Source organism: Myotis nattereri (genome assembly GCF_964212035.1).
Source record: "Myotis nattereri genome assembly, chromosome: 3".
In the NCBI taxonomy this organism is placed as follows: Eukaryota; Metazoa; Chordata; class Mammalia; order Chiroptera; family Vespertilionidae; genus Myotis; species Myotis nattereri.
In genome coordinates this window covers 58,072,215-58,144,303 of record NC_138077.1, presented here as the reverse complement: position 1 = coordinate 58,144,303, position 72,089 = coordinate 58,072,215, and the positions used below count along the sequence as shown (strand labels likewise).

General features: G+C 41.6%; 2 protein-coding genes across 2 annotated transcripts; one reads left to right on the top strand and one right to left on the bottom strand.

Moving 5' to 3' along the window:
- Nucleotides 1-14,731: 14,731 nt before the first annotated feature.
- Nucleotides 14,732-34,386, top strand: PARP15 (poly(ADP-ribose) polymerase family member 15; the record flags this gene model as incomplete). The annotated part of the gene is given in 9 exon segments (XM_081087386.1): nt 14,732-14,802; nt 14,804-14,883; nt 16,346-16,495; nt 19,356-19,418; nt 22,072-22,239; nt 24,477-24,686; nt 28,419-28,552; nt 31,812-31,986; nt 32,299-34,386. Coding segments are annotated over 9 exon segments (1,341 nt in total). The 3' UTR covers nt 32,589-34,386.
- A 22,533-nt stretch (nt 34,387-56,919) lies between these two features.
- Nucleotides 56,920-68,933, bottom strand: LOC308517240 (E3 ubiquitin-protein ligase DTX3L-like; the record flags this gene model as incomplete). The annotated part of the gene is made up of 5 exons (XM_081088353.1): nt 56,920-58,486; nt 62,542-62,759; nt 63,155-64,690; nt 67,694-67,896; nt 68,756-68,933. The coding sequence occupies 5 exons, from the start codon at nt 68,931-68,933 to the stop codon at nt 58,417-58,419; spliced, it is 2,205 nt and encodes a 734-aa protein (XP_080944479.1). The 3' UTR covers nt 56,920-58,416.
- Nucleotides 68,934-72,089: the final 3,156 nt, after the last annotated feature.

Sequence of the window (72,089 nt, the reverse complement as noted above, 5' to 3'; positions counted from 1 at the left end):
CTTTCTTTCTCTCATAGCCCATAGCCAGTCTGTAATGAAATCCTATTCACTCCACCTTCATGATGTATTCAGAATCTGATCACTTCTCAAAGAGCTCATTAAGAATTTGGAAAATTGAATGAACCATTTTAAAGGCAGTAACAATCTCCTAAAGTACTTATGCCACAAAGTAGTTTATATTTTGGATAATATGACCAAATAAATACCATTTAAAATTATTTTATTTTATTTTTAAATATATTTTTATTGATTTCAGAGAGTAAGGGAGAGGGAGAAAGAAGTAGAAACATCATGATGAAAGAGAATCATTGATCAGCTGCCTCCTGCATGCCCCACACTGGGGATCAAGCCCGCAACCCGGGCAAGTGCACTAACCGGGAATCAAACCCTGACCTCATGGTTCATAGGTCGATACTAAAACACTGAGCCACATCATCTGGATTAAATACCATTTTTAATGGTCATATGCATTTTATTTTCTATTATATTATATAGTTAAATATATTTTAAACAAAGTTTTGTTAAGACCCTTAAAATTTATATCACTGGCATAGTGGTTAGAGGTTGGCTTCCAGCAATGACTTTGACACAAAGGGTTAGGAGTTTTAACCTTATTCCCCACTGTCTCCACCAGCCTGCCTCTTCAAGACATCCTAAGTAAGCATACAATCTATATTATTTTTCTACTGCTGCATACAAAATTACCCCCAAACTAGTGGTTTTATATAACATAAATTTGTTATCTCACACTTTCTGTGGGCCAGAATTTGGGAACAGCTTCACGGAGTGACTCTGGCTCAAGAACTTTCATGAAATTGTTAGGACAGTTCTAATGACTTTTAAACTTTCTAAAAGTTTTCAATTATAGTTGACATTCAATATTGTTTATATTAGTTTCAGGTGTACAGCATAATGGTTAGACACTTATGTAATCTACGAAGTGATTCCCCTGATAAGTCTAGAACCCACCTGCCATCATACACAGTTATTACAATAGTTCTAATTATTTTTTTTTAAATTTAGCATTATGGCCCAATGCTCAGTGGTTGGAGTGTTGTCCCATGTACCAAAGGATCTCAGGTTGGATTCCTAGTAAGGACACATACCCAGGTTTTGGGTTCCTTTGGGAGGCAACAGGTCAATGTTTCTTTCTCTCTCCCTCTCCCTGCCTCTCTCTCCCTCGAGAACATATTGGGTGAGGATGAAAAACATTTGCATTATATTAAGCCCAAATATATTTTTGTATAGTTCTATCTATTTGTCCTTGTTCTTCCTTTTAGAGTTGTAGAAATAAATCCTTTTTAAGATAGTCCTTCAATTGTTTAAGGACAACTGTTATGTCCTCTTCCCTGCAATCCATCCCTCTTCACCACATTTTACTTCTCTACCTCTGCAAGTTAAATACATTTATTTCTTTTTATATATCCAGATGTGATTAGAGTCCTTTTAAGCAGCACTAGTTTCCCTCTTTTGAACAGTTAGTTTTCATAATCCCTTTGCAAAGTGTGACACCTTGTAATAAGCACCATACCCCTGTTTTTACCAGTGGAAAGTAGAAGAGCGTTTTCACCACCCACATTTCTACTGCTATGTTTCTCATATTATGGTCTCATGCCTCATCATTACCTTTTTTTTAAAAAAGAAAAAAAAATGGACTTTATTTTTAGAGCAATTACAGAAAAAAAATTGAGCAGAAGGTAAGGAGAATTACCCTGGCCCCAGTTTTCCCTAATACTAACATCTTGCATTATTGTAGTGTATCTGTTACTATTGATGATACAGTATTGATACATTATTATTAACTGAAGTCCATTACATTAGAGTTCACTCCATGTTATATGGTTATGTTGACGTAAAAACATTCAAACCTATAAAGAATTTTTGTGCGTTTATTTGAGCCAAACTGTCGACAAGTGTAGATAGCCATTACTTGGAATTTATTAGACATTCACTTATTGAAAGACATCAATGGATTGGGATAATGCTCCTGAGAATGGTGGTTTTTCACCTTGTTTTCTACCTTACACCAAAAGAGGAGATGTAAGTGGGTTACATGAAATCCATTGGTGATAGATTAGGGAGGTGGGAGAAAGCAAAGCAGGGAAACCTCTGGGATTGGATAAAAAGTAAAATGATAGATACATTACTTAGGTGGGTGCAGGATAGTTATCAGTCAACAATTATCATGATAACAATGAAGGAATTTATGGTCTCAATCCTGGCGCATTTGGTTGTGCCCCGAGGGGGTCTGGAAAAAAGGAGGTTACAAATTACCCTGACATTTCAAGGATATGTTATCGTAGATGCAGAAAGACAGATAGGCATAGTTAAGTAAAGGTTGACCTTGTCAGGGAAGATACCGGCCTTGGAGGTGACTACCCACTATAACTGCTTTTAGTTAAAGTTAAATTTCACACCATCCTTTGGCCTTCCCTGAGCTTGTCAGGTTAGAATATGTGGCCCCTTTGGCCACAGTTCTATGGATTTTAACTAATGCATAATATTATGTGTCTACAATTACAGTTTCATGCAGAATAATTTCAGAGCCTTAAATATCCCCTGTGCTCCACCTATTCCTTCCTTCCTCCTTCCTCCAAACCCCTGGCAGCCACTGATATTTGTGTACTCTCTATGTAATGTTTCCATAGTTTTGCCTTTTTCAGAATGTCATATAGTTGGAATCATGCAAAATGAAGCCTTTCAGAGTGGCGCTTTTACTTTAGCAACAGGCATTTGCATTCCTCCCTGTCTTTTTGTAGCTTGATAGCTCATTTCTTTTTCTCTCTGAATAATATTCAATTTTACAGAAGTACCACAATTTATTAGACATTCACTTATTGAAAGACATCTTGGTTGCTTCCAAGTTATGGCTATCTACACTAATAAAAGAGAAACATGCAAATTGGTGTAACTCTGCTATACCCACCAGCCCATCAGGATGCTTATGCAAATTAACCCAACAAAGATGGTGGTTAATTTGCATACGCAAGCATGCAGTGAACACTGAAGGCTCTGGCTGGAGTGAAGACTGAAGATTGAAGACTGAAGAGGCTTGGCTTCTCAGCTGCGGCCACAGTGGAGAAGCCAAGCCTCGCTGTGGCCGGACCAAAGGCCTGGGTCCCGGGTGCTGGAGGAAAACTGGTGCCGGCAGCCAGGGGAAGGAAGGCCTATTGTGCGAATCTTCGTGCAATGGGCTTCTAGTTATGAATAAAGCTCTATTGCTGCTATCAGCATTTATGTGTAGGTTTTGTGTGGATATAATTTTTCAACTCATTTGGGTAAATATCAAGGAGAGCAAATGCTGGACCATATGGCAAAAGTGTATTTAGTTTTATAAGAATCTGCCAGACTGTCTTCCAAGGTGACCGCATCATTTTGCATTCCCACCGCAATGAATGGGGGTTCTTTTTGCTTTGCATCCCTGCCAGCATTTGGTGACCTTTCCCCTCATCAAACACAGTTACATCACTTTTAGTTTATACTGAGTTTGCTGTGAACCAAAATCCCTCAGATGTTTTTACATGACTTCGTGGCTAAGTCACATTCTCTTTCTTCTAAACTCATGCAGTTCATCTTCAGACTTCCCTAAGTGCTCTTCCTTCCAATTGGTGCCTCTCCCAGATGCCCTGGGGTCTCTTTTTTATTAGGTGCACTTATAACTGCTGTATGTCTTGCTGTGAAGGACTTTGGGAGACTGAAGTTCAGAAAACTTGAGGTATCTGGGAGTTTACATTCATCTCCCAACCAGGAGGGCCCATAGACAACAACCAACTGGTATGGAGGTGTAAGAACCCAGCTCCCTTGTCTCAACTGTGATACAATTTATATTCTCCAGAGCTCCTTGAAGGATCACACAGAAGCCAGGCTTAACCTAAACCACATTATCTATCTTCTCTCACTTCTTACAGGTTTCTCCCGAGGACACAACTTTAATAAATCACTTGCATATGAATTCCCATCCTAGGCTCTACTTCTAGAGAATCTGACCTTATTTAATGACTTCTTTTGATTAAAGCACACAATTGTTTTCAATATTTTTGGCTATTATAACTATTTAAAATGGCATTGGCTTAACTTCTAATAGGTTATTTTGAATTGTTCATGCATTATTGTTTGTGTCTATTGAATCTCTAAGGGCAGATTTTTTTTTTTACTTAAAAAAGAATTTTAGGGCCAGTTCTTTTTTTTTCAGAAAAAAAAAAATCACCTCTCCAATATTATATTGAATGTCAATGGGAAAATCTGATTAATTTTATAAAACTTCACTACAAAGTAACCAAGAATGGAATAGATTTATTTTATTAGGTGAGGATTAACTCCACTTCATTCCTGCATGCCACATCTTTCATTGAGCTGCTTGACAGTGGTACTATTTTAGAGAGTAGACATACTGTATTTTAGAGTCTCATTAGTATCAGAATTTCTTCTTGTGCCAAAGATTTTGTCTGAATGATATCTACCTTTTATTTTTTAGTGGTGGACACCTACTTGATCAAAAAGCTTTTCTTCAATGAAAGGCCCATGTCTGCGTTTCCCTGTTATGTGTCTTAGGACACAGCCTTACATGGAAGGGAAGAACTGTTTAGAAAGTTGCCAGCACCGTTCCTGGTAGCCCTGGATCCTTTCATAAGGATGAATCTTGCAGAGAAAGTATCCCCTGATTGGAATGACAATTATAAAAGGGGAAAGGGCCACTGTGAGGTAACATGGCCCCAAGTCAGCTGTACAGGACTGGAGGTAACACTCAGGTCTGTGGCCGCCTAATTCACTCAAGGAAGAACAAAGGTCAATGTCATCAAGACCTGGAATGGAAATGTTTCTAAAAAATTTTCTCATATTATGTCTAAATATCAAGTTACCAAAATGAATGTGAAGCCAATGGTATGGGAGGACATAAAAAACAGCATAGAGGATGATAGGATTTTGATTGATATGTCAAGGAAATGGTCATAATAATAGGTTGTTTGGAGGATGTGAAAAGAATTATAACACAACCAAAGATACCAGCCAAAACATTGTGACAGAGAATGTGACTGGTTCTGCTGAAAGGTTTTCTAGTCTTCACATCAGTGCCTGTGAAAGAGTTCATACCCAAGGAATTCTGAGTGTGGGAGATCATTGCTCATGCTTTCACCAGACATACCAGATTGCATGAAGGAGAATACAAGTGAAGAATGGCATTCTGGAGAAAGTGAAAAGGATGGTTCAGGAAGCCCATTCCCAGTCCTTCTGGAGTTTTCTGTTTGTTTCACAATGTAGAGTGTGAATAATTCTCTAAGACTATTTTAAGCAAAGAAAATTCATATCCTTTTTGAGCTAGATCAGACATGGAAAATACATTTCATTTCATGCATTATTGCTGATCAAATGATAGTTGTTGCCTGAGCTCCATGTTGAGAAAGATTTTGAGACTGTATCTGGGTTGATTGAAAAAGAGTGCTATTACCAATGAATAATGTCTGTCACTGTGTGTGTGTGTGTGTGTGTGTGTGTGTGTGTGTGTGTGAGACATGTGGCATCTTTTTACCATTGAGTTCCTCTTTTGTGAAGAGCAGATTTAAGTATTGTGTTTTTCTTTCATTAGCTAGTAGTTTGACTTTGAGCAAGTGGCTTCATGTCTTTGCACACTGGTTTCCTTTAAGAAGAATGACGTTTCTGTACTGGATGATCTGTGTTGACTCTTTAAATCCTAAAATTATATGACTGATTACTAGTCAAACTAATGCATTATTATGGGAAACTGTAGGGTGTGTCTTACTGTGGTTTCCCCAGAAGAGGACCTGAGACAGATGCAAGTGCAAGTGATTTAAAAATATATATGCTTTTATTGATTTCAGAAAGGAAGGAAGAGGGAGAGAGATAAAAGCATCAGTGATGAGAGAGAATCATTGATTGGCTGCCTCCTGCACACACCACACTGGGTATCAAGCCTGCAACTAGGACATGTGCCCTGACTGGAAATCAAACCATGACTTCCTGGTTCATAGGTCGACGCTCAACCACTGAGTCATGCTGGCTAGGCTTAAGTTCAAGTGATTTAAATAGGAAAGTAAAGAACCCTGATAGGGTGTGTTATCAAATCAGTTACCACTTATTCCCACTGGGGAAATCAGAGTGAGTCCTATCTGGGAGACAAGATTGCTTGGATAGTTTTACACCAGCTCCTGTCAATCATTGAATGAGGGCTTGAGGGTGAGGGAGGGCAGCTTAATTTGCTTCCTCTCTGCTACACTGGCAAGCAAAGCAGATGTTGGCACTACATACAGGAAGTCTTCAGGCAGGAATACAGTTCCCAGTCTGACTGAGGCACCCTTAAGTAGTAAGTCAGGAGAAATGGACAGGGTCAGCTAGACTAGGATTCTTGGGGTAATAAGTAAAAGAACTCATTGGCAGTTGGGGTATTAAATACAGTTGATACTCAAGCATTGTGATAATAAATTACTTGCTTTTGAATCTGATTATGAGTTGAGTTAGAGAAGTCTGTGAAATCTACTAGTTATTTTTTATTTGAATACCTATGAGGAAAGTCTTTAGACACATTATCTGGTAATGTTTTTTCCTGTTTTCTTCAGTCAAAATACCATGACAACCTAAACAAAAAGGTAGCCTCAACCCAAACCAAAGAAGGTCTGAAACTCGTGTTGATAAGTGGAGATGTTTCATATTTTCAGGTAAGTGGTTCTATTTAGTAAATCTGTAAAGGAACAATGGGGTCTAATGAACTGGTTCTGTGATGTAAGGTTAACGATTAAGATCATTTAAGTTTGAGAAGTTAAACCCACCTGAGGTTCATGCAGCATTATACTTACCATTTCCGATATTCTTCTACCTGTACTCATGTGTGGAGATCCAAGTTTAACCACAAACCAGGTTGTACAAACCTACCTCTTTTATTTCTCTACTAGAGGTCTCATGCACGAAATTCATGAACTTGGCAGGTCCGGCAGTGGTGGTGGGGGGAGCGGGGGGGCGGGGCACTCAGCCCAGTCTGTGCCCTCTCACAGTGTAGTACGGGAGCCCCGCAATGGATCGCCCTACAGAGGGAGACCCCGCCCACCCGCTGCAGCCCACCAGTCAGTGGCCTGGGCCTCCCTCTTTGAGGTGATCAATCATGGAGCCCTCCTCCACCCCCCCTCCCCGCCCCCATCGATTGCCCTGCAGAGCGTGGCCTGGGCCTCCCTCTGTGGGGCAATCGTGGGGCAATGGTGCCCCCACCCCCGCCCCATCACATAGCACCTGCCTTGGCTGGCCTGGCGCTAGTGTGTGTCATAGCATGGTCATCCGGAAGGTCATTCTGCTATTCAGCTGTTCGGTCGATTTGCATATTATGCTTTTATTACTATAGATAACTTATCTTGACCTACTCTCAGCCCAACTCTGTTTTCTTCTCCTGTTCTATCAGCATTAATGGGGAAGACATATGTATATCACATTATAATATTACCCTTCACAAACACACCCTGTTGCTCCTGCGTGAGCACTTTCTGAGGCACAGGAGGAATGAGGAGGGAGAAAGGTTACCAGTACAGGTACTAAATGCTCAGCCCGGCTCTTGCCTGCCCCTGTCCTCTTATTGCTTCCTTTTCCTTGGAATCATCAATTAGCAGGCCCTGTGTCCCCTTTAGAGTTGACATCCATGAAACAATTCTGGCTGCAATTCAGAGTCACCTGGAAAACTTAAAAAAATATCAATGCCCAGGCCCCATCCTTACAGATCAAGATTTTAGTTGGTCAGGTATATGGTCTAAGTCAGTGATGGCGAACCTTTTGAGCTCAGCGTGTCAGCATTTTGAAAAACCCTAACTTAACTATGGTGCCGTGTCACATATAGAAATATTTTGATATTTGCAACCACAGTAAAACAAAGATTTATATTTTTGATATTTATATTATATATTTAAATGCCATTTAACAAAGAAAAATCAACCAAAAAAATGAGTTCGCGTGTCACTTCTGACATGCGTGCCATAGGTTCACCATCATTGGTCTAAGTGTTAGTAGTTTTTGAAAGCATTCTGGGTGATTCTAATATGTAGCTAGGCTGAGAATTATAATTCATTTTAAGTCTTCAGAATTCTATAGCCACCACCATTTTGACACTTGATATTTACCTTAAGATGGCACATGTTCAAGACTAGTGAGTAGAGAACATTTATTAGAAATTTAGAGACTCTTATGGATTATGAGCCACTGGTTTTTTTTTAAATTAAATCTTTATTGTTCAGATTATTACAGTTCCTCTTTTTTCCTCCCATAGCTCCCCTCCACCCGGTTCCCACCCCACCCTCTGCCCTTACCTCCCCTCCCCCACTGTCCTCATCCATAGGTGTACGATTTTTGTCCAGTCTCTTCCCGCACCCCCAACACCTCTTTCTCCACTGAGAATAGTCAGTCCACTCCCTTTCTATGCCCCTGATTCTATTATATTCACCAGTTTATTCTGTTCATCAGATTATTTATTCACTTGATTTTTAGATTCACTTGTTGATAGATGTGTATTTGTTCTTCATAATTTTTATCTTTACCTTTTTCTTCTTCCTTTTCTTAAAGAATACCCTTCAGCATTTCATATAATACTGGTTTGGTGGTGATGAACTCCTTTAGCTTTTTCTTATCTGTGAAGCTCTTTATCTGACCTTCAATTCTGAATGATAGCTTTGCTGGATAAAGTAATCTTGGTTGTAGGTTCTTGGTATTCATCACTTTGAATATTTTTTGCCACTCCCTTCTGGCCTGCATAGTTTCTGTTGAGAAATCAGCTGACAGTTGTATGGGTACTCCCTTGTAGGCAACTGACTGTTTTTCTCTTGCTGCTTTTAAGATTCTCTCTGGTGTGGTCCTCTTTGGATTCCTTTTGTTTGGGGTTCTCTGCGCTTTCTGGATTTGTAAGTCTATTTCTTTCACCAGGTAGGGGAAGTTTTCTGTCATTATTACTTCAAATAGGTTTTCAATATCTTGCTCTCTCTCTTCTTCTGGCATGCCCATAATTCAGATGTTGGTATGCTTGAAGCTGTCCCAGAGGCTCCTTACACTATCTTCATATTTTTGGATTCTTTTCCTTTTTGTTTTTCTGGTTGGGTGTGTTTTGCTTCCTCGTATTTCAAATCTTTGACTTGATTCTTGGGATCCTCTTGTCTGCTATTGGAACTCTGAATAATATTCTTTATTTCAGTCATTGTATGCTTAATTTCTAGTTGGTCCTTTTTCATATCCTCGAGGGTCTCACTAGATTTCTTGAGGATCTCATTAAGTTTGTCAGCGGTTTCTAGAAAATTCTTGAAAAACCTTATAAGTGTGGTTTGGACTCTATATCCAGTAGTTTGCTTTCCTCCATTTCTGTCATTTGTGACCTGTTTCTTTGTCTCCACATTTTGGCTGCTTCCCTGTGTTGATAGAGTGGCTTTCTGTGCTAGGTGTCCTATAGGGCCCAGTGGCTCAGCCTCCACAATTACCTGAGGTGGACACTCTTGGTGCACCCCTTTGTGAGCTTTTTGCACAGTCTTGTTGTAGTTAAGCCTAGATTTTTGTAGGTATCACTGGGAAGAATTGACCTCCAGGCCAATTGGCTGTGAGAATCAGCTGTGTCTACGGTGGGAGAACATCTGTGCTGGAGACACCCTTCTGGGGCAAGACTTGCTTCAGTGGGGCTTTGGTGCTCACTGAGTTTGCCCCCTGAGTGTGTCCCTTAGGGATCTGAGGAGCTGCAATCTGGATGGTCCCACTCTGACCACTGGGTATACTGGCTCTTGGATCTAAGGAGGTGCTAATTTAGCCTCTGCCTGAGGCTACCCAGCAGGAGCTATGGAGAGATCTGCAGATTCCTCTTCTTTGTTTTGGGTTTGGAGGTGCCCAGATGAGGCCCAGCTGTGAAGCAATGCAAGCTGCTGTGGGGCCTTGGGCCTTCTTTTGGAAGTTCTGGGTCTCTCTGACCCAGCTTCAGTTTGTTAGGTAATTTTCAGATTGCAAAGGTCCAGACCTTTCATATGCAAAAGCCTCTGTGCACAGTTTGGGTGGGGCAGGGTCTCAGGGGATCAACAGGGTAGAGCAAGCAGCTATGGCTGCTCCTCAGTCCTACCCTAAGAGGCCCTGTGTCTCAGTGTCCCAGTAATTGCTGCAAGCACCTCTGAGAGAAAGCCGCCCTCGAGTTCCGCCTGCTGCCAGACAGTCCAGTTTTTCCCCGTATGAGTCTGGGTCCCCAGAGACTCGCCCGGAACTGGAGTTCAGAGCTCTTGGGAGCTTGAGACTCCCTCCCGATTGAAAAAGACAACGGTGTCCTCAGTTGCCAGCCCTTTCCACGTGCACTTCCGTACCTCTGCACTTTACTTCCGCACCTCCTCTGAGTCTCAGTGTGCTTTTCTTTCCTTCTAGTTGTAGAATTTCCACTTAGCCAGTCTTCCTGTGGTTCTGGATGATGTCCGTTTTGTCTTTTAGTTGTATTTTGAAGTGGTTGTGGGAGGCAGCAATTTCTGGTGTTTACCTATGCCACCATCTTGGTTTCTCCTCTGGATTTTTTTTTTTTTTTTTTTTTTTACTTTTGTTGCAGCTAATGAGATGGCAGAGGCGAGGCAGGCAGCTACTTTCTTCATGTTCTCTAAAATAAATAGGGTCCATAGACTCTTTTGTTACATGGGTTCAGGACTTTGTCCTCAGATCTGCAGGTTGAGACGTTGAATCTTATCATTGTAACCAAACTTGGCCTGACAATCAAATTCAAGTGACTCATTTGTAAAATGGAATTGCAATTATTTAATTGGCAATGAGAAAGATAATTGCCATTGCTACTGGTAATAGTGAGCTCTTTAGATGACTATTATGAGATTGCTTGGTGAATATAATCAGACTAGAGAGAAACTAAATGACACAAAAGTACACTAAATTTCTCTGTCACTCTAGGAATTGGCATAGTGTAGTGGTTAGGCAGACCAATTGTAAAGCCAATACTGGCAGGGTTCAGATACTGCCCCAATACTGATCTTGGTCTTTCCACTACACAGTTGGTCTATTGATTGTTAAATTCTTATCAAATCATGCCAGGGTACCTATTCTCACTAATGGATGAGGCTGTATAAACTTTGGAATCTTCTTAAACTCGTCTCTGAATTCCTTTCCCTATCAAGTTTATTTTCAAGCTTCCTTGCACAGGTCTCTTGTACATACCCTTTTATTTTCATTCCCTTGGTACTGGCCTCGCCACTGTGCCTTTAGTCTCTCACCCTCCAATTTATCCTCTACATTGCTGTTTGATGCACATTCCAAAAACATTGTTGTATCAGATGCTCTATAGTGCCTATAAGATAAAGTCCAGAAAAAGGTGGCTTTTCAGAGTCCTCCATCATCTGGCCCTAAATCTGTTCCCAGCCCTGTCTCTCACCATTGAGACTCTCTTTTAGTTAAATGGGCCAACTTTCTGACCTTCCTCAATTCCATGCATTTTCTTAAATAGTACCCACTTAGACTGCTTTCCTGCCTTCTTTCTACTTGTATTAGTTCTATCCATTATCCTCTTTGTAAAGACTTTACTAAACAATCTAATCTAGCTGTAACCAGTTTGGCTCAGTGGATAGAGCGTTGGCCTGCGGACTGAAAGGTCCCAGGTTCGATTCCAGTCAAAGCCATGTACCTTGGTTGCGGGCACATCCCCAGTAGAAGGTGTGCAGGAGGCAGCTGATCGATGTTTCTCTCTCATCGATGTTTCTAACTCTCTATCTCTCTCCCTTCCTCTCTGTAAAAAAACCAATAAAATATATTTTTTAAAAAATCTAATCTAAATACCTATTCTTTTTTGGAAATTCTATAGCAATTAATAATTATATATTTAACACGAAGGCCATTTTACCTTTTACATGTTAGTATATTGAATCAGTAAGCAGAGAGTGAGGCTGTAAGTGGGAGTGAGACGAAAGTGGGCTGGATCTAGTTTTTTTGTTTTTGGAAGGCTCACTCACTCTTGTCCCTGCAAGGACCTTCTTGGGTCCAGAGATTAGTTTATGTTAACTAACTTCATATAAGATTGAGGTGGACCCGTGAGTGCTGATTGTTAACTTGGAGTGTGAAATAGAACTATAATGTGGCCCCAAGACCTAAACACCTTTTCATTTACAATGAGGAAGAGCTCCCCAAGGGACCAGAATCCTCAAAATCCATATGATCAGTGTTCTCCCTCCAAATTTGAAAAAAAATTGGAATAAGTGAAATTAGATGAATTGAATATCTAATATCTATTGGCATCAGGCCATGACCCCATCTCATCAAAGAGATGGTCTTGGCACAGACATTGGAGAACTGAGTGCCTTAGGACAGACTGCGTGGACCTAGCCGACCTTCACTCCAGTCACCTTCCTTGGTCTAGGCCTTTAAGGCTGATCAGAAACCCCCTTTCAGATGGACCTATTCTTTCTTTATGTATACTAGTATTAATGTGTTCAAAATAATTATTCTCAGTTCCTGCCTGCCTAAAAGCAATTCTTTCTTCCTCAGTCTCTCTCAATCTTTCTGTGTGTTTCTCTTTCTGCCTCTGCCTTTCATTTGTGTCTCTGGGTGTTTCAGTCATTTTCATAGCTCTACTCTGACTCATAACTTTTTGACTTGATGGTAGTGAATATGTATTTCCTTAATTTTAAAATTTTGAGGCTCACCTCACTATAGTGTCTAAGCCAGCGGTTCTCAACCTGTGGGTCGCGACCCCTTTGGTGGTCAAACGACCCTTTCACAGGGATCGCCTAAGACCATCCTGCATATCAGATATTTACATTATGATTCATAACAGCAGCAAAATTACAGTTATGAAGTAGCAGGGAAAATAATCTTATGGTTGGGTCACAACATGAGGAACTGTATTTAAAGGGCCAGAAGGTTGAGAACCACTGGCTAAGTACTAACAACAAATTGTAAGCTCCCTGAGGGTAGGGCTGACAGGTCAGTATGAGATGCAAAGCATAGCTTGTGCAGTACCCCGCAATACTTAGCAGGTCAAAGGTGCTCAGCAGTTATTTATTGATTCAGCCTCTAACAAACTGTTGCTGTTTTCATGAAGGCCGATGCCATTGTCAACACTGTACCCGCGGATCTTCAGCTTGGAAGAGGATCGCTCTCTCAGTCTCTTCTGTGTACAGCTGGTCCCATGCTCCAGAAAGAGTTAAATGCCACCAGACAGGAAACAGAGGAGGAAGTGGGTAGCATATTCATGACAAGTGGCTGCAATCTGAACTGCAAAGCTGTGCTCCATGTTGTGGCTCCAGACTGGGATAATGGAGCAGGGTCTTCTTGGCAGGTAGAAAAAGTCCTTAGTTCTCCATTTCATTTTATAAAATTGGTAAATCTCCTTGCATGGTATAGATCTGTGGTTCTCAACCAAAGCGAATTTATCTCACAGGGGGACATTTGGCCTGTTACAACTGCTACTGGTAGCTAGGGGTAGAGGCCAGGACTACTGCTAAATCCCCTACAAGGCATATGCCAGTCTCCACAACAAACAATTATCTGGCCCAGGTTGAGAAACCCTATCATGTACTTAACCCTGTCTATTTATTGAAGTCTTTATTACCTTTCGTGAAGAGTCCATCACAACTTTCAGTTATTTCAGAGCAATTGACCCTTAAAAGTAATAGCAATCATTGAGATTCTCCAGGAATGGTATCAGAAGATTAGATTAGCATAATAATCCTTCAATATAACTAAGAAATGCAGCCAAAACTGTGGTGCAGAATGAAAAAGGGTCAGTGCCCTTCTTTTGATGACCTAATTCTCATCTCTATTCATAATTTAACCCCACAACTTTTTTTCCCCAGAATATAAAGTAATATGTGTACATTGCAGGAAATACACAGAAAGCACAAAAATAAAAATCATAATCCAGCCACGTAGAGATAACTTTAACATTTTACTGTATTACCTTCAATTCAGTTTTATGCATATTTATTTGTAGTTGATATATTCTTCCATTTTTAATCCTGCCTTTTTTATATAACATAGACACTTGCCCATGTTATTTAAAACTCTTCATAAACATCAATTTAGATACTCATAACCATTTCCATACTGGTGGGCCCTCTCTCCTGCATGAGTTTGAATCTCTCTGAAAGTCCTCTCCCCTCTTCTTGGTTTCTCTTTCTGACCCCATAGGCCCTGACAAAGCCTAGGATAACAGAGAGGGCCTGGTCAGGGTTGCTGTAACCACAGTTTTTCTGTTTTCTGCCAGCTTGAGCCCTAACTTATATAAATGCATTTTGTACATTTCAGATAATGGCAAATATAATCAAGAAATGTTTGATGACTGTAGAACAGCTATCTTTCTCATCAATCACATTTCCCATGATTGCAACAGGAAATCTGGGGTTTCCCAAAGCTGTATTTGCTGAACTAATCCTGTCAGAAGTGTCCAAATTTAGTAGCAGTGCGTGGCTGAAAACCTTACAAAAAGTTCACTTTCTGGTACATCTCGATGATGATGAAAGCCATAAGGTATGGTTATAGGTCTCTTCTGTTAATTCTGGCAAGCAAACCTAAGTGCAATCTGATGTCTTTGGTAGATGTATAAATAACAGCATTTTCTGCTTCCTTGCCCATAAGTGTTGGTTGCCCATAAAAGTGTGGTCTTCCCATGAAATAATATAAGTCAGCACTGGTATTTAGGAAATTCCTAAATTGAATCATAACCCTTTGATTAAAAAGTCTCTGAAATAAGGAGAAAATCTATTGAGAACGATTGTTCCTGTTTGATGTTTGATTCTCCATGTTCCAAAGAACTGGGCTGATATTTCTACAGAGCATTGTTGTGGTCAGTAACTGTGTTTCTTTCTATCTAGGCATTTTTAGATAAATTCAGTAGATGGTCGAGTGGAAATCCCAACAAGGAGAAGATTCTCACGGTTGGAAATACCCAAGGTCTGGCTGGTCAAGTTGTTCTGCTGGGGCAATATTTCCCTTTGCTTAGTAACTCTTTGGTGTTAGTTGAAAGAGACAAATTCCCGTGAAGAACAAATCAGTAATGGAGAAAGTGTCAGTGCATTCCAAAAAGTAGATCATGTTGTTGTGAATGAAATCACTGGTAATGAGGCCAGAATTTCTAAGATCCTATATAATAAAAGGCTAATATGCAAAACGACTGAATAGTGGAATGACTGGTCACCATTATGCACACTGGCCACCAGGGGGCAGATGCTCAACGCAGGAGCTGCTCCCTGGTGGTCAATTCGCTCTTACAGAGGGAGTGCCACTCAGCCAGAAGCCGGGCTCACGGCTGGCGAGCGCAGCCCAGGCTGAGGGGTCCCCTTTCCCCCCCAAGTGCACGAGTTTTGCCCACCGGGCCTCTAGTATGATATTAAAAGATAACTGAAATTTGCATGGCACACTAAACTTCACTGATTGCTTTCATATGTATTATATTATTTAAACTTATACCATGGTCCCATGGGCAGGTGATTGGTTCTGTTGCCATTGTATAAATGTGGAAACGGAGGTCTAAAGAGTTTATGGCATTAGTAGAAACGGCACATCTAAGTTGTAAAGCCTCAGAGTGTAGAGTGGACAGTGATATGTTAACATGCTAAAGGTAATTTTCCCAGAGCAGTCTTGATATTGCTATTCCAGTGGGATATGAAGGGGGAGGAAAAGCTCATGTTGATTAGTGAGCTGTTGTTTAACATTGAACAAATGACCTAGTCACTCTGACCATTTTTCCTTTTCGTAAAATGGTAATAAAAGGATCTCCCAACTTTCAGTTATAAGATGAATAAACTCTGGAGACCTAATATATAGCATGGGGAATACAGTTACTAATAATGTATCAAATACTTGAAATTTTCTAAGAGAGTGGATCTCAAAGATTCTCAACACACACACACACACACACACACACACACACACACACACAAACACACACAACTGTGTGAGAATGGGTGTGTTAATCAGCTCAATTGTGGCATCATTTCACAATGAAAACTGACAATCCACACCTTAAATATATACAATTTTTGTTTGTCAACCATACATCAATAAAGCTGAAAAATAAAAAAAAGAATCTCCCAGAAATGTCAGCATGAAATGAGAGTGCACTTTGCTCTCTCACCTTCTTTCTCACTCCTGACAGCACAGCAACTTTTGCAGACAAATAGATGGTCAATCAGATGTTTCCGCCTCATCCTATTTAACTGAGAAAACGTAGATATTCCTACTGCTACAAAGCATTGTTTTCTGATTTTCTTAAAAAAGAACACCCAGCTGCTTAATAGACTAGGAGACATGGTAATGTTTGGATTTATTTTGAGGGGAAAGGAAGAGAGCGGAGACCCTTCGTGTTTTTCCTGCAGAAGCCAGCTGCTCCTTCATCCAACTTCTGTCTTTTCAGGTATCTTTGGGACTGTCACTTGCTCTTGGCCCACAGTGTGTGAAATGAAAATTGGTGCGGTTACTTTCCAGGTTGCTATTGGAGATATCGCAAAAGAAAGTGCAGATGTTATTGTAAACTCAACAGCAAGGATGTTTAACCTGAAATCAGGTACTTCATTTAAGTTATATACTTGATTGTAACTATTAATACAACTAATTTCTGGAAGGGAAATGGTGGCTAATATTTCCCTGAGTAGACAGAGAGGTGTGTAGTAAATATGCAGACCTTGGAATCAGAAAGAGCTGGCTTTGAATCCAGGCTGTGCCACTTACCATTTTGTGGCCTTGGACAAATCACTTAACCTCTCTGAGCTGGACTTTCTCTGCCTGTCAAATGCCTACTCCCAAAGAAGCATAGATGGGGTATAAGTGATGTAAAGGTGGAGTGTACCTAATGCATTATACTTAGTGTCAGCTCTCATCCCCTTTTTAGCTCTGAACTATCAAAATTACACACTTACAATTTAATCAGCTTTAAGTTCTTCTGTTTTTATTTCCCTTTTTATGTTGGTACTCACATCTCACCTCCCATAACTGTTCTCTATACTATACTGACCCAAATGAAATTCAACCTCTTTTTCTTAATTTTCCCTAAAATATTTGACCAGCCCCTTTGATATAACACTTTTGAGCATGCCCTCGCCACATGTCTATTTATTCATAACTTATATACATTGCTCATATGCTGATACATCTTTTATGCTGATACTATAAAACACTAATTTTTAAATTAAAAGGGCAAGATAAAACATAGAGTGGCTGGCTGTGTGGGAAGAGATCAACCAAAGAACTTGTATGTATAGATATATATAACCCATGGATATAGACAATAACATGGTAAAGGCCTGGGGTGGGGGACCAGGGCAAGCTAGAAGGGGTCAATGGGGAAAAATGGGGACATATGTAATACTTTCAACAATAAAGATTTAAACATTTTTTAATATTTTCTAAATCTCAAAATATTATGGAACTTACCATGCAGAAGTGAATCTGTAGAATGACCATTCAAAAAAAAAATTTTTTTTTGTTAATCCTCACCCAAGGATATTTTTCGATTGATCTTTTAGAGAGAGTGGAAGAGAGAGGGAAAGACAGAGAGAAACATCGATGTGAGAGAAACACATCAATTGGTTGCCTCCTGTGGGTGCCCTGACCAGGGCCTGGGCCAGGGAGGAGCCTGCAACCAAGGTACATGCCTTGACTGGGATCCTTTGGTCTATAAGCCGACACTCTATCCACTGAGCCAAATAGGCTAGGGCTCCATTCAATTTTTTAAAAGCCATAAAGAACATTCAATTATTTAAAACATAGTAAATTGAATGTATGCATTTATTTTTCCCCCTCTTGAAACTCTGACAGAGCAACTGTAAAGGAATTAAAAGGGTATAAACCCACAGAGAAAGAGAGTTGGAGGGAAAACAACAGTAAACAGAGATAGCAACATATTTTCACAAGATGGGAAGCAGCTAGCTAGTGGAGGTAGCTGACAGAATGGAGAACACTTAGTACCTGCAGGAGAGAACAGCAGCCCCTAGAAACACAGGAACTGGAGGCAGCAGGAACCTGGGAAGGCAGGGGATAAAAAGAGGTGAAAATAGAATTGGATGGAATTCTGAATCAGTAGCACTTAGACCTTTGATGCTATCCCCCATCCTGTGCAGCAGTAACTTCCCTTGCTCTTTCCTAGCCAGAGATGGGAGGTGTAATTTTTTTAGAGACACTGAACCAGAGAGCTTTCCGGACTTAGCACACTGGGAACAGGTGAGATGAGGATGGGGAGCTAGACTGAAAACAGGGTTTCAGTGAGGTGTCTGTAGTGAACAGTGAGTGCCCAGCCCCTATCCCTGTGGGGCTCTCAGAGCAGCAGATGGGCTTATGCCCCACACATAGGAGATGGGAGTGAACCTGACCGTTCTAAAGGCCAGTAGTTACTGCCTGCTCACCTTACACTGAAGCCTATCAGTCAGCAAGCCTCTTGCACATGGAGCTTCCAAAATCACTCTTACGTATGAATGGAGTGACAAATGTCACCTGTTTGAGAAAAACCTCCACCATTGCAAAGTCAGAGACCAAAACAAACAAACTGAAAAAAGGAGGTGTTTTAAAAGAGACAATTCATAATCAAGGAGATATGGATAGATAGGTAGATAGATAGATAGATAGATAGATAGATAGATAGATGATAGATAGATAGATAATAGATCAGTAGATCTTCATGATGATAAAATAACTAACATTTATTCATTACTGTCTGTGTGCTAGATTCTGTGCTAAGTATTTTTCATCCATTTTCTCTTTCAATGTTCAACAGCCCTGTAGCAAAAGTACTATGCCAGCCTTTGTGTAACAGATGAGGAACTGACTAGTCACCTATTAGCTAGTAAGTGGTGGAGTCAGTGCCAACCCAGTGTGTCAAAATGCAAAGTCCATGTTTTCAACCACTGAACCCACCTGTCCTTAGACGTGACCAAGATGGTGAGGCTGCAGCCTTGATCAGAAGATTCACTGGATTGAAGCCAACCAACTCTCTGTCTAATTGTGAAAAACCCAGCCAAACAAAATTAAATAACAAAATCAAAGAACTTCAGTAAATTGCTCAGGGTTATTATAGTTTTGAGATCCATGCTTTTCATTCGTATCAGAACTTGTATTTTTATATTTTTATTCAATTTTGTAAAATAGTAAGCATAGAATGCAAAAAAAAGAAAACTTAAATAACTGCAGAAATATCCCAGTAAAGCTGCAGACACTGGAGACTTTCAGCTATTGGACAGTGCCCTCATCCTGTGGATCAGATTGTTTATTCATCTGCCATTGAATGAAGGCAGCTATAGAAAGGTGATTTTCTAAGGAGGGGGACGTCAATGCATTATGCAAAGGGTGAGCTGAATAAAAGTCTAATGTACAAAAGCTCTTACTACTTATTGAATTTTAACAGATGCTTTATATCATTAATATGTCTTCTGTAGGGGTGTCAAAAGCAATTTTAGAAGGTGCCGGACCAGCTGTGGAAGATGAATGTGCTGCACTAGGTATGATCTCATGTTGCTTTTGCTTACAACCTATTGAAAATTAAAGGGCTGAGACTACTGTGAGAGGATCTATGGGTGGAGTAAGTGGTGAGCACTTTGGCAGAAGGTGGGTTCCCTGGGTGAGGAGACTTAGGTGGTATATGACGTGGTGGCTGTGGCGAAGAGGTCCTCTATCCTGCCATCCCACCTGTCTCTTCCTAAAAATTAAAAAGATCCCAGGCCTGGGTTCTGATAATCCAGGCTCCACCTTATTTATACTCAGGGATCCTCCTTGAGCTTTGCTTCTCTTCTTTTACCCATAAGACGGTTCTACTGACGAGGAGTATGATAATGGCTGTCCTACATGTGGTTGTGAGGATGAGAAGGAAAAATGAATGCAAAAAAAGTTTTGTAAGCTGTATAAATGACCTTTTACTTTCCCCAGTCTTGTTCTACTTCACATTGCACAGCATTACCTGAATTTTACTCCTTTTATGAATAAATAAGGGAGCCTGTGTGGGCCTGAGGGGTTTTCTGACACCAACCAATTCTCCACTTCTGACACTACCTCCCTGAACTGGTACCAGATCCCACAAGTTAAAGGTCTTACTTCCACACGATTGGCCCCACCTTCAAATGCCAGTTTTAAGTCCCAGGGGCCACCTGTACTTCTGACGGCTATAAATTTAGAGGTTCCAGATAACTCCTTCTCAGGTCCAACAATTTACTAGAATAATTCATAGAACTCTGTAAAAACATGTTTTTTACCTTTCCCAGTTTATTATAAAGGAATAGCCAAGTGAAAGAAATGTGTCAAATGACAAAACTAAAACATTTTAATAATGAGTGTGAGGTCCTGTATTTAAGAAAACAACCCATGGAGGGGAGTGCAGTGCCTTACAAGTGTGGAGCGCTCTTCCTGAGGGACTGTGGCAAGAGCGAGTTTTTTGGAGGATTGGAAGTGGGACCATGGAAACACTGTGTGATTGGCTGGGGTTGTATATTGGACTTTAGTTAGAAAGCTCTGGGAACAAGGAAATAAATATAGTGCTTAGAGTTGATTCAGAGTTGGTGTTTGGGGATTGGCTGACTGGATATACTACGTTTCTGGCCAAATGGAGCATTTACAGGAAAAGGAGGGTTTGGTTTGAAAGTTCAGTTTGCTGGTGTGGCACCCCAGGCAGGAGTGCACCTACAATTTTATGCCAGCACAGGACAGGGTATGGGGAAAAGGGCACAGAGCTTCCATGCCCTTTCCAGGTGCACCACCCTACCTGCACCTAGAGGTGCTTGACAACCGGGAAACTCCTGAACTCTGTTGTCTAAGGGTTTTTATGGAGTTGTCATTACTTGGGCATGGTTGATTAAACCATTGGATTTGTGACTGAGCTCAATCTCTAGCCCCTCTGCAATCCCTAGAGGTCAGGGGGTGGGGCTGAGAGTTCCAATCCTAGAAAGATGGCTTGGTCTTTCGGGAGCTATCTAGCTCCACTCTCCAGCCTCCAGGAGTCATCTCATTAATGTATAAAACATACTCTTATCACTCAGGGATTTGAAGGGTTCCAGGAACTCTGAACCAGGAGCCAGGGACGAAATATTTATTTTTTATTATAGCAAGGTAAAGAAGCTGTAAGAGTGAGCATAAACTATTCATCCTTCAAAACCAAGACTGAACCTTGCAGCGTAGACAGTCAGCTCTGAGTGTGATTTGGAGAAGTCACATGTTTGACAACACATTTCCACACTGACCTATTGTTGTGCCTGAAACTCCCACCTTAATAACTCTCCTCTGATTAAGACATTTTCTCTGGAATGAATAAATTCCTGGAGAGAGATCAGAGGATGGTAACATTGGTCCCAACATGAGGACATCAGCAGGGATTTATTTGTGTGCTGCAAGAGCTAGCTGTACCTTGGAAGGCAGAAGCAGAGCATGAAGCTGGGCTGACAGCTGGAATAGTCTAAGGATGATACCTGGGAGAGGACAGCAGGTGGACACCTGAGGGCAGCAGGGAGTGCATGTGCGATGGAAGCTCACCAGGAGGGCGGGGTGGGGTGGGCAGGCACCAGTTCTCCTCCTCCTGCATTTTCCTGGAGCCTTGCTTTGCTCAGAGTACCAGAAGGTGGTGCCTTAAAACAAGCCCTGATAATTTCCATGTGCTCAAGAGCTCTATGGGTTCTGTGGGAGGGGAAGTTTTCATGCTTTCACACCTCCACACCACACAGTATATTACTTTCACCTCCTTGAAAAATGAATCTGGCTGAACGAGGTATAAATTACTCTCCTGGACAGTAGAGTGGGTGCTGAGAGCTCTGGATACTAACTGCTTGGGTTCAAATCCTGGGCAGTCTTCGGCTGCTGACCTTAACCACCTGTTAATCTGTGAAATGGAGAAAACAGAACCTATGTCATAGGCTTGCTTTGAGGATTGAGTGAATTAACACAGGTGGAGTGCTTTTGAAGAACACCCAAACTATTCAATAATGAATAAACTGGATTGTAAAGGGAATGAGCCTGTCACAGTCCCAGAGAGTGAAACCAGCTAGATCGAGGCAGGTTATACTTGGTCAGGAATCTTCAGGGCTTTTTCCTTTGTCAGCTATTTTCATTTCTCAAAAATCAGTGTTGCTTCCTATAACTAATGTGCTGTGTGTGTTTCCTTTTTTTTTCCAGCGACACAGCCTCACAGAGATTTTATAGTTACACAAGGTGGATTCCTATCGTGCAATATAATAATTCATGTCCTTGGAGAAAATGATGTCAGGAAATCAGTTTCCAGTGTTCTAGAAGAGTGTGAACAGTGGAAGTACACATCTGTTGTCCTTCCTGCCATTGGAACAGGTTTGCAGCCTCTCATCACCCAAAGATTCAGAATAACCCAGATTCCTTTAGACAGTTTCACTTTTAATGAACTCAATGCTGAGTCCAGAAAGCGATAGTGATACAAATCAGAAAGTGGGCAGGCAACCTGTCAGATCCTTCTAGGGCCATCTGTGGGTCCTGTGCCTCTTTTATCCATCTTTTTCTTTATTTTAGATTTCCTAAGTATCTTTCCATGTTTGGCCCTTAACGTCATGGTTTTCTCACTGTTCACTTTTTTCCCCTTTGGGTGACTCATTTATTCTCATTACACTAGTATCAATGACCATTTCAGCACTGACTCCCAAATCAGCATTTCTAGCCTTCTCCAGAATCTCATCAGGGAGATCTCTCTGTCACCAGAAACATGCTGATATTACAATCCAAACTCATCATCATCCCTTGAGTTGTCTAATTTTCTAGTTTCCTCCTTTGGTGGCGCCATGAACTCCCAGCTGTCCTGCCACGCTTGCTTCTTTGTGTCCCAGACCCCTGTAGTCAGCAGGTCCTATTAAGTCTTCTTCCTGGGGGTAGTTCAGTTTCAGCCTTCTTTTTCATTTCCAAACCCATAAGACCACTCCCAACTGGTTTGCTGCTGTGTTTCCCAATTGGGTCCTCATTTGTGGAGTCATTAGATTGAAATGCAGTTACCCAGGCCCTGTGCAAGGCACTCGGTATAAAGCACGACTAAGATACAGTCTCTATCCTTAACCAACAAGCTCAGACTCATCCTGCTTACAGTTTCTAGGAACACTTTCCTCTAGGAACACTGGTCCCTAATCCAGTGTTTTCCCTGGGCACTGGGTGTTGGAGTGGCTACGAGCATTTTTGGAAAACAGCTAAGAAAGATGACATAGGAATACATTTTCAACATTTCACCATAACTTGGACCTAGCCTTGACTATTAGTTTCCCCCACTGATAGATAAGAACTTAAAGTATTAAAGCACAAGGTCACACAGCTAGAAGGCAACATAACTAAGTTCAAACCTAGGCAGCTTAGCCTGTACATTTCAACTATTACTTTTTTTTTTTTACATTACCTTTTATTTTTTTACCATTATGTTCTTAATTACTATCATCTTAGCTAACATGGTCTTCTCTCTAATATCTACTATCTTCTATTACCACTCCAATTTTATAGCTGAGTAAACTGAAGTTTAGAGGTGTTGTGTCCCCCCAAATTCATCTATTGAGGCCTTAATTCCTACTTCAGAATGTGACTGTATTTGGAGATACAGCCTTTTAAGAGGTAATTAAGTTAAAATGAGGTTATTAGAGTGGTCCCTAATCCAGTGTAACTGGTGTCCTTGTTAGAAGAGGAGATTAGGACATTGATAACTACAGAAGGAAGACCATGTGGAGACAGCCAGAAGATGGCCATCCACTAGCCTAGAAGAGAGGCCTCAGAAGAAATGAATCTTTCCAACACATTGAGCTCAGACTTTCAGCTTCCAGAATTTTAAGAATATGAATTTCTGTTGCTTAAGCCCCCAGTCCATGGCACTTTGTTATGGAAGCCCTTGTAAACTAATATGTGGGATCAAATGACTTATCTAAGATCACACAGCAAATCAGTGGAGAGCCAGGACATTAACCCAGATCTTCTGCATCCAAATAGCATGTTCTTTTATCTCCACTTTCAATGCCCTTCAGGTAAAACCACTAGGAGTACACACTATGGGGATCTATGCAGCATCTCAGCAAGAGGTTGTGGAAAGGGCTTGTTAATAGATTTGAGCTTGTGCTAGGCAACTTCATGGCAGTCATAAGTAAGTAGGGCTTTGCTTTGGATTGGATGCTTTCAGGAAGCAGACGTAATTCTATGATTAGGTATATTATCTGGAAGAAGAGAAGAGTGTAACTAAAGCTGTGATTGGTAACAAAGAACGATTGTTCCTATTAGTCAAGATGGGGATGTTGAGCCATTTATGGTGGTTTGGATAGTGTTCATATTTTTGTCTGTGGTCAGACATGACTATGCAGCAGTCTCCTTTTGGCTTAATTCATTATGGTTACAGAGTGGTTACATTCGATAATGCTCTATGAAATTTGTGTTCAGCTGGAGAACACCAAGACCCGGCTATGAGTGCCAGGTCAGTTTCTGGCTGTCAGGTGTTGCTTTCCTCTTTCTCGGCATCAAGCACTGCATTTGCCAAATCTGATCACATGACCAACACCAGCTGAAACCATTTTTGTCACTTAAATTTTTTTTTCCAGGAAATGCTGGGAAAAACCCAATCAGAGTTGCTGACGACATAATCAATGCTATTGTAGACTTCACACGGAAACATTCTACTCCATCATTAAAAAAAGTTAAAGTTGTCATCTTTGTAACTGAGCTGCTGAATGTATTCTATGACAGCATGAAGAAAAGAGAAAAAATAGCCACATCACCTACCTTCCAGTCCACATTTTCCAAGGCTGCATGTAAGATGTTCTTTTAAAAATCATGTGGTTATCTGTAATATCACTTAGAAAGTGTTTAGATGCGAATGCTCACTATTTCAATCAGTTTTAGGACTTTACAGAAAACCTCCTATAATACTTGGGAAAAGTATAAGAACTATGGAACACAATCTCCTGTCAACTAATTATTCTTCTGAGGGACAAAATCATGCCTGGGAAACAGGAATAACAAATGAGCAGAGAGAGAAGAGAAGGGTTGAGAAAGCAGAAAAGGGAAATAGACTTTGAAAATCCAAGCCAATGATCTCATGTTCTTCCTTTTTGTTTGGTATTGACCTTCAGTGCCTCTTGTAGCTATGAACTAGCTGGTCAATACTGGTTTATTGATCATCCACCTCTAGACAAGTTAGCCTGAGACCAGAAGCAGATGCAAGAAAAGAGAGGCCAGGGTCCTCTGGCTGTACTTCATCATGAGCAAACAGATTCCTGCTGTGAAAGTATCTGTGTTGACCTGCTCCTCTGATCTAGCCTTCTCCCATTTTGTGACTTTTGTATTGCTGTTAAAATAACTAGAAACATAGCCTCCTCTTGCAACCACTGTTTTCACCCTTTTTATGAGCACTTACCCAGAAAGCACTGAGTTTTACTGGCAATGAGGCATACCTGTCACCAGCAGCCTTCCGAAACTGAGAATTGTCTGCCAGTAAGAATTTCATTTCTCCTTCCACTTACTTCCTGATAACTATTCTCCTCAATGTGCTGCAACACACAGTACATGTAAGATCTCCATGCACACACATAAAATAAATAAAAATACTAGTAGATTTGGCAGTAGCAAGTAATAGAAAATCCACTTTCAACTAGCGTAAGCAAAAAATGGAATTCATTGACTCACATTTCTATAAAGCCCAGACATACTTGGCTTCAGGCCCAGTTTGACCCAGTTGCTCATTTGATATCATCTGGACTCTGACTTTCTTTATCTCTCATTCTCTTCTCAGCTGTGTCGTCTTTATTATCAGGCTCCACATAGTGAAAGATGGCTGCTCGCAGCTTCAAGTCCATATCCTTGTATGATCAGGCCCAATAGGAGAGAGAGAATCCCATAGCAATATATCCCATCAGGAATATGATGCTTGGGAACAGAAGTACCATTATAAGGCCTGTGATTCCTTCTGATTGGACCAGCTTAGGTAATCTTTGCAGAATTATACTAACTGGTCAAGCCAGAGTCACAGGCTCGATACTTAAACTGGAGGGGGTCACTATCTGAAGCAATGGAGAAGGGTTGTCCTCCAAAGGAAATTCAGGATGCTTTTCCCAGAAAAGGGGGAAAAGGATGCCAGACAGTTAAACATAACAAATAATATCTACTATAGTATCTAGGGATGTATAAATGAACATTTTTTCCCTTTGGTCTTTATAGAGGACATTTTTTATTTAAATATAAGAGCAGTAAGTCATTATTAGTAAAGTAAAAAAATAAAGTTAAACTTGTTCTCAAGAATTTAAATTGACATGAAATTTACATAATAAAACAGGAATGTTAAAGAAGGAAGGAAACAAAAAAAATGGCTAAAATAAGCAGACAGGTGATCATATGGTACTTGAGGCAAAAACAAACAACAAAACTGCCTCACATAATCTTTGTTGTTATATAATAGGAATAATACTGATAAAATGTCAGATAAAAAGGAAGTTTATTGGCAAAGACAAACGTTAATTTTAGTAAGAATTTATCATATGGACTTCTTTATTTTATTGTTATTTTTAAAAATCCTCACAGGAAGATATGTTTATTGCTTTTAGAGAGAGGGGAAAGGAGAGAGAGAGAGAAACATTGATCAGTTGCCTTCTGTACACTTCCCAACCAGGATCGAACCCAAATCCTAGGTATGTGTCCTGCCGGGGAATCAAACCCACAACCTTACAGTGCATGGGACCATACTTCAACCAACTGAGCCACACCAGCCAGGGCTCATATGGACTTCTTTAAAAGAGAACTTAAAAGGGATAGCTTTGAGTTTCATTTGAGCAGATGATACACGGTTACTTTCCAATGTATATTAAAACTATTCATTGATTCGGAGAGAATTTATTGAGCACCAACTGTATATCAGCCACTAGAGATATATATTTGGAAGTCATGTAAGTGGATGGGAGTTGAAGCCATTGAGCATGAGTTGGATTATCTGTGGAGAGTATAAAAGGTGAAGAGAGTGGACACTGAAGGCAGAGCCCGGATTCTTGGTGTTTAATCCCACCTTCACTCGTGGAGAGGAGACTGAGGCAGGCGCACAAGGAAAGGTGTAGGAGGGCATTTGTCTTCAACACTGGGAATGGGAAAGGAGAGAGAGAGTTATCTTTTAAAAGAGATTTATAGGGAAAGAGCTCAACAAAGTGCCCAGTACTCTTAAAGAAAGGTGGTTCAGATGTTGTTTTTTTTATGAAGCACTGGGCTGTAGAAAAGATCGAGTGATCATTTTTTAAGTACAATAGCCAGGTGTTTGTTTTAAAGGACTTGGCATCTCCTAAAGTGCTTTAATGCCTCTGACTTTATTTTAAACTTGTAACAATGTCATGGGGTGGTAGAGAGAACAGATCTTATTATCTCCAGTTTACAGATGAGAAAATGAAGATTTACATGGCTGGTCACAGGTTGAGGCTTATCAGGTCTTCTGACTCCAAGTGCTGGTAGTTTTCTGCTCTGTAAGCTCTTGGCGTGAAAGGAAGGGAGGGCCCAAAGAAACACTCCCCTTTCTTTCCATCTTGCCTGCTGCATTCAGAAAAATAAAGAACAGGTCCAAGAGGACTCTAGCCCCTAGGACTAGAAATGATTAGGCCAAAAGATCTGGAAGGGGTGGACAATGGGGGAAAGAAAAGAACTGAACTTGCAGAAACTACACACCCTACCATGGGGAGACTTTTCTTTGAAAATGGAATTTGAAAAGACCTCCCAGATTAGGGTGAGATGCTTCACTTTGTCACTAGGATTTAATTCCCTGAATGGACTTGGAAAACAGGATGGGAGTACCCTAGATCCCTCTCCCAGGCCTGGCATATCTTTCACTAAAAATGGGTAAATTGTGGCTTTGTTTGTAAGGAGAAATCCTTTGGTTTTAATCTGTGGCATTGTGGCATTTTCTTCTCTAATGCAATCTGTCCATATTTCTACTAGTCATACCAACTCAGGACGCTGATGTCTGTGTAGCTCAGTGTGTTTAAAGTTTCTGGAAGCTATTGGAAAGCAAAGGGAAACTTTGAGCATCATCACTTTATGTGAAAGCATTCACTAAGCACTTCTGTTATTTTCTTTAGGTGGTGTTTACTTAGCAAGGAAGATGGGATACAGAACAATATGTTTTAAATATCTTTAGCAGGATAATCATGTTGCAAAAGAAAAATAATAAAGAACCACACTAAATAGAACTGATAAAAGTGAAAACACCAATAAATTAGCTTTCATGTTTACATATTAGCTTCTTATGGCATTAATTCCATCGAAATTTCTGGGAAAATTATCATTTCAAGCTATAGTGAATCTAAGTTTATCTAAATATTTTTGCTAAACCATTAATTAACCTATGTCATATTAGTGTCAGAACTGTTCACTTCATCTGTGTTTATCAAATTTAGGATAGTAGAGTGTGTAGCTTCCTCCCACCCCAAAGAGTAGGATTAGAAGAAAGAGCATTAAAAATGCCTAGGTTTTCAGAGATGAATGTTATGTTTCACCAAATGCTAAATTTCCAGATAATATTCCTGAATACCGGTCTGACATGAATCAGCAGCTGTTTTGTATGATCCAGCTACAACCTGGACAGTCAGAATATGACACTGTGAAGAACAAATTCTCTCAGACTTGTCTTTCCTACAGAATAGAGAAGGTAATATTGCACTTTAAAAATGACTTCTTTTAAATATTGAAGAACTAACATGAAAACTATCTTTTTATATAAGACTCTTTCTTCTTTTATACCGTATGTTTTAATTGGACTCATGCAAGTTCCATAGACTTCAAATCTCATGATTCATGCATTCACAATAACAAAGGAGACTCCCAAAAGTTACATATATGTGTTAGGATACTTTCACTTACAATTCAAAAACCCACTGAAACTGATTAGAAAGAAGAAATGTATTGACAATTAATGGAAAGTCCAGAAGTAGGACAGTGATTGGAGCAGTTTGATCCAGTGGTTCGATGACGCCTTGGATCCAGTTTCTCTGAATTTGCTGTTCACAGTGTCAGCCTCGTTTGAAGGCAGGAGTCCCTTCATGATTATAGGATGGCTGCTGGTGGCAACCAGAGAGTCTCGGCTTCCTCCATTCATATTCTTCAGAAGAGACACTGTGCTCAGTCCCACAATTAACAGATAAGAGTACCAGTCTTTGTGTTGAGTGGACCATTCCAACCATTCCGGGTTGGGGAAGTTATTATATACTGATTGCCTTAGACCTGGGCTATTGGAACCCATCATGAGATTTATTTAACCCAACTGGGCTCCATTCTAGAACTATAAGGAGGGCCAACTCCACCCAAACCAGAAGTTGCTCCATAATGGGGATGAAGTGGAATGTTCAGAGATTCTACAATGTCCATTCACTATGCTGCATAAAAATAGTAGCCAGTAAAGTGTAGGAGTTTATTAGAAGGTCCTTATCATACCATAGGTATCAGAGCAGGGTGTGACAGCCCAGTAATTTAAAATCTAGCTGGTTCTTCCATAAATCTGTGTACTTAACTACATTAGAGCACTTATGAAATTGTGCTTTGGTAACTTTGCACATGCCTGAGTCCCTTGTTTGACTGCGGACTTTGTAAGGTAGGAATCACCTCCTACTCATCTCTGCATTCCCGTACTTAGTATATTGTGGGACACAATACCTATGGAAGGAATGAGTAAAAATTCCTGAGAAAGAAGAACCAGTAAAGAGAGATTGTGGAAGGGACATATTTTAAGGAGGAGATGCTTCATTATGTTCAAAGCTGTTGAGAGTACTGGAACCTCGCTTTAATTTGTTTACCCAATTTCTGCAACATTCTTGGCTCTTGTCCTTCTATCATACCCATTTTGAAAAACACCAACTTTGGATTAATTCTATAACCTACCTTCTCTCCTGCTGCTGCTAAGTAAAATCATTACTAATTCATGATCTCCAACCTTAGCTGGACCCTTCAGGTACCTGGAATCCTCCCTTGCTTCCTCCAGTCAACCCCCTCATTCATTTCCTATTCCAAATCTTCATCATGAGGCTTCCATCACACTCAGCCGAATAACTTTCCCTCTGCCTTTATCACTTGGCTTCCCCTCAATATCTGCTACTGCTTCTTCTTCGATCCTTCTTCTGTCTTTCTTTCCAGAACACCATTTGCTCAGATTTCCTACTCTCCCCCGAGACATAGATTATCTGGATCTCTTTCTTTCTTTCTTTCTTTTTCTTTTTTTAAAATATATTTTATTGATTTTTTACAAAGAGGAAGGGAGAGAGATAGAGAGTCAGAAACATTGATGAGAGAGAAACATCGATCAGCTGCCTCCTGCACATCCCCCACCGGGGATGTGCCCGCAGCCCAGGTACATGCCCTTGACCGGAATCGAACCTGGGACCTTTCAGTCCGCAGGCCGACGCTCTATCCACTGAGCCAAACCGGTTTTGGCTGGATCTCTTTCTGATGCTTTCCTACTCTGTGTATGTTCTCCTAATCCAGCCGTGGGCAAACTACGGCCCGTTTGAAATGAATAAAACTAAAAAAAAAAAAAAAAGACCGTACCCTTTTATGTAATGATGTTTACTTTGAATTTATATTAGTTCACACAAACACTCCATCCATGCTTTTGTTCTGGCCCTCCGGTCTAGTTTAAGAACCCATTGTGGCCCTCGAGTCAAAAAGTTTGCCCACCCCTGTCCTAATCCATCCCTTCTCACAGTGAGGGGTGATGATTTGTTTTCTTGTCTTTCTCTCCCTCTAGACTGAAAGTGCTTTAAGGGCAGAGACCCAACACAGTGCTTGATTCATACTAGATATTCATTAGATATTAGTGAACTAAATTAATTTTCTAGAAGGAATGAGAACCAATAGAGAATGATTTCCTGAAAAAATGTTAAAGGACAAAATTCCAAGGAGAGGATGGTTCATGGTTTAAAATGCTGTTGATATCTCTGGAAAGAAATAGTCATTAAATTAGGCAGTTATGAGGTGATTTGTGACCATAATTGGAGCAATGAAGAAAGAATATGATTGGGAGATCAGAAGGAATTATGGAAATAATTATTAAATGATTACAAATTTTTGAGTAGGAGTTTGAATGTCAATAAATTTCTAGGAATTCCAGGTAAACATTTTAATATAAATTTTAAGTTCTTTTATGTAAAATAGATACCAATAATAAGCAGTATTATAACATACAGATGTTTTTAGGCTACCCCTTTTCTAAAGACAAAAAGCTACTGTTAAACAAAATTTGTAACTTCCACGGCTGAAAGTCTTTTGAAAAGAAAGGGTTTTTTGGGTCATTGCTACCAAGAAAAATGACCAGGTCCTGAGGCGTGAAGTCTAAACCTCCTGCAGCAGTGCCAGGTGGAAAAGATAGCAGACTAGTTCTCCTGGAGTCAGCGAGCATTTTGCATCAAGTAGGGGGAAGAAGATGTAAGTACTAGTTTGAAAGAGTGTACATGGGCTGTAGGTAGAGAAAGAGTGTGGGGAAAGATGAAGCCGGGCTAGTTGTGGGATAGGCGCAGAGTTGGTCAGGCAGAGTGCTCATTCAGATTCGTGGTGGGCAACAATCTGGAAAGTAAATGTGTAAATAAGAAGCTGAGGCTCCTAGGATTTGGTGGTACCTGGCTATTCTCTCGTTTAGATAATCTCAGCAAAGGCCGCCTAGAAGTGAATTCAACAGTCCAACATATACTCAGGAATGAGAGCAATCTTGTTAGCTGTTTGGTCTTCCATGCTCCAGCCCACTGTAATTCAGTTTAGAACATATTAGAATTTTTCTCTTTTGTCAGTACCCACTCTGAATTTGCTGTTTATTTGCATTTTCTTCTCCTTCTCCGCCTTCTCTATATTGCTTAAAGGCCACAGCAAACACTACATTGAGCTTTATGGTCATATTCAAATGTTTTGCTCTTTGTCATTTGTAGATTGAGAAGATACAGAATGAATTTCTCTGGCAGAGCTACCAGATAAAGAAAAAGCACATGGACATCAAGAATGGCCACATAGATAATGAGAAAATCCTCTTCCATGGGACAGATGCACGCTCTGTGCCACACGTCAATCAGCATGGCTTTAATCGCAGTTATGCTGGGAAGAATGGTAAGGAAGCAAGTAATCATACTGGTCAGAACGAGGTGAATGGATGTTCTAATGTTAACTATTCATACCCAAGCAGTGTAGCCATAGATGGCAGCCGTACTGTCATTGTCAGCATAGAGCTCATTCTGTTTCACCCAAAAGGAGACTGGCAACCTTTCCAGAATAGATGAAGGGAATTTTAGAAATGATGAAAAGTGGCTGTGGTGACCAAGAACTGCATTAAAATTTTATTTAATTTTCAGGTTTGGGTATGGTTCTGTATACTGTGATAATTTTATGTTCTTATGAAGGGTTTTGTCTTTCTCTCTGCAGCTGTAGCCTATGGAAAAGGAACTTATTTTGCTGTTGATGCCAGTTATTCCGCTGATGATAAATACTCCAGGCCAGACAGCAATGGGAGGAAACATATTTATGTTGTACGAGTACTTACAGGAGTCTACACACTTGGACGTGAAGGAATAGTTACGCCTCCACCAAAGAACCCTTACAATTCCATAGATCTGTTTGACTCTGTCACAGATGATATACAACATCCAAAGTTATTTGTGGTATTCTTTGATAATCAAGCTTACCCAGAATATCTTATAACTTTCAGATGTTAAAACATGGGATTAAAAAAAAAACTTTAGAGGTGATTTAGTCATCTATTTATGAGAACAATTCATAGAATTTTTGTCTTTGCCTTTGGTTTGTTTAACAGATAAAACAAATCTCCATGCTAGGTATTATAATGCTGAAAAAAAGCCTTTTAAAATGCTTTCTTGCAATTTCTAGCAAATCTTTCTTCTGAGCATATTGATGGGTGGAAGCTGAGAAATGTAAATGACACAATTATAGCTATAACTACAGACACCAAATCCATAAGAAACAAAGAACACATTTCTTTTTCTTCTATTGGAAAAGAAATAAGATGAATCATTCTAAAGCCAAGTTGTCATTGTTCTTATTGGAATGTGTTAAGATCCCCAACTGTGTTGAGCTAAACCATACTATTAAATGAATAGGCTGCTATTGTGCAGCTCGGGATTTTGCCTTCTTAAGAAACTCTTATTAGCAATAGAGTGACTGAATCAAAGAATATTATGTCAAATTTGTTGTGAAACAAATCAGGTAAAAATGTGTTATATTGATATCTAATGCTACACAACAAATTACTGCCAAACTTAGTGTCCTTGTGGGTAAAGAATTCAGGCATGGCTTAACTGAATTGTTCTGACTTAGGTTTGTCGTGAAGTTGCAGTGAAGTTGAAGGCCGGGGTTGCAGTCATCTGAAGGCTTTGCTGGGCTGGACAATCTGCTTCCAAGGGGAATCACTCTAATAGCTGGCAAGTTTTTGCTGGTTGTTGGCAGGAGTCCTCATTTCCTCTCCACATGGGCCTCTCTGCAGGTTACTTTAGTGTCCTCATGACGTGGCAGCTGACTTATTCCACAGTGAGCAACTCAGGAAAGAGAAGGTGGAAGCCACCATATCTTTCATGGCCTAGCCTCTGAAGTCATACTCCCTCCTTTTTACAATATCCTGTTGGTTCCATGAATCAGCTCCTTCAATGTGGAAGGTATTAAATAAGGCATGGCCATCAGTAGGCAAGGATGATTGGGGACCATCTTGGAGGTAATATGAATAAGTGAATGAATGACAAATTGATAAAATGTTAGCAGTAAAAAGGGCACTAGAGATTATCTAGTCCTACTGTCTCCTCATCTTTCTCCCTTCACCATCTCCTAGGGCAAAAAGCCCTCTGGCTCTACTTGACCACTTCCAGTGCGCAGCATCTTGAGAGAACCTATTGTATTCCATTCCAGGACCTCTCTAAGTATCAAAAAACTCTTGCTTATACTGAGTTGAAATCTATTCTCCTGTGTCTATTACCTGCTGATCACTGTCCTACCTCCACTGACACAGAACATATCTCATCTCTTTTATAGATGTTGGCCCTTCAGATTCATCCCTTATATTAGAATGAGGTAAATTCTTAAAATATTCAGCAGCATATTTATCTTGGAACATTACTTTTCAAGAGTTGCAGACATTTAAGAAGTATTTATGTTATCATAAATAAAGCACATGCACATTTAAAGAGTACAGAAATGCATTTAAAAAATCTTCACCAAACTCCATCACCCATAATTACAATACTTTGAGGAAACCACTGCCAGTATTCTTATGTATTCCCTTCTAGTTTCTTTATCCACCTTCAAGAAAGTAAAAATCGCACTTTATTCAATCAAAATAACATTTTATTCAATTACCAATTATACAATATTGTATCTACATTTTTCATTTAACATTACAAGTATTTTTCTCATGTTATTAATTTTTCTGCAAACAATCTTAATGATTGAGTTCTGTACTATATGTATCATTTTCCCCTTACGTGTCATTAAATACCTTATATGTCATTTTAATTGTATTTTAATGTTGTTTTTACATATATGTCATGTCAAAATAGGGTGGTTACATCTCTAGATAAATATATGATTGGAATATGAGTTGCAAAGACCATAATCTACCTTCATTAACATTACTCCCTGGATTTCTTGAAGGAAATATAGTCCTAGAGAACAAAACAATGTTAAATAATGCTCAGATAACTACCTGGGCCTTGGCTCCCAGTCCCAGTGTAGAATTCTAATGAGCCAGGTTGGAGTATGGAAGAGCTCCTTTTCCTTAGGTAAGGTAGACTTTTACTTACGATGTAAACTGCTGTCTCCTGTCTCCTCTGGTGCTGTTATTCAAGGACTCCCCAATTTATCTTGCTGTACTCCTGCTTCAGCAGTAAAACACAGAAGTCTTGAGTAAAAAAGTCAAAATATCCTTGGGTGAGGGTTAACAACAACAACAACATGATATTGATTTTTAGAGAGTGGAAGGAAGGGCAGGGGAGGGAGGGAGGATAAGAGGGAGGGAAGAAGGGGGAGAGAGAGAGAGAGAGAGAGAGAGAGAGAGAGAGAGAGAGAAGAGATAGGAGAGAAACATTGATGTGCCTCCTGCACATGTCCTCACTGGGGCCAGGGATCAAACCTGCAACCCTTTGATGCTCAGGTCAACACTCTAACCATTGAGCAACACCAGCCAGGGCTATACCTTTGGATTTTTAGGGAGGCTTCATCACGTAGGCACGATCAATAATTAAGTCAATTCCAGTCCCTTTTCCCTTTCTGGAGATTAGAGCACGGGGCTGAAAGTTATATAAAAAAAAATTAATAGTTGACCTCAACCAGATTGGAATCTGGAGGGCCTGTAGGGGGGACTCTCATTCCTATGTTAGTCAAGAAGCTAAGTAAGAACTCTAGTTATCACAACAGCCTTCTTTTTACCATCCATATAAGAACTTCCTCTTTATTTGTGGTGGTGAATTTGCCATGGCTGCATGTTCTGGGTTGCAGTTCTCTCTTTTTCCTGGAATAAACCCTTGAATATCTAGTTTCTAATTGTGACTTGGTCTCCCTGATGACCAGCCCCCATTTAGGAGCTCACCATGAGTCACCTCATTAGAACAAATGACATTACCAAACCCAGGAAATTCCAAGTTATTTAAGAACTTTTGTGTCAGGAACTAAGGTCAAATTTTAAAACAAAAGTTGCTCCTGAGTTTGTTCCATGGTTCTATGCTATGGATCTATTTTGTTCATTAGTTGATTTTGTTCATTAGATTCTATATATGAGTAGGATCATATAATACTTGTCTTTTGCTGCCTGGTTTATTTTACTTAGCATAATACTCTCCAGTCCTTCCCTGCTGTCTCAAAGGGACCCTCTAATTCAGTTCCTCATGTTGTGGTGACCCCCAACCATAAAATTATTTTCGGGAGAACCAAGATGGCGGCATAGGTTAACGCCGGAGTTTGCTGCCTTGAACAACTACTTCAAAAGTGAAACTAAAAGACGGAACGGACATCACCCAGAACCACAGGAACGCTGGCTGAGTGGAAGTCCTACAACTAGGAGGAAAGAGAAACGCATACGGACACTCAGAGGAGGCGCAGTGCTGAAGTCAAATTCTGAGGTGCGGAGTGCACGGTTGGCATTTTCAATCAGGAGGGAGTTGCAGACTCTGAGCTCCAGATACGGGCGAGTCTTTAGGGACCCAGACTCAAACGGGAGAAGCGGGACTGTCTGGCTTCGGTCAGAGCGAGTGCAGCTTTCTCTCTGAGGTTTGCAGCGGTAGCTGGGACTCAGAGAGGCAGAGCCCCTGGGGACAGGACTGAGAGCCGCCATAACTGCTCTCTCCAGCCCACCCTGTTGATCCTGTGCGACCCGCCCCGCCCAAGCCCTGCACAGAGGCATTTGCCGGATAGCCTCAGGCAGGGGCTAGATTAGCACCTCCCTAGAGGACAGAAGTTCTCTCACTGCAGACACAGCTGATTCTCACAGCCACTTGGCCTGGAGGTCAAACCCTCCCTGGTATTAGCTACAACAATCAAGGCTTAACTACAAGACTGCGCACAAAGACCACTAGGGGGTGCACCAAGGAAGCATAACAAAATGCGGAGACAAAGAAACAGGACAAAATTGTCAATGGAAGATATAGAGTTCAGAACCACACTTTTAAGGTCTCTCAAGAACTGTTTAGAAGGCGCCGATAAACTTAATGAGATCTACAAGAAAACTAATGAGACCCTCGATGTTATGTTGGGGAACCAACTAGAAATTAAGCATACACGGACTGAAATAACGAATATTATACAGACTCCTGACAGCAGACCAGAGGAGCACAAGAATCAAGTCAATGATTTGAAATGCGAGGAAGCAAAAAACACCCAACCGGAGGGGCGGAATGAAAAAAGGATCCAAAAATGCGAGGATAGTGTACGGAGCCTCTGGGACAGCTTCAAGCGTACCAACATCAGAATTATAGGGGTGCCAGAAGATGAGAGAGAGCAAGATATTGAAAACCTATTTGAAGAAATAATGACAGAAAACTTCCCCCACCTGGTGAAAGAAATGGACTTACAGGTCCAAGAAGCGCGGAGAACCCCAAACAAAAGGAATCCAAAGAGGACCACACCAAGACACATCATAATTAAAATGCCAAGAGCAAAAGATAAAGAGAGAATCTTAAAAACAGCAAGAGAAAGAAACTCAGTTACCTACAAGGGAATACCCAAACGACTGTCAGCTGATTTCTCAACAGAAACTTTGCAGGCCAGAAGGGAGTGGCAAGAAATATTCAAAGTGATGAATACCAAGAACCTACAACCAAGATTACTTTATCCAGCAAAGCTATCATTCAGAATTGAAGGTCAGATAAAGAGCTTCACAGATAAGGAAAAGCTAAAGGAGTTCATCACCACCAAACCAGGATTATATGAAATGCTGAAAGGTATCCTTTAAGAAGAGGAAGAAGAAGAAAAAGGTAAAGATACAAATTATGAACAACAAATATGCATCTATCAACAAGTGAATCTAAGAATCAAGTGAATAAATAATCTGATGAACAGAATGAACTGTTGATTATAATAGAATCAGGTACATAGAAAGGGAATGGACTGACTATTCTTGGGGGGGGGAAGGGGTGTGGGAGATGCGGGAAGAGACTGGACAAAAATCGTGCACCTATGGATGAGGACAGCGGGTGGGGAGTGAGGGCGGAGGGTGGGGCGGGAATTGGGAGGAGGGGAGTTATGGGGGGAAAAAAGAGGAACAAATGTAATAATCTGAACAATAAAGATTTAATTAAAAAAAAATTGTATTGCTCAAAATAAAACACAGAAAAAAAAAAAAAGTTGCTCCTAATGCTGTTTTCACTTAAGAAATGACAAGGGTTTTAGGAATGTGTGCCAGGAATGAGAAACAGAGATCAATATATACAGGATGTCCCCCCAAAATTTACTTATGAGCTGATAGCACAATAGATGTTTCTTGCTTTTCAGATTTAACCCACTGGAATGAATAATTATTCAAAGTGTGTATATAGTTTTTTTTGGATACCCTGTATTTTCCATTATCTCATATGAATCTTGGTTTTCACCACAACTATTAGTAAACATAGGAAGGTAATTTTGTAATTAGAGTGAATAACAATGTTAAAAGATGCTTGCTTCATCTCCCTCATTGTTTATATTATTTTTGTAGCCACCAGAATTAAATAATCTCCTACTTTATTTTCCTTATCTTGTTTAGAAAGACATTTTAAACACAGTAATTTATTTCTTTAAAGCCCTTTATTACTTAACTATTGACCTTTTTACCTAAAATTTTAATTCTACTAGAGGTCCGGTGCACGAAATTCGTGCACGGTGGGACGGGTGTCCCTCAGCCCAGCCTGCACCCCCTCCAATCCGGGACCCCTCAGGGGATGTCTGATTGCCAGTTTACGCCCCATCCTACAGGGGCCTAAACTGGCAGTCAGACATCCCTCTCACAATCTGGCCCGCTGGCTCCTAACCGCTTGCCTGCCTGCCAGCCTGATCACTGCCTAACCGCTCCCCTGCCAGCCTGATGGCCCCCAACTGCCCTGCCTTGCACGCCTGATGGCCCCCAACTGCCTTGTCCTGCTGGCCTGATGGCCCCCAAATGCCCTCCCCTGCTGCCCTGATGGCCCCCAACTGCCCTCCCCTGCCAGCCTGATGGCCCCCAATTGCCTTGCCCTGACAGCCTGATGGCCCCCAACTGCCCTCCCCTGCTTGCCCAATAGCTCCCAACTGCCTTCCCTGGCCAGCCTGATGGCCCCCAACTGCCCTGCCCTGCCCTGCCAGCCTGATCACCCCTAACTGCCTCCGCCTTGGCCCCCACCACCGTGGCTTTGTCCGGAAGGAAGTCAGATGTCCAGAAGATGTTTGGTCTCCCGGTCTAATTAGTGTATTACCCTTTTATTAGTATAGATAACTAAGGCCCATCAAATAAATAACTTTGACTTTTGAGAGGAGTTAGCTTGACATGCAGGCAGATAGGGCAGGGGCCAGTAGAAAACAAAGGCAGATGGAACGTCATCAGGGGCAGACACGGCAATGAGCAAGCCTAACCATAGAAACCAACCTTGCAGAAATAACAATGTTTTTAGACTCAGAGTTGGAGGTATGTGAAACCAGGGAAGGGCTGCAACAATAAGGTGAACTGAGGCGTAGGAATAGGGGAAGTCCAGGTTCGTTGCTGGGCAAGAACAATTGAGGGAATCAATCAGGTGGCCACACGGTTAGATATAGAGTAGGCTTGTAACATATATAATCCCCTAGACCCGTGGTCGGCAAATCGCGGCTCGAGAGCCACATGCGGCTCTTTGGCCCCTTGAGTGAGGCTCTTCCACAAAATACTACGTGCAGGCGCACACGTACAGTTGAAACTTTGTGGCCCGTGCGCAGAAGTCAGTATTTTGTTGAAGAGCCAGTATTTTGTGGAAGAGCTATGCTCAAGGGGCCAAAGAGCCGCATGTGGCTCGCGAGCCTCGGTTTGCGGAGCCACAGTTTGCCGACGACTGCCCTAGACTAAAAGGCTTCAGTGGCAACCCATTATTAGACCCCCTTCCTGTGCAGAGAGCCTGAATATGCTTGCAACACATTTTCCATGCTTTTGCTTAAATCTTTTGGTCTTTGATTTCATTCTTTAGCTTTGTGAGACACGATCCTGGGGGAAAACCTCAGCTTGCCATTCAGGTATCACTTTCACAAAATCTCCCTCCTTGGGTTCATCTTTCTGTCATGCTCTCTTATTGTGGTATACAAAGACCAGAGGACCACTATTATACAGGTAAGGCCTGAGGTTCAGGAAACCACATAAACAAATAATATCTAGAAGTTATTTTCTTAAGATTGTTCTTTGCTGCCAGGCAATCAAGGGATTTGAGTTCATCACTATTTTTCTATCAGTAATCAATATAAGGCCAACATATTAATAAGGAAAAGATTGGTGTGCAAATCAGACTAAAAGGCAATAAAAATTCAAGATGTAAATACAATAAAAAATTTGAAATAAAAACAAAAAGAAATAAAACCAGTTTTAGAATATCAAGAGGTGGCATTGCTTAGATTTGTCCTAGAGTTAGTAGACTTGGATTTAGTCCAGACCCAAGAACTAATGTGTTACTTGTATAAACTTGGACAAGTCATTTAAACTCTCAGAGCCTTGGTTCTTCATTTTTAAAAGTAAGATAATGATTCCTGCTTTCCTACTCTCCAAGGTTAAATAAGATAATACCAAAATTATATTGAGAAAAACTTTTGCCTCATTGCTACAGAGAGAGCAAGATGGGTCACCAATAACTCTACTGGAGCCATCTGAGGAAATTTGGCCATGGTTCTCATTCTTGCCGCATCTGTTCAAACCGCCATGGTCTGATCTGGAAATAGGGCCTCAGCATGTGTAGCCAGTGTTTCCATCAGTATTTGAGGACATAGGCTTCATTAAGCTGGACTAAGTGAGTTTCTATGAATGGGTCATTCAAGACATCTATCTTATGACAGAAGGCTATCTTTTTGTACATAAAAACAACAGCAACCCTTATAATATATCCTATATAATAAAACCCTAATATGCAAATCAATCAAATGGCGGGACAACTAGTGGAACGACCAGTCACTATGATGAGCACTGACCACCAGGGGGCAGACGCTCAATGCAGGAGCTGCCCCCTGCTGGTCAGTGTGCTCCCACAGCGGGAACGCTGCTCAGCCAGAAGCTGGGCTCATGGCTGGCGGTGGCGGGAGCCTCTCCCGCCTCAGCTGTAGGTGGGTGGTAAGGAGTGAGGGGTCCCAGACTGCAAAAGCCCTAGACTGTGAGAGGGCACAGGCTGGGCTGAAGGAATCCCCCCAGTGCAGGAATTTCATGCATCAGGCCTCTGCTATATATATAAAAATAGCGCAAACGATAGAGGCAAAGATAAATACATTTGCCTTCATTAAAATTTTTAAAATTGGGTTCAGGGTTAAGATTGAGCATATGCATCTAATTTTGCTTCCTCCTCAAATCCTAGGAAAGGAATTTAAAAGGATACATAAGTCTTTAAGAACAGTGAGAATAGGAGATGATAGCAAATGCATTTTAGAAGCTAGAAAGCAGATGGATCTATGATAATACCTACAGATACCTCAACCTTAAGCTAGAAAGTGGGAAGAAAGCCAAGAACCAACCTGCTTTACCCTCAAAAGGCTCAGGAACTAACAACATGCATGCCTCTGGAGCTAACAGTGAAGCAGAGAGGAAGGGCAGGTGCTAAAATGATAGAAAGAAAACCATTTAAGAACATTTAAACCCCTAGATACTCTCCTCACCCTCCTTGCTCAGGACAACCCCTCACCTACCCCAGTGGAACTCTGGAGGCTATTTTCCGTAGAAGGTAAAATAGAGGCTCTCTAAGCAGGATACCAGGCACAGGCGAGATCCTAGGTGCTGTAGCAAAAAGAGGAGAGTCAGTGGACAAATGTATACTAAATCCTAAATCCTGAGATGATCCTTCCCAACGCCCCCTTTCCCATTTTGCTCCCCAAATGGTAGCAGACGTTTACTCTCCAAACAAGAGGTTGGAAATTGCAACTATGGACCTGTCCAGATCAAGAGGAAATTTTACTTAAAGATACTGACAATAGAGGTTCCCCAATACAGACCACCAAAGCACCTACAGTGAAAAAGTAAATAAGCCCCATTCACTAGCTCAGAGCTTCCGAAATGCTGCTTAGACTTCTGAGAACAGACAACCAAAGTGTATCAGACATTCAAGGAAAGCCTCTAACTCAGAACATAAAGGTTAAAGAAAAACAACTATTGGAAAGAAAATTCTATAAGAAAGGAACATTTAAGAAGAAAACAAGGGGGATTGAAGTTAAGAAGTATAATAGAAATGGAAAAAAAGAAGATTGAGGAACTTTCTGAAAGTAAAAACTAAAATGAAAAATAGAAAACAAAGATAGAGTGACATTTGAGTAGGGGTTGATCCGGTCGATGCTGAATGCTGAGCCCTTGTCTGAGGAGACTTTCAAAAAATATCTAAGACCGTGGGAAACGAATTTGGCTGCATAGGTAAACACCGGAGATTGCTGCCTCGCACAACCACTTCAAATATACAACTAAAAGACAAACGGATATCATCCAGAACCACAGGAAGGCTGGCTGAGTGGAAATTCTACAACTAGAAGGAAAGAGAAAAGCATACCGAGACTCAGAGGAGGTGCAGTTTGGAAATAAAATACAGAGGTACAGAGGCACATGTGGAGAGGGCTGGCGACTGAGGACACGGTTGTCTTTTTCAATCGAGAGGGAGTCTCAAGCTCTGAGCTCTAGTTCTGGGTGAGTCTCTGGGGACCGAGACTCATAGAGGAGAAACTGGACTATCTGGCATTGGTCGGAACTTGAGGGCAGCTTTCTCTCTGGGGTGCTTGCAGTGATTGCCAGGACACTGAGAAGCAGGGCCTCTGAGGGCAGGATTGAGAGCAGCCATAACTGCTCACTCCACCCTGTTGATGCCCTGGGACCCCACCCCGCCCAAGCCGTGCAGGGAGGCTTTTGCATATGAAAGGCCTGGCCTTTTGCAATCTGAAAATTACCTAACAAACTGTAGCTGGCCCAAGGCCCCAGGGCAATTTGCATTGTGTCAAAGCTGGGTCCTGCTGGATAGCCTCAGGCAGAGGCTAGATTAGCACCTCCTTAGAGATCCAGGAGCCAGTGTTCCCGTGGTCAGAGTGGGACCATCCAGATTGCAGCTCCTCTGATCCATAAGGGACACACTCAGGGGCAGACTCAGTGAGCACCAACGCCCCATTGAAGCAAGTCTTGTCCCGGAGGGGTGTCTCCAGCACAGAAGTTCTCCCACTGCAGACACAGCTGATTCTCACAGCCACTTGGCCTGGAGGTCAATCCCTCCCAGTTTTACCTACAACAATCAAGGCTTAACTACAACAAAACTGTGCACAAAGCCCACAAGGGGGTGCACCAAGAGTGTCTACCTCAGGTAATTAGGGAAGCTGAGGCACTGGGCCCTATACAACACCTAGCATAGAAAGCCACTCTATTGACACAGCGAAGCATAAAAAATGAGGAGACAAAGAAACAGGTCACAAATGACAGAAATGGAGGAAAGCAAACTACTGGATATAGAGTTCAAAACCACGGTTATAAGGTTTTTCAAGAATTTTCTAGAAACCGCTGACAAACTTAATGAGACCCTCAAGAAATCTAATGAGACCCTCGATATTGTGATAAAGAACCAACTAGAAATTAAGCATACACTGACTGAAATAAAGAATATTATACAGACTCCCAACAGCAGACTAGAGGATTGCAAGAATCTAGTCAAAGATTTGAAATACGAAGAAGCAAAAAACAGCCAACCGGAAAAGCAAAATGAAAAAAGAATCCAAACATATGAAGATAGTGTAAGGAGCCTCTGTGACAGCTTCAAGCGTACCAACATCCGAATTATAGGGGTGCCAGAAGAAGAGAGAGAGCAAGATATTGAAAACCTATTTGAAGAAATAATGACAGAAAACTTCCTCTACCTGGTGAAAGAAATAGACTTCCAAGTCCAGGAAGCGCAGAGAACCCCAAACAAAAGGAATCCAAAGAGGACCACACCAAGACACATCATAATTAAAATGCCAAGAGCAAAAGACAAAGAGAGAATCTTAAAAGCAGCAAGAGAAAGACAGTCAGTTACCTACAAGGGAGTACCCATACGACTATCAGCTGATTTCTCAACAGAAACTTTGCAGGCCAGAAGGGAGTGGCAAGAAATATTCAAAGTGATGAATACCAAGAACCTACAACCAAGATTACTTTATCCAGCAAAGCTATCATTCAGAATTGAAGGTCAGATAAAGAGCTTCACAAGAAAAGCTAAAGGAGTTCATTACCACCAAACCAGTATTAAATGAAATGCTGAAAGGTATCCTTTAAGAAGAGGAAGAAGAAGAAAAAGTTACAGATATAAATTATGAACAACAAATACACATCTATCAACAAGTGAATCTAAAAATCAAGTGAATAAATAATCTGAAGAACAGAATAAACTGGTATTTATAATAGAATCAGGGGCATAGAAAGGGAGTGGACTGCCTATTCTTTGGGGGGAAAGGGGTGTGGGGGATGGGGGAAGAGACTGAACAAAAATCGTGCACCTATGGATGAGTACAGTGGGGGGGGGGTGAGGACGGAGGGTGGGGGGTGGGAACCGGGTGGAGGGGAGCTGTGAGGGGAAAAAGAGGAACAAATGTAATAATCTGAACAATAAAGATTTAATTAAAAAAAAGAAAAAAAAGAAAACAAAGATAAAATTAGAAGACCTGTTCAAAGGGCCCAATGTTTAATTGATAGTAATTCCAGAAACAATGAGATCAGGAACCAGAGAACTTAACAATGAAATCATTCAAGAAAACATCTCCAAACTAAAGGACAGGGGTTTCCAGATGAATGCCTTAGTGCTCAGTACAATAGGAAAAAAAAGGAAGAAGAAGAAGAAAAAGAGCAATCCCATGGTATATCATGGGGAAATTTCAAAAACACTGAGAACAAAATTTTAGAGGGAAGAAAATTAAAAAAGGATGAAGAATCAGAATGGTTTCAGATTTCTCAACATCAACACTGGAAGCTTAAAAAAAATGGAGCAAATGTTTTCAAATTTCCAATACAAAGGAATTTCTAACTTTCAATATTGGCAGGAGCCTTCTGATCATTATATACTGTAATTCAGGAGAAAATACAAGTCTGTCCAAATAAAAGACATCCTTCCATATTTACATGTGTTTGGATATGTTTAGAGTAGCTCTGGAAAGATACATAAGAAGCAATAATATAAAAATTGTAAATTCACATATCCTTGACCTAGCAATCCCACTGCTTGGAATTTGTCATACAGATAAAAGTGAGGAATAATCTATGTGCAAGGCTATTTGTTGCAGCATCATAGTATTTTTTTTGCATTGTATTCCCTTCAAATAAGCAACTAGCTAGCTAGATGCACTGGAGGGAGACTCTTTGTTGCATTCTTTCATGCCTTTGAATTTCATAGATGTTATTACCTATTTAAAAGCAAACAAACATTATCCCTTAATCTTTTAAAGCTTTTGTATAATAATTTTGAAAAGTAATCGATATAGTAAAAAAAGACCTTGGAAGATGCTATTTGCAATGCATATAACCAGTAAAGAACTAATATCCAGAAAACATAAATGAACTTCTATGAATCAACAGAAAATGCAAGAATCTCCATAAAAATATGGACAAGACCATGAAAAAGCAATTCACAGAAGAGGAAACTGGCATGTTTAATAAACAGAGTTTTTAAAATACTCAGCATCATTAAAACAATAATGATGTATTATTTCACATCTATCAGCTTGAAAAATGTAATGCCTGACAATATTAAGTACAGTGGGGCCTTGACTTATGAGTGTCCCGACTAACGAGTTTTTTGATATACAAGCCGTCTCTCGGCTGATTTTTTGCTTTGAGTTGCGAGCTAAAATTTGGGTTACGAGCCAGCTTCAGATACCCCAATGCTAGTTGGCGCAGCGAATGTCACAGTGATTTGACATACGAGTAATTTGAGTTACGATCTCCGTCACGGAACGAATTAAACTCATAAATTAAGGCCCCACTGTATTGAAGATGTAGAAGTTTAAATTAGAGCAATTATTTTGAAGAGTAAGTCAGGGTCTGCAAGTGTACTATTGAAAAGGCATAATTAAAAACCCACTAAATAAAAAGTAGGAGGAAAGATGTAAGAAATCATAAACTTAAAAACTGTAAATAAATGAGTTCCCATATAAAATTTAAATCGAGTCTCAAGTTGTATTCATTCTGTAATTTTGCCCTTGGGAGGATGTCTGTTTCCTCTCTGTGGAAGGGTAGAGGTTGTTCAGGTGATTTGACTCCACCCAAACTCTGCGAGAGCCATTCCCATGAGTGGGCTCTGTGTGCATTGAAGATGGCTCAGGTACGTGCGTGACTGGGAAGGTGGGATGAGAGAATTACTTTGGTTTATTTCCCACCCTCCGTGGTGTGAACACATGCATGCCACCCCCAAACAATGCTCCATATGCTGTTTACTCCTAGTTTCCCAGGGAAGAAGCCACACTGTAGCAGAACAAGGAGATCACAAGCCTCTAATAGAGCTCATCCCTCAAGGCAATACAGTCTCCTCACGTCGACCTTCACCAGATAAAGCCTGTAAAGTACAGAGCCCTCCTCCTCTCCTCATGCTACTTCATCCTCCCCTCTCCCCCAGCCTTTTAAACATCTACTTCTTCCAACTTTAAGCCTTTGCTCCTTTCCCATATTACGGCCCTTTCCTTGGCAATTAGCAAGGCCCATGTTTCCCTTTGCAAAATCTTCACAACCTATGACATTAGTTGGAAGTCAGAGCCATTCCTTCCCTAGCCATGTTAGACTAGACTAGAGGGAGGAAGGTGCTGGAAGCGGAATGCCTGGGAATTAAGGAAAGGAAGAGGACATGAAGATATTTTGCCCTGAAGGAGGCAGTTTACTTCCCCTCCCTCCCTCCTATCTTCCGTCCTTTATTTTTATTTATTATTGTTAGTCTTTTACTGTGCCTAATTTATGAATTAAACTTTATCATAGGTATGTGTGGATGAAAGGGGCCACATGCTGACCTGACAAGCTCAGGGGAGGCCTGCATGGCAGTCTTGCAAACTCAGAGACCTAAAGCAACCACAAAGTGTTGTAATGTACCCCGCGAATCACACAAGGATGCCTCAAGAAGTCGAATTAAAGAGTCACATTTATTGCAAATCCGGGACTAAGAGGGGGCATTTCGCTCTCCCAAATCTCGCAGTGCCCTCCCCAGCCCCAACATCAGATTTATAAAGATGCAAAAAGGTATTGATTACATCCTAGGGTTTGGGATGAGGAACCTGGTTTGCAAAAAGCAGTTTACAGAAGCAGACTTAAGCATGTTAGCTAAATTATAGTTTTGGGTCTCCGGATCACTGAGTTGACAGAAACACATTACCTAAAGCCCTCTCGGGTCTTGGGACCACTGAGTTGACAGAAACACATTATCTAGAGCCCTCAGGTCTTGGGATAATTGTGCTGTCCTGGTTCCCAGGTACAGAAGAACGTGCTTTCTAAAACCAGTATGACCACAACCAATGGGGTATTCACATTACAATCAATAAGGTGTTCAATCAAATGGGATGATTTATATAATTCAGAAAATCAAAATAACTTTTCTATTATTTTAACAAAGCAAATAAGTACAGAAGCCAAACAGCAGGGTTAAAGTTTAATTATAGTTTCTACCTGAGATGATTGCTACCATACTTCAAAAGGATGGTCTGAAATTAAACTTTAACTAAAAGCAGTTATGGTGGGCAGTTACCTCCTAGGCCAGTATCTTCACTGACAAGGTCAACCTTTCCTTAACTGAGCCTATCTGTCTTTTTGCATCTATGATAACATACCCTTGAAATGTCTGGGTAACTTGTAACTTCCCTTTTTCTGGAGCCCCTGGGGCACAACCAAATGTGCTGGGTGCCAGGACAGATACCACATATTCCTTCATTATCATGTTAATTGTTCCTGCACACACCTAAGTATGTGTCCATCATTTTACTTTTTATCCAATCCCAGGGGTTTCCCATGCTTTGCTTTATCCCTCCTCCTTAATCTATCACCAATGAATTTCATGTAACCCACCTACATCCCTACTTTGATTGCAATGTATAAATACAAATGTAACCCGCCATACTCCAGAGCATTATCTCAATTCATTGAGGTTCTGCTTCCTGGCATATGTCAACAGTTTGGCTCAAATAAACTAACAAAAATTCTTTACAGGTTTCAATGGCTTTTTTTACGTTAACAGATGTATAGGGGAAAACATAGTATATCTAATAGGGTTTGGTACTATCTGCCATCTTAGGCATTCACTGGGGGTCTTAGAATGTATTCCCTTGCAGATGTGTGTGTGTGTTGGTGTTGGTGGTGGGGGTACAATATTTGCCTTTCCACAATTTACCACTCAGGTTCTTTTCCTTTATCTTGTCACTTCTCTAAAAATTAATTGTTCCTTTCTAAGAAGCTATATATATAAACTTACATTCTGAGAAAAACTTTCAGTTATTTGTCTCTGGGTACTCCCATATGTGACATACATTATGTACAGGTTAATAAACTTCTGCTTGTTTTTCTCTTGTTAATCTGTCTTTTGTCAGTCCAATTTGCAGGGCCCCTCGTGAAAGCCTAAAATGGGTAGAGAAGGAGATTTTTCCTCTTCTACAGGAATATGTCGAACAGAAATAAGATTTTAGAAGTGTTAGCTAACATTACAGCAGTAATCATATTGCAATATATAAATGTATCAAACTAACCCATTCTACACCTTAACTTACACATTATATGTGAATTATAACTCAATTTTTTGAGGGTTTTTTTCATTAAATCTTTATTGTTCAGATTATTACATTTGTTCCTCTTTTTCCCCCCCATAACTCCCCTCCTTCCAGTTCCCACCCTACCCTCCGCCCTCACTCCCCACCCACTGTCCTCATCCATAGGTGCACAATTTTTGTCCAGTCTCTTCCTGCATCCCCCTCACCCCTTTCCCCCCCAAGAATAGTCAGTCCATTCCCTTTCTATGTCCCTGATTCTATTATAATCAACAGTTCATTCTGTTCATCAGATTATTTATTCACTTGATTCTTAGATTCACTTGTTGATAGATGCATATTTGTTGTTCATAATTTGTATCTTTACCTTTTTCTTCTTCTTCCTCTTCTTAAAGGATACCTTTCAGCATTTCATATAATACTGGTTTGGTGGTGATGAACTCCTTTAGCTTTTCCTTATCCGTGAAGCTCTTTACCTGACTTTCAATTCTGAATGATAGCTTTGCTGGATAAAGTAATCTTGGGCAGAAACCGGTTTGGCTCAGTGGATAGAGCATTGGCCTGCAGACTGAAGGGTCCTGGGTTTGATTCCGGTCAAGGGCATGTACCTGGGTTGTGGGCACATCCCCAGTGGGAGATGTGCAGGGGGCAGCTGATCGATGTTTCTCTCTCATTGATGTTTCTAACTCTCTATCTCTCTCCCTTCCTCTCTGTAAAAAATCAATAAAATATATTTTAAAAAAAAATCTTGGTTGTAGGTTCTTGGCATTCATCACTTTGAATATTTCTTGCCACTCCCTTCTGGCCTGCAAAGTTTCTGTTGAGAAATCAGCTGGCAGTCATATGGGTATTCCCTTGTAGGTAACTGAGTTTCTTTCTCAGTTTTTTTTTTTTTTTTAATATAAGAAGGTAAAATCAACATGTTTAAGGTGAAATGAACCTGTTTCTGAGTACGATGGATTAGCTAGTGACTGACTCATGCTCATATCTCAAGCAACCAAGAAATAGAAGCAAAATAGAGAAACCATCTGTGTAAGGCAGAGGAGAGCTGCTGAATCAACAAGAACTGGAGAGGTTCAGCCTCCACAGGGGAAGAAACTTGGGGAGGGAGAGCTGGCTTCTGAGCCACTTTCCCCGGGGTCATTTGCTGATTCTGGGCATGGGCCAGGGGCTGATCATTCCGGACCTTGGGAGACCACTGCTGGGAGACCAATGAGTGGAGCTATTGGAAGGGATTTGGCAGGTCTATGAGATTCTGGGGCTGCAAGAGGCTGGAGTTTCAAAATAGAAACAGAAAGCCTCTGAATGAAGAACAGAGCCTTCAGAAATCTTGTGAAACAGATTAGAATTACTAGATTTACCAGCAGGATTTCTGCTGAAAATCCTGAAGAGACAGGATTAAAATGGAGGTAGACTGAGCCTTACCAGGGCCGTACTCAGCCTCAACTCAGCCTGGTTCATTATTGGATTCAGGTGTCCAGCCTCAATGAAGTATAGTAACCTCCATCTTTGGTAAAAACTGCTGTTTAAAATTTTAACCCTGCTATTCTGGCTTCTGTAAACATTTGCTTCCTTGAATAATAGGGAAAATAGGACTACTCCCCACTCCAGAGAGGCCATAAACTATGCCCCAGACAGAGTTGTCAGTGCCTACACCAGGCCAGACCTTGAGATATGGTTTTATGGCCCTGTCTCAGCAAACAGGACCTTTTCTCAGAAGGTCCGGAAGTCTCATTCCAAATTTGGAAAACAAAGAGCTGAAAAACATATAAATTGAAAAGACTTCCACCATATTGGGCCCCAGTATTTGAGAAGCAAGAGTTCCTCTGGGCCCACTAGCGAAAATGAACAGGACTCCAAATAAATTTGGCTTATTGATTAAGGCGTCTTCTGATTTACAATATAACACAATGAGAAAGAAGATGCTTTATAAAATTAAAATGTAATGTAGTTTCTAATTTAAATTAATGTAATTTTTACTTTATATGGAATGTAAATGAGCAAAAATGTCAAACAGTATTCCTGATTCAAAAGGGGTCCTGAGAAGAATTTGTTCTAGCAGTCATTCAAATGTACTGGTAGCCAATTTGAGACCCTTGGCGTACAAGAATATCAATAATGGGAATATTAAAAAAGACCTACACTTTTCATCATATTCTCTAAAAGATTTCAGGTGAATTAAATATTAAATACTTAAAAATCAAAAGAAGCGCACCCCCACCAATGTGAATAGACTATCACAAGGGGAAATCACTTTTTCACTCTTGATGGAATAGAAATAAAAAAGATGGACAGATTCATGACTTAGATAGTTTTACCTCTGATGCAATGAATACCAACAAAGCTGAGATTTAAAAATTTAGAAGGATGGAGGAAGTGTTTGCATATAAACACAAAAATTCAATAACTTAAAAGTATAAATAATTAAAAGAGTTCATACAAGAAGAAACATGATTTTAGATCATGGCAGGCGACCAGTGGTAGTGGTGGGGTGCTGAGGGAGCAAGGGAAGGAGGAGGTGGGATGCCAGGAGGCAGGGAACCTGATCGGCCCTGATCACCAGCCAGGCCTAGGGACCCTACCCGTGCACAAATTTTGTGCACCAGGCCTCTAGAAAAATATAGTTTTTGCTGCCTTCTTAACTGGACAGATGGGAAGATAAAGTCATTTACATTTAGTTATATGAACCTTATTGAATGCTCATTTTCATAAAAAGATAACAAGTTAGAGGTAAACAATGGTCAGAGTGAGTCACTCCACTCTAATGAAATGTTCTGTAGGGGAGAAAAAACAATTTTCCTTCTACCCTTATAAGGTCTTGGCTGAGACCCCCCTATAATAAAAGACAGATTAACAAAAGAAAAACAAACAGAATTGTATTAACATGTATGCTTGGGAGAGATTCAGGGAGAATGCATAACCCCCAGAGGTGGCTTAGAATTCAGATTTAAATACCATCTTAATAGCTGAAGGGACATGGGTTGGGGGATGCAGGTCTCTTAGGGGAGAGTAAAGTATTTTGGGGAAAGATGAATGGGCCTTAGAAGAGTAAGATGAGACACATGATAGTTTGCAATTTGTCTGGGGGTTGTGTTGACTTCTAGTCTCCTCTCCTGTGAAGAGTCAATCTTCCCTGGTTCATGAATCTCCTGGGGAGGGAATTTATGACAACTGAGTTCCTTTTGGGGGCTCTGTCTTTAGATAGATAGGGGGAATTCAGAGAAAGCCTCTTCCTGTGTTTGCTGCTCTGTGAGTCCCTTCAGCTCAAAATAATCAATATAGCAAAGCAGCATATTTGGGGTGGCATGTCTTGAACTCCTACAGTCATATTGGGGGGTGGCATACTCTACTACCCTTTAGTTCCAACTGAGAGTGTTAGCAAGCAGAAAGGAACTATTAGGTCATAGCCACCTGCCAGAAAGTAATTTGAGAAGTAGGACTACAGTGGGTAGAATTGTGCCCACCAAAAACATGTTGAAGTGCCAACCCCCATACCTGTGTATGCAACTTTTGGAAACTGGGTCTTTACAGATGTAATTAAGCTAAAATGAACTCATACTGAGTTTTATTGAAACACAGTCATGCTTATTTGTTTACAGATCTTCTAAGGCTGCATAATGGTGAAAATAATTAAAAATTAATTTGCTCAGGTGTTAAAAAGGGAAGCGATCTTCCCTCCACTTTTCATTTTCACTTTAGAAAACTTGCAAGGAATGGTTCATTTGTTCTCTGCCTCTTTGAGGTGCATGTAAATGGTTTTGAAATCTGTAAAAAGCCTTCTGCTGGATTTACAACCCAGGAATGTTTTTTCAAGGACCAGGGAACCATCTCTTTGAAATGCCATCCTCAAGGGAGATGGCACCCCATCTCCCAGTTTCCCTGGGAGGGCAGGAGCCTAACTTCCACTGGCATCTGGCTCCAAGTTGTAACTAGTCCCTGTCCCAGAGACAGGAGACATTTCTTTTGAATGAAGCAATTAGCTAACCCAGATGGACACCCCAATTACCAGGTGAATTTAGGATGAGCAATGTGTGACAAATGGTGCTGTCAAGTCCTCTTACTTGAGGACTAGTTATCATTTGCCTTGAGAACATGTGTGTAATGGATTGTATCTGCCTGGCTATATACAAAGCTGAGGTTTCTTTCTGTCTTTGCAATCCCTTTAGTGGCTTGCCTGTGATGAGTATCACACTCAGGCTTAATGCTTAATCAATAATAAAACTATTTTTTTCTCTTCTCCTTTATGGAGAGGTTTTCTGGGCTGGCAGAAGTTTTGTTTTTTAATTATATTTCTCCAGCAGTTGTTTCTGGTCTATGAAGGCAGAAATTGAGTAATTGTAACAGACCGCATAAATGGTCTAAAATATTTATTATCTGGCTCTTTATAGAAAAAGGCTGCAGCTGACTCCTGATCTAGTGGGTGCGCAAGACACCTGGAAAAGCTAATTTATTCAGTATAGCAAAGTCAGAGGAATTTGGGGTAGGGTCCTGGGAACATGGGGAAGGTAAAGAGGAGGAGGTGGATCTTAGGGCAAGGGGGTGCAAACCCAAATGTCTAGAGGGGCTGGAAGTTAAAGTAAATGAGTGCAATGGGCCAAATGGAAATTTTAGTGAATAGAAGCCAGGAGTCAGCTGGTCCTGGCTCCACTTGATCGCTGATATGTGAGGAAGTAAACCAGCCAAACATTGGCAAACCATCCGACTTTTTTCCAAGAGAACCTGGAAATCTCACACTGTTAAAATATGAGCATCTAATTCAAATTTGAAAAGCAGGTCTCAAGACAGGCTTCAGTTGGTGATCACCAAGTTTAACTTCTGGTCTAGAGAGTGGGGAGGACTCTCCATGTTAAAATGGGATGAGCAGGATGTTTAGAGCAGTGGTTCTCAACCTTGGCTGCACATTAGAATTACCCGGGAATCTTTTTAAAATCCTGATTTCTGGGCCTCATCATCTGGAAATTCTGTTTTTTTGTTACTAATGTTGTGGCCCCAACCCATAACAAAGAAACAGAATTTTCGGAGGATGAGGCCCAGAAATCAGGATTTTAAAAAGATTCCCAGGTGATTCTAATGTGCAGCCAAGGTTGAGAACCTAGGCTAAAGGGGCAAGGAGAGGGCATGTACTGAGACTAGGAAGAGCCATAACTATAGGAATGAGCCATTGCAAGAAAACCATGGATTTTGGGAGACAGCAAGGGGAATGAGTCCCCCACCCACTCTCTTCCCTGAACCTCCAATCTCTTGCTGGTACCTCCCTTTGCTGAACCCAGCCAGTAATCAGAGGGCATGAGAATGGGGTTGCTGCAGTACTTAGAAGTCAATGCCCAACATCACCACAAGAAAGCTCGGTAAGTGAATCTTGACATCACATCAGTATTGTCAACCTATGGTTGTTGGTACCAATTCAATGAGAATCTCCAATTTGGGGTGCAGTAAGAAGGAAACTCTATTTAATGCAAAACAGCTCATTGTGATACAGCAGGGGTGTGAGATGGCCCTTGGGTCAGACCCCTCTCAAGCGAAATACTCTGCTCTTCTCCTCACTCATCTGCTTTGTTCTGTGCCAGTCTGCTCTGCCTGTGCTGGTCTATCCCGCTCTGCTCCAGTGAGACATCTTCTGAGTTTTAGCTCCAGCCAGGGAAACACAGTTTTTGGTGGAAACAGAAAGTGTGCTCTCAGGGACAGAGGAAAGCGGATTTATATAGACTGAAGTCCCTGCCCCTTGTCCCTGATTGGCCTGTCCTTATGCAAATGAGGACTTCAAATCCTCACCATTTGATTGTTCCAAAAGACATTGTCCTTATTGGTCTGAGCCATTTGGATTCGTTGGTGAAGAAGCAGGTGGGGATATAGCTGCACAGCTCTGATTAGATGGGAAAAGCCTCAGTTCTATTGGTTGAAACAGGACTTCAGGAATTCCTTTATAAGGGCTGGCTGAGATGGCAGAAACACCATACAGGCAGGCAGTTCAGGGCAGAGGCAGGTAATTCAGTGCAGGTTTTTCCCTGAAGTGCAGTTTACATGAGAGTTTCCTGTGTAAAAATGACGGCTAGGCTGTTTTTATTTGTTTGTTTTTAACTTGAGCCCAGTTAGCCACTAGCGGTTCTTTTTAGTGGGCATCTTCTTTCTCAGGAATCACAACATTAATAGATTATATATATATAAATTATGAGGAACAGAGGGAATTATGTGATTCATAATTTGGAGACAAGATTGAATGAAGTTTCTGCAATAGTGGCATTTGAGACCTTAAATGATGAGTAGGAGATTCCTAAAAGAAGGAGGTGGAAAGGCATTCTAGAGAGAGAATGCATAGAGCAAAGGCCATAATACTAAATGTATGGACTATGATTTGGAAAAGCTGGTGGTCTGGTGTGACTAGACTGTAGGAACTTGGTGAGGAGGAAGGGACATGAGCTAAGCAAAGCAGAATGAGAAACCCCTGATGGCCATGCTGGGGAGTTTCTAGGCCAGTGGTCCTCAAAAATGTGGACTGAAGACCACTAGCAGCAGCAGCAGCAGTTGAAACTTGTTAGAAATGCAAATTCATGGCCCCAACTTCACACCTACTGGGTCAGAAACTCTGGGGATAGGTCTTAGCAATCTGCATTTTATTGAGCCCTCCAATGATTCTGACACAAGATCAAGTTTCACAAGCACTGCTCTGGGCATTAGAGAATCACTAATAGCATATCATCAGAGGAGTGATGAGATCAGAGCTAATTTTCTCAAAAAATAGTTTGCAGTAAGAGAAGGAAGAGAGTTGGGGACAGAGAGAGTTTTATGTGGGTATTTTAATCATTCTGGTAAGAGAACTATGAAAATGCCAATGGGGTAGTGAGATTTGAAGTGAAGGGGAGTCAGGACTAGTGATGATGGACATGCAGGACAAGGGGGAGAAGCCAAAGGTGCCACTAAGACTATATATCAATGTACTATTACTGTGATATATTTTATATTACCTGTTGTTTTCCCAGGAACTAAAACTAAGTTTCCTCCTCTATAAAATCAGGCATTTCAACATCATTTCTGCAGTCCTTTTCGACTCCTATGCCAAGCAAATAAAGCTGTGGAGTGATCTGCGGTGTCTTTTCAAAGCAGTGGTTGGAATGATAACCCATGGCATTGCACTGTATCACATCTTAGTTGACCTCACTTCCCTTTTTGTTTGTCCTTCTTTCACTGACCTGGGTTTGCACCTCCCAAACAAGTTGCTAACATCTTGATTTTTGCCTAAGGATCTGTTTTGGAGGACTCAGAACCCAATCAATAGAGAAGAAAATGGTATCCAACTCCCATATGGCAATCCAAGCAAAGCCAGTACTACACCCCAGGATAAATGTAAGAAGTAGCACAAAGGTTTGATATTTCTGCTGATTGCTTTGATGCTATCTGTGATGTTGTAATTTATAATAGGAAATTTATCATATGTATTTGGTATTTGTCCCAGTTTGTGGCACAGACCTAAGATCCTTGGACTTTCCCGAAAGCTGAGAGCCCATAAAGATGTATTTTATGTTAATGAGGTGACTTGTTATAATGAAGTTGTTATGGAATTGGCTCGGAAGAAAGGACAGTTGTACACTCCGAGGTTCAGGAAAGTAAACCTTTATTCAAAGCCGCGCTGCCAGTTCAGGAGACTTAAAATCCAGATCCTGAACCACTTAGACAATGAGATTTTCTCTGTATATATTTCTGTGTCTCGTTTCCTAACTACCAAGCTTCTGTAGTGGACTCCCACAGCCCCCCTCGCGTCAGTTAGATGGTTAACTTAGACTGTAGCTAATGTCCATCCTGGATGGTGCCAGTGACCTCCCTCTAGTTAAGCTGTTACATCCTTGGTTTATGTAACCTGTTACATCCTTGTAAATTGGAAGTATTTAGGTAAATATGTCTTGCAAGATCAGATAATTAAGGATGGGGCACTGACTTCCTTATAGGCTATCAGGAATGTGCATTAGGGATACTGAATAACTAGGTACAGAGTCCCGCTGCTAGTCTACATTCTTTCACAAATGGAGTTACTTATCGGCTAGCAAGAGTGTGCAGTAGAAGGCAGGTTACTGGAACAAATTCAGATTGCTAGCCCCCACAATATGTCTTATGCTCCCCATCAAGGTGACTAAAAATGGGGTCTGGTTACCAGAGGAGCCAACCACATGATTAGAGGGTTGGAACTTTCAGTCCCACTCCCTGACATCTGGGGAGGAGAGAGGAGCTGGAAATGAAGTTTAATCAACCATGTCTTTGTAGTTCAGATGGCAGGGAAGCTCCATGCTCTTTCCTACATGCCTTGCCCTGTGCATCTCTTACCATCTGGTCAGTCATTTCTGAGTTTTATCCTTTTGTAATACACGGATAATTTAGGGAATAAATTGGTTTCCTGAATTCTAGGAGTCACTCTAGTAAATTAGTTGAATCCAAGGGGTGGGGTCGTGGGAAGGAGAGAAGAGATGAAACTGCAGCCTACTCTTACCTTTGTAGTACTCTGTGTTAAGGAGGAAAAATATTAAGAAATGTGATTTTTCACAGCTGAAAATGACAGCAGTGGACTCAAAAGTAATTTTGTTGTACACTGAATGTGTTGTAGGAAACCACGAGAATCTCAACCTGAGGAAAAAGAAAAAAGGAGTAGGGAAAGAACACAGACCATCTGTTCCTAATATTTAACTTTATTTAAAGCAGATACCGCCGATAATACCTCACATGGAGCAAAAGCAACAATCTAAAGGCTCACCAACCACTCACACCATTAAACTGCCTATGCACACACTACATTGTAATCAAGAATCTAGACCTAAGCAGGAATCAAACTTTTGGTGTTTTGGAGCAAATTTAGCTAAAGGTTTAATAGATACACAATAACTACTCACAATGGTGAAGATTTTAATGAATAATCAAAAATTAAATGCATCATCTAATATTTTTAAGGCCTATCATTTCGTTTAAGCTTCCTCAACTCTCTAGATAAAGGAAAAGATTCTGGGTTTTTAAGTTCTTCAAATAGGACTTCTTTGGAGGAAATGTGCTGTGAGCAAGGTGTAGGAATGTGTTTTTGAGAGAAGCCCAGAATAACAGGAACTACTCAGTCGCTCCATGGAGAAGTCCCCCTATGGGAGGCAGTATAGCTCTGGGGTGTAGAAGCCTTGCAGCCAGACTATCTCCTTCAAATCCCAGCACTTCTACTTAATAACTATGTGACCTTTGTCAAGGTATGCTTTCTTTTCGTCAGTTTTCTCAGTTATAAAATAGGGATACTAATGGTATCAATGACACAGATATAAAGATCTTATAAAGGGGACACAATAAGTCCACAATAAATATTAACTATTACCCTCTGACCAAAAATATATGTGTGTGTGTATGTGTATCTTTAGGAAAAGAAAAAGACATCTTGTTCATCATTTTCAGAGAGAGGCTGGGATGTGGGTAACCAAATAAGAAACTCAGTTTTCAAATCAGTGGTAAGGACTCCAGAAATGACTTCCTTACTCCTGCCTCTGCTAAAGATTTCGGGAGCATATATCCCTCTGCTGGGGTATTAGCATCCTGAGTCATGCAGCAAAAATACATTATGCACCAACAGTATATACCAGGCTCTATATCATGAAAAATAATAGCCTTATACTATTTATTAGCAAAGGTTGCACAATCTTTGCTCCTGGTCACTTTTCTGGCCATCAAGGAGGGAAATGTGTCTTAATTTTCTTTAACCAAAGCATCTCCCCTCCCTCATTCACACTAGGATATTACCTTTAGGGTACTTAAAGAGGTAACCAACCAACCAACAATCAAAAACTAAAGGACCACCAAGAGATGGTAATTTAAAAAGGATCAATTGGCAGCTAGTATTTCAACTGAAAAGGACAGAATACGATTTCAGACCCACAGCACTCCATCCCCCCCAACAATAACACAAGAATGAGGCACAACACCTCTGCAGCAAAAATCACATAGATCTTTGGGGCTTTTATCTTCTATAAAAGGTGACACTACAGAAATGACAGACTATCAGATTCTTACTCTTACGTGAATCCCCTTGAGATGAGTATTTTTAAAGGTTGTTTCTACATTAAGATTTAGATTGGTATTTACTCTGCCTTTTCAACTGTGTCTTTGGAACGCTTGGCTCAAAATATCCTTCCAGCAGTCTTCTTACTCAATTCCTTTATCTTTCAGCTCCTGCTTGACACGTTTCAGATAATTAGGATCAGGATAACCATACCTGCAGAAGGAAAAGCCCCTTAGTTTCACACATGGTTTTAAAGATTCTGTACAGCAGGCCCCTGGCATTAATATTGTGTTGCAAACATTAACAAGCAATACTGGATGTGGATGAATTATAACCACTTGTATGTGTGCAGATGTTAGTCATTCAGCTAGTCAGTGAGCGTTGCTGTCTGTCTAAGACAGTGATGGCAAACCTATGACATGCGTGTCAGAGGTGACACGTGAACTCATTTTTTTGGTTGATTTTTCTTTGTTAAATGGCATTTAAATATATAAAATAAACATCAAAAATATACATCTTTGTTTTACTATGGTTGCAAATATCAAAAAATTTCTATATGTGACACGGCACAAGAGTTAAGTTAGGGTTTTCAAAATGCTGACACGCCGAGCTCAAAAGGTTCGCCATCACTGGTCTAGGATGTGCCTCCCAATAAGACTTTTTATTTTCAGCTTGTGCTAAGCTGTGACTCTAATAAAGTTATACTATACTGTAAATGTATAAAAAGTATAAAATATATTAAAAACATGTTACAGGAGAAACCAAGATGGTGGCATAGGTCAACACCTGAAATTGCTGTCTCATACAACCACTTTAAAACTACAACTAAAAGACAAAACAGACATCATCCAGAACCACAGGAAGGCTGGCTGAGTGGAAATTCTACAACTAGAAGGAAAGAGAAAAGCACACTGAGACTCAGAGGATGTGCGGAAGTAAAGTGCAGAGGTACGGAGGCACATGCGGAAAGGGCTGGCAACTGAGGATGTGGTTGTCTTTTTCTATCGGGAGGGAGATACAAGCTCCTAACTGCTCTGAACTCCAGTTCCAGGTGAGTCTCTCAGGACCTAGACTCATACTGGGAGAAACTGGACTGTCTGGCAGCGGGGGGCGGGGGGCGGAGAGGGGAACTCGAGGCCGGCTTTCTCTCAGAGGTGCTGCAGTGATTACCGAGGGACACTGAGACCTGGGGCCTCTTAGGGCAGGGCTGAGGATCAGCCATAGCTGTTTGCTCCACGCTGTTGATTCCCTGAGACCCCGCCCCACCCAAGTTGTGTGCAGAGGCTTTTGCATATGAATGGCCTGGCCCTTTGCAATCTGAAAATTACCTAACAAACTGCAGCTGGGTCAGAGAAACCCAGAACTTCCAAAAGAAGGCCCAAGGCCCCACAGCAGCTTGCATTGCTTCAAAGCTGGGCCTCATGTAGGCACCTCCAAACCCCAAACAAAGAAAAGCAATTTGTAGATCTCTCCATAGCTCCTGCTGGGTAGCCTCAGGCAGAGGCTAAATTAGCACCTCCTTAGAGATCCATGAGCCAGTGTACCCAGTGGTCAGAGTAGGACCATCCAGATTACAACTCCCCAGATCCATAATGGACACACTCAAGGGGCAGACTCAGTGAGCACCAAAGCCTAACTCAGGGGTTGGCAAACTTTTTGACTCGAGGGCCACAATGGGTTCTTAAACTGGACCGGAGGGCCGGAACAAAAGCATGGATGGAGTGTTTGTGTGAACTAATATAAATTCAAAGTAAACATCATTACATAAAAGGGTACGGTCTTTTTTTTTTTTTAGTTTTATTCATTTCAAACGGGCCGGATCTGGCCCACGGGCCGTAGTTTGCCCAGCTGGCCTAACTGAAGCAAGGCTTGCCACATAAGGGTATCTCCAGCACAGAAGTTCTCCCACTGTAGACACAGCTGATTCTCATAGCCAGCTGGCCTGGAGATCAATTCCTCCGAGTGATACCAACAACAATCAAGACTTAACTACAACAAGACTGTGTACAAAGCCCACAAAGGGGTGCACCAAGAGTGTGCACGTCAGGTAACTGGGGAGGCTGAGGCACTGGGCCCTATAGGACACCTAGCACAGAAAGCCACTCTGTCAACACAGGAAAGCATAAAAATGCGGAGATAAAGAAACAGGTCACAAATGACAGAAATGGAGGAACGCAAACTACTGGATATAGAGTTCAAAACCACACTTATAAGGTTTTTCAAGAATTTTCTAGAAACCGCTGATTAATTTAGTGAGACACTTGAGGATATGAAAAAGGACCAAGTAGAAATTAAGCATACACTGACTGAAATAAAGAATATTATACAGAGTTCCAACAGCAGACTAGAGGATCGCATGAATCAAGTCAAAGATTTGAAATATGAAGAAGCAAAAAACACCCAACCAGAAAAGCAAAAAAAATCCAAAAATACGAAGATAGTGTAAGGAGCCTCTGGGACAACTTCAAGCGAACCAACATCCGAATTATGGGGGTGCCAGGAGAAGAGAGAGAGCAAGATATTGAAAACCTATTTGGAGAAATAATGACAGAAAACTTCCCCTACCTGGTGAAAGAAATAGACTTACAAGCCCAGGAAGCGCAGAGAACCCCAAACAAAAGGAATCCAAAGAGGACCACACCAAGACACATCATCATTAAAATGCCAAGAGCAAAAGACAAAGAGAGAATCTTAAAAGCAGCAAGAAAAAAACAGTTAATTACCTACAAGGAGGTACCCGTACAATTGTCAGCTGATTTCTCAACAGAAACTATGCAGGCCAGAAGGGCGTGGCAAAAAATATTCAAAGTGATGAATAGCAAGAACCTACAACCAAGATTACTTTACCCAGCAAAGCTATCATTCAGAATTGAAGGTCAGATAAAGAGCTTCACAGAGAAGAAAAAGTTAAAGGAGTCCATCACCACCAAACCAGTATTATATGAAATGCTGAAAGGTATTCTTTAAGAAGAGGAAGAAGAAGAAAAAGGTAAAGATAAAAATTATGACAAAACAAATACATATCTATCAACAAGTGAATCTAAAAATCAAGTGAATCCAAAATCTGATGAACAGAATAAACTGGTGAATATAATAGAATCAGGGGCATAGAAAGGGAGTGGACTGAGAATTTTCGGGGGGGGGGGGCGAAGGGGTGTGGGGTGGCGGGAAGTGACTGTACAAAAATCGTGCCCCTATTGATGAGGACAGCCGGGGGGAGGGAGGTCAGAGCGTGGGGTGGGAACTGGGTGGAGGGGAGCTATGGGGGGTAAAAAAGAGAAACAACTGTAATAATCTGAACAATATTTAATTTAAAAAAATGAATAAATAAAAACATGTTATATATAAAAATATAGAGTAGCCCTAACCGGTTTGGCTCAATGGACAGAGCATCGGCCTGCAGAGTCAAGGGTCCCGGGTTCGATTCCGGTCAAGGGCATGTACCTTGGTTGCAGGCACATACCCAGTAAGGTGTGTGCAGGAGGCAGCTGATTGATGTTTCTCTCTCATCGCTGTTTCTAACTCTCTATTGCTCTCTGTAAGAAATCAATAAAATATATAAAAAATAAAAATATAGTGTAGTATATATTTTATTATATATATATGTTTGTATATATATATACACACAAAATTAAACAAACTGTAATTGATTATTACAGTTGTTTCTCCCACATTTACACACACACACACACACACACACACACATATATATGTGGTATATGCTACTGGAGGATTTTCAAATTTGGAGAATTTGCAAAAATCTCAGGACCCTTTTGTATATTAAGGATCTGAGCTATTCTATCTGAATTTCACTAAGAACAATTGGGTTGCCTACAATACAACTTTCGCAACATTAAATAAGAGCTTTTCTAGAGTACTATTAGCCAAGTAAATTAAGGATTTCTGCGGACTAATGGGAGGAGGGGGTAGATTGAAGGATGATCCTAAAAGAAGGCAAAGTAAGTAACATTCCAAGGATCTACCCTTCAAATAAACAGGAAACCTCAAATCAAGTCATCTGAGATATCATTGATTTTGGATTCTGAAGATCCTTGCATTTTAATGCAAAAGTTAACTATATAACAACTGTATCATACATTTAGAAGGTGATGGGAACCAACCGTTCTGCCTTTGAGATTAACATCTCTCAAAAGACTGTATCCAATTCCACTGCTATAAATAGTCCCTTACAGCCATATCCTTAAATTGCCATAGCGTACAACTTCTAAATTCTGTTTGGCAATCATTGTATTTCAAAACGTTCTCACCTTTCTGGTCCCCCAATCCTGGAGGTTTTGTGGTGGATATCATTCCATGTAGTGATGTCTGACATTCCCGAAACTGGAGAAACCCCGACTGTGAAAATTAGCTTTTGGGCAAAGGCCTTTTGAAGCAGTGTCAAAACCTCCTTCCCTTCCTTGTTATTAGGCAAGAATGCAGTTCGCTTTGTTCCAGAATATGGCTTTCCTGGGTTTGGGTGCTCTTCCTGTGTGAAGACAAAACAATGTCACATGAAAACACTCACGAGTCTAAATTTTACTGTACAGGATAGATGTGTTCATTTGCAGATAGAGTAAATCAAAAAAAGTATAGAAATTTTGCTCATATTCCCAATAATTCATATTTCTCCTCTTTCCCTAAATTCATGCTGGGAATACCATCCACCCTAACACATAATCACCACCCACCCTTCCTCCCCCTTAACAGACACAAAAGGTAAGTTCTAAGCTAACACTGTTAACTTCATCACTACTTAAAGCCTTAGAAATATGACCATAGAATTAAGTCACTGGGAAATCTACTAATTGGCAAAAGCAGTTTCTTTTGCATTGGTCACCCTAGCACACTGGAAAGAAACACAGGGATCTCAGACACACTTACTGTTTGTATGCCTCCTCTCATATCATACTTAATCACGATGGAGCCATAGCTTTCATAACCTGGAAGTGAATGTCTTACAAAATTGACAGACATCGTTCCCTCTGGCTGGCTCCCTTTCTGGACACCATAAACAGTCTGGCACACAGGACAGACTGGCTTATATCTCATGGCTTCGGTGATACAAGGGGTGCAGAATTCGTGCTTGCACTTTGGTAGCACCAGCTTGTTATTAATGGGCTCCATACAGATGGCACACATATCCTCTTCCTTGTTCATCCCTGATGCCCCAGGACTGGCAGAGCGCTGGGATGTTGGTAAAAATGTTTCTGAATCATCACTATCAATGTCCATGGGTGTTTCATGATCCTCATTGGATTTCTCTCCAGCTAATGGGGACATCCCCCCTGTTTTTAACACATATTGTTTTGCCTTTGCTATGTGATTGGGCAATCCAATAAAAGTAATTGATCCTTGATTTAGCATGAAGTCTACACCTGGATGTCTTTTTCTAAAGTTATCAGCAAACTTGATCCCATATAAGTGCTTTCTCTCCTTGGCCAAAGGAACAACTTCTCTCATCAGCTGACAAGAAAAATGGTGATAGGCATCAACGAAATTTGCATAAGCATGCACAGACAGATCTACCTCCTTGTCCTTAGGTTCAAATAGAATGCAGGTTTTATCACCTTTCCCCAAAATCTTACTTTGAGTGTTGTACTTTTTTTCTATCTCTGATATCTCCCGGAGTAATTCAGCTTCTAAACACTTATAGCGAGCCGTGTCAACCTCAATTCCATTCATCATGCACGCAGGAGGCAATATTTTCACAGGTACCTTGACAAGACTTTCAGAGATTTGGGGGGCAAGAAAATGTCCGGCAGCTGAAATGTCATCTTGGGTCCCAGGGAGAGGTAATTCTCCTTCGTTCTCCTTTATAAAAAGCTTTCTAGGTTGGTGATAAAATCCCTGATTGACGTTATTTGCCTGCTTCTTGTCTGCTAATGCAACACATTCCTGCTCCATATTTCCTATGCTTTTCTGAAATTCACTGACAAAAGTCTCTTCGGCTGCTCTGAGGTCACCTGATTGACTTGAGGTGAAGTATAAAGCGACCATATTCAGAGAACTCTCCTGGCTTTTTATTTTTACACCAAATCTTTTCTCTATCGAGTTTATTTTTTCAGGGTAGGTATTTTTGAAGTATTCAAATAAAGGCAAGGGAACTTTGTAACAACTGCCTTTTCCTTCTGACTTCGTTCTTGGTTCAGAGGGAGAAACACGGCTCTTCTGGTCCTGCTGATGGAGTGGCTCCCTCTCTGTTGTCAAAGGGGCTGATTCCTGTTTCTGCTCACTTTTTAGGAGTTGCTCACTCAAGAAGCCATGTATTTTTTCAATATCTCTGAAGTCACCACACACCTTCTCAATTCCATCGGAGCCCTCCAATCTTCTGACATTGGGGCAAAGAGTGGTTATGTGTTCCCTCTGCTCTTTAGAGAACAGGCTACAGTTCAGGTCAGCTGTGACACTAAGGAAGATCTGAAAATTTAAAAGGAACAAATGAAATCTTTCAGACATCCAGGCCTACAGTCTCTTCTAAGGAGAATGTCTAAAGACTAGAGAAATAACTACTATGTCCTCCCTTAGATTTGTTCTTTCAAATCCTTTTCACAGAGGATGGAGCTATGTATAGCCCAGTCAGAGATGCTCAGCCCTGTCTGCATATTTAGAACCACCTGGGAAGTTAAAAAAGAGGGGGGAAAAAACAAAACATAAACCAAGGTCTAGGGCACATCTCCAGAGATTCTGATGTAAATGTAGAGCTTGGACATGAGCATATTTTAAAGGTTCTGTGGACAAGCAATCTGGATTCTGCCACTATCTGTTTGATGGAAGGAAGGCACTTTGTCTTTTCAGGAAAGCTGCTGTGTTTCTCACAAGAGTCTGTAAGCCAAGAAGGGACCCATAAATCTGAGGAGGATGTTTTTTCCTCTGTTTTTTCTAGTCTTCGACCCCCCTCCTTTTTTTTTTTTTTTTTAACTAAACACCTAAGAGCATGCAATGTTGCTGAGTCCTCTACACCCTACCTAGCCTTTAGTAGCTCAAGTATAAGGCAAGCACAACAAATTAGGCTAAAAAAATATATAGGCAAATTAAATGGAATAAAAAAAGGAAGATTTCTAATGTTTTGTTCCCTCTCAGGATCTTTGCACACGCTATTTCCTCTGCATGTACCATCTTTCTAGATCTTCCTTCAAAATGTTTACTGAATCCAGTCACTTCTTACACCTTGATTAGAACCAGCTGAAGTCCAAGCCATTCTCATCTTGCACTTGGCCTGCAGCACCTCCTCCCAAGTGGGCTCTGACCTTCCACTCTAGCCCCTTTCTAAAATCAGTTACCCACACAGCAGCCAAAGTGATCCTTTAGAGCAGTGGCTCTCAACCTTCCTAATGCCGCGACCCTTTAATACAGTTTTTCATGCTGTGGTGACCCCTAACCATAAAGTTATTTTCGTTGCTACTTCATAACTGTAATTTTGCTACTGTTATGAATCGTAATGCAAATATCTGATATGCAGGATGTATTTTCATTGTTACAAATTGAACATAACTAAAGCATAGTGATTAATCACAAAAACAATATGTAATTACATATGTGTTTTCCGATGGTCTTAGGTGACCCCTGTGATAGGGTTGATCGACCCCCAAAGGGGTTGGGATGCACAGGTTGAGAACCGCTGCTTTAGAGACATAAATCAGATCACTCCACTCCCTGGCTCAAAACCATCTGATGAATCCCCTAACATTTAAGTGAAAGTCCAAAGTCCTTACTTTCATCCCCAAAAACCTGACTTCTTGTTACCTCTCCAAGTTCCTCTCATATCACTCTCTCCCTTGCTCACTGCCCTCTAGCCCACTGGCCTTCCTTCTTGAAGCTTCAGGGCTCACGATATAAGCTCCCATTTTGAGGCCTTTGTTCTTGTGCTCCCCTCTTAGAACATTCTTCCCCCCAATATCCACTTAGCTAGCTCCCTTACTTCATGCATGTCTCTACTCAGATGTTACCTCATTCAAGAAGTTTTTCCAGATATCCCAAAGTAATGGTCTTGTCACTGTCATTTACCCTGCTTTATTCTTCTTCCTAGCACTTATCACTGTCAGACATCTATAAATAATAAAAGTGTAATATGCAAATCGACCGAACGACCGAACAGCAGACCATCAGGACAACCGTACTATGACACACACCGGCGCCAGGCCAGCCAAGGTGGGTGCGATGCAATTATTCTGGGGGCCCCACCATCACCCCATGATCACCCTGCAGGGGGAGACCCAGGCAAAGCAATCAATTTGGGGGATGGGGGAGCTCTGCAATCACCCCAAAGAGGGAGGCCCAGGCTACCCTCTGTACAGCGATTTATCGCAGAGCCCCGGCCGGGTGAGCAATTGCACAAAAGTGGGAGGCCCAGGTTACCCGACTGGCGGCACTGTGTTGGATGGGCAGGGCCTCCCGCTGCATGAAGATCAATCTGGGGGCACCGCAATCTGGGTGGCGGGTGTGCGGGGCCTGCCAGCAATTGCCCACAGAGGGAGGCCCAGGCCAGGCAAGCAATCGCATTCCATGCCTGTCACCTGCAGAGGGTGGCAACTGGCAGGGGGGAGGTAGGAGGCAGCACGGCACAAATGGCAAGCAGTGGCAGCAACAGAGGCGAGGCCAGCTGCCGGCAGCCAGGGGAAGGAAAGCCCCAAAGGCCCTGATCGCTGGCCAGGCCTAGGGACACTACCCAAGGAGTCCCAGATTTCACAGGCCGGGCTGAGGGAACATCCCCCCCCCCCCCCCATACACGAATTTCATGTACCGGGCCTCTAGTTTTATTATAAATCAACTAGAGGCCTGGTGCATGAAATTCGAGCATGGGTAGGGTCTCCAAGCCTGCCTGGTGATCAGGCCTGATCAGGGCCTTCTGGCTGCTTGCTGGGGCCTTTGTTCATTCCACACTGCCCCCTGGTGGTCAGCACACATCATAGCAGGCAGTCGAACTTCCGAGGGGACAATTTGCATATTAGCCTTTTATTCTATAGGAAGATTTGTTTACTATAGGATCTGTATCCCTCACTAGAATGTAAGGTCCTTGAGGGCAGGGTCTGCTATGTAGCTGGCTGTGTCCCCAGCTTCTGTGACAGTGCCTGGCACACCGTAGGCAGTTGATATTGATTTGTCAAATGAGTCTTGGCATGGCTAGCTCCTTCTCATTTAAGTCTCAGGCCAAATGTCACCTCAGAGACTTTGTCTCTGACTCCTGGTCAGAAGTAGCAAGACCTCCTTTGTCTTCTTATTTGGTTTACTTGCTTATTGTCCTTTTATGTAGTGCCCCCCCCCCCCCCCCCCAGCAGGGACTTGTTGTCCTCTGGGTCCCAGTGCCTGAAACAGTGCCTGGCTCATAGTAAGTGCTCAGCCAATGGTTTTGAGACAATAATGAAACATATGGCGACTGGAGAGGAAGTTGCAAATACACACCTACCTCCTTTCAATACTCACCTTTTGGACACAGGAATCCACAGAATTAGGAATATGTTCTTCATTTGGATGCTTCTCACCAGACCTTGCCCCTTGTGACTGTCTTTGCACTTGAGACATTCCATTCTTCTCTACTGAAATTTCAGTGCGTTCCAGGAAAATAGTCACAAGTTTGTCGTCAACCATAATTTGGTGCTCTCCTTTATCCAACACTCCCTTCTTAGCTTCAGTGGAGACATTAAACACACACATACACAAAAACAAGGGAGTGATGTCAAACAATCCTCTATTCAGGCACCTGTATCCCACCCAAGCACCCTCCCAGTGAGGGCTGCTCCCTACTTGTGGGGAGGGTGTTTATGTGAGGGAACTATTCAAAACTCTCACATGGGCAGCTTCAATTTTCTTGCACAAATGAAAGCTCAAGGATAATAAAACATTGACAACTCGTGACAAGTCATGTCTCTGAAACTGTCTGGGGTTTCCTTTTTCAATCAGATGGCATAGTACTCACATAACGTGGATTAAAAACAACAACAGGGAGTCAGCAGTGCAGACTCAGAATTTTGTAAATATACATGTGTGTTCTGACATTTATAGAAAAAGGCTGGAAGAAATACACCAAAATGTTCACATTGCTTATCTCCAGGTGTTGCTCTTTATTCTTTTCTTTCTCTCTTTTATGTGGTGGGCATATATTATTTTTGTAATCCTCAAACATAAATCAATGGAATAATTACTTAAAACATGAAAGTGGAATATCTAAATGGCGAGGAGCCACAGCCCTATGGGGGACTGCAGGGTGTTAGAGCTGAGAAAGATGAGTCAGGGCCAGGATGCTGGGAGGTGTCAAGGGTAAGGTGCAGTCGGGCGAGATCAGCGACCGGGCACCTCTGGGCGCTATCCTCGCGTGGGCTGAAGAGACCCCAGTTCCTGTCCCCCCCACTCCCACCCCACCCCGCCACCTCCCGCCCTTTCCCCTCTTCTGATCGCTCTGGGTCTGCCTGGAACCCCGTGCGGCCGGGCCCCGGGGACAGGGACGGCCTTTGCACCCCAAGCCCCAGCCCCAGGCCTGCGGCTCACCTGCCCGGTCCAAGAACTCCACCCGGAAGGCGCCGGCGCCCAGGGCTCGGACCGTGCACTCCCCGCCGCGCGACTGCCGGCTCTGGAAGTAGCCTTCCAGCTTCCGACGTAAGTTCAGGCCGGGCTCGGACACCCGCACCAGCAGCGGGGAGGGCGGGCTGGGGTTCGAGGAGGCCATGGCTGCCGGCGGGCGTCGGGTGCGCGGCGGCTCCGGGCGGTGCGATGCCTGGACTGAGGCGGGGGGTGCGTCCCACCCTCGCCCTGCCCCGCCCACCAGCGGCAAAGGTTTAGTTCGCTTTCCGCGAAGTCCCTCCCTGTTCCCGCTCCCGCACAGCCGCACCTCTCCTTACCTCGCAGCCTTCCCTTCGCGGCCCAGCGCAGTGAGTAGTTCCGTCCCGCGTCCCCCGGGCGGTGGGGACCGGCGGCCGGCGCCCCGTCCTGCGGGCTCGGGCTCGGGCTCGGGCTCGGGCGCGGGCTCGGGCTCGGGCTCGGGCGCGGGCGGCGGCGAGCAGGCGGAGGGGGTTGCGGCGGGGCGGTGGGTTGCGGGGGGCAGGCCGGCCACGGGAGGGGGAGACTGGTCAGGTGCTGAAGTCAAAGAAAGTTTCTCCTGAGCTTGTGATTCCTCTCAACTCTCACTGTTGTTACTCTTACTATTATGTGCAGCCAAAATGTCATTCCCGTTCAGATTAATACCGGCATTAAAAAAAAAAATTTGAAAAAACTTGGGTTATGACATAGCACCAGTTCCCTCCCTCCAACTTTATCCTTTTAGACTGACTCTCCTGGTTTTCCGTCCTCATTCCTTGCCTTGACCAACAGCATGAAAGGGTGCCGCCCTGTGCCCTTGAGAGTAAAGATGAGCATGCATGCCCTCGGGCCGGTAAAGGGAGGGGGACTTGTGAAGCAAATCTCTTGAAGGCCTCCAGGAGGAAATTGGAAGCAAAGTCTTAGAGAGAGGGGTGGGGGTGGGAGGGTGGGGGGTCATGAGTAGGTTTTAGGGTGCATCTGAGGCTCGGATGAGCACTGGGGCCTTGGAGGCGATCAGATGGGTGAGGGACATGATGGAGGAAGGGGCTAGATCAGTGCTGTTCTTACAAATATATAATTTTAATTTTTTAAATGTTATGAGCCATACTTTATAAACAAGTGAAATTAATGTTAATAATGTTATTTAACTCAATATATCCTAAATGTAATCATATATATCCTTAATTAATCATTCAGCATGTGATCAATGTTAAAAACGTTTTTAAAATTTATCTTTATTGTTGAAAGTTATACAGATGGACCCATTGTTTCCTCACTGAACCACTCTAGCCCGTCCCCTCCTCCCCACTAGGCCTTCACCACACCATTGTCTGTGTCCATGGGTTATGCACATATGCATACAAGTTCTTCAGTTAATCTCTTCCCATCCACTGCCACCTTCTCTCTGAGATTCATCAGTCAGTTCCATGTTTCTATGTCTTTGGATCTATTCTGTTCATGTTTATTTTGTCCTTTAGATTCTACATGTGAGTGAGATTGTGTGATACTTGTCTTTATCTGACTGGCTTATGAGATATTTTACATCCTTTGTGTCATTCTGAGTCTTTGTGATCCAGTGTTTATCTCACACTTATATCACACCTCAGTTGGGACTAGCCACACTTCAGGAGCTCAAGAGCCGCATGTGGCTAATGGTCCACACTGGGCATACAACACAGGTCTAGACAGTGAAAGGCATGGAGATCAGTGGGAAGAAACAGAAGGGTTGTCAGATGTGCATTTTAGAAAGATGGTGTTGACAACCATGTGGAGGACACATTTCCAAGCAGGGACGAATGAAGGCAGAGAAGCCAGAGAGAACGTTTTTGCACATGGCTGGTAAGACTGGGAATGGGTCAATCCTTATGGGAAGCAATTTGGCAGTACCAGCAGAATTACAGCTGCATAGACTTTCTGATTCTGCAGTTAGGGGTAGGAGGGAGCCTTTCACACTTCTAAATTTGAACCAGGAAACATAATACCTATCCAAACAATAAAATGTAAAATTAAATATATTTAAATTTTTAAAGAGACTGTGTTGACATAGCTCAGGCAAGAGGCCCTGAGGCCCTGAAGTGAAGTGGTCAATAGGCAAGAAGGATAGGCGCATAAGTGACTTAGGTGTTTAGAGCTAATTGATAGGTTGTTTATGGGACAGAAGAGAAGATTCTAGGTTTCTGACTTAAGTGATAAGTGGTATATCATTGATTGAACTGTGGTGTTTAGGAGAGAAAGCATGGACTTTGGAGGGAGTCGGGTAAGGATAGGAAGGTGAATCCAGGCAAAAGGCCTGTAAAGCTAAAGTGAAAGTTACCAAAAGAACCAAGTGAAGATGGCATAAGGGATGCTAAGAAAGCAGAGTTTTGGGACACAAAGAATGAAATACAGAAGAGAGTCTGTTGAGGTTAATTAACCTCATGGAGGACACTGATGAGCAGAGGAGTACTGGGGGTGAGGCAGGAACCCCGTACAGTGGGTTGAGCCAGCAATTGGATAGAGGAGAATCCATTTCTTCATGTTGCCCATGCAGGGAAAAGAACTCGGTAGGAACCAGTGATGGAAAGTTGGGAAGACTTTTGTTGCTATTGGTATTATTAAAATTGAACAGATTGTATTGTGGGTAATATGCTCCTTGTTTCTGATTTCTTTGGAGTTATATGCACCCACACACACCCCTCAAGTGTATTCCTACGCCTTTAAAGCCTGACCTAAGGAAAAAAGAAACAAGTGCAACAGCAGCTGAAGCAAAAGCCCAGCCAGACTTCCTTCTTTTGTGAAAACAGCAGTGCCCTCTGGAGGCAAAAATGCATCTTGTCCTGGGACTTTAAGATTGGACTGAACTTGCTGTTTTTCCTGACATGGAAGAATAGTGCTCTGATGCTGTAGATAGCTGCAGAAATTTTTTCCTGTTGCAAAGGCATTACAAATCATTTCAGAGGCCTATTGGCAACTCTGTGGACAACAAGTGCAGGCTACTGTGTCATTAAGCATTTTCATTTCCACCTATTAGATAGAAAATCATCAAAATAGTTTTTATAGAGTTTCTGATTTTTATCCAGATATTCCCATTTCTTGTTTTTTAAAATATATTTTATTGATTTTTTATAGAGAGGAAGGGAGAGAGATAGAGAGTTAGAAACATCGACGAGAGAGAAACACCGATCAGCTGCCTCCTGCACACCTCCTACTGGGGATGTTCCCACAACCAAGGTACATGCGGTTGACTGGAATCAAACCCGGGACCCTTCATTCCACAGGCCGACGCCCTATCCACTGAGCCAAACCAGGCAAGGCTCCCCTTTCTTAT